General features: G+C 25.7%; 5 protein-coding genes and 1 pseudogene across 18 annotated transcripts in view; 3 read left to right on the top strand and 3 right to left on the bottom strand.

Moving 5' to 3' along the window:
- LOC114122262 (uncharacterized) overlaps positions 1-1580 on the top strand; it is a 1984-nt gene extending 404 nt beyond the window's left edge. Inside the window, exons 2-4 of the mRNA XM_027984864.2 lie at positions 1-7; positions 272-489; positions 1489-1580. The exon at positions 1-7 is cut by the window's left edge and continues 90 nt beyond it. Coding sequence (XP_027840665.1) covers positions 1-7; positions 272-489; positions 1489-1539 — 276 coding nt within the window. The 3' untranslated portion in view covers positions 1540-1580. The remainder of the gene's footprint in view (positions 8-271; positions 490-1488) is intronic.
- A 16839-nt stretch (positions 1581-18419) lies between these two features.
- Positions 18420-19539, top strand: LOC126552442 (uncharacterized; annotated as a pseudogene).
- A 904-nt stretch (positions 19540-20443) lies between these two features.
- On the bottom strand, positions 20444-30952 carry LOC114122273 (RING-box protein 1A-like). Of its 9 annotated transcripts, none has more exons than XM_050206141.1 (5): positions 30724-30952; positions 30609-30632; positions 29399-29509; positions 23893-24216; positions 20444-21069 (listed from the first exon to the last, which is right to left on the bottom strand). In XM_050206141.1, the coding sequence occupies exons 4-5, from the start codon at positions 24210-24212 to the stop codon at positions 20544-20546; spliced, it is 846 nt and encodes a 281-aa protein (XP_050062098.1). In that variant the 5' UTR covers positions 24213-24216; positions 29399-29509; positions 30609-30632; positions 30724-30952; the 3' UTR covers positions 20444-20543. The 9 variants fall into 9 exon arrangements, with proteins under 9 accessions (XP_050062098.1, XP_050062099.1, XP_050062097.1 ...); XM_050206142.1 differs by lacking the exon at positions 30609-30632 and adding an exon at positions 30356-30379; XM_050206140.1 differs by lacking the exons at positions 30609-30632; positions 30724-30952 and adding exons at positions 30356-30379; positions 30470-30608.
- A 153-nt stretch (positions 30953-31105) lies between these two features.
- LOC114122256 (uncharacterized) lies at positions 31106-39067 on the top strand. Of its 2 annotated transcripts, none has more exons than XM_050206137.1 (4): positions 31106-31505; positions 36980-37610; positions 37724-38205; positions 38574-39067. In XM_050206137.1, the coding sequence occupies exons 2-4, from the start codon at positions 36981-36983 to the stop codon at positions 38842-38844; spliced, it is 1383 nt and encodes a 460-aa protein (XP_050062094.1). In that variant the 5' UTR covers positions 31106-31505; position 36980; the 3' UTR covers positions 38845-39067. The 2 variants fall into 2 exon arrangements, with proteins under 2 accessions (XP_050062094.1, XP_050062095.1); XM_050206138.1 differs by lacking the exon at positions 31106-31505 and adding an exon at positions 35082-35368.
- Positions 39068-40127: 1060 nt separating this feature from the next.
- LOC114122268 (sterol carrier protein 2) lies at positions 40128-48207 on the bottom strand. Its single transcript, XM_027984871.2, has 9 exons — positions 47932-48207; positions 44229-44358; positions 43958-44151; positions 43703-43893; positions 43010-43247; positions 42678-42933; positions 41854-42007; positions 41549-41778; positions 40128-40717 (listed from the first exon to the last, which is right to left on the bottom strand). The coding sequence occupies exons 1-9, from the start codon at positions 47974-47976 to the stop codon at positions 40527-40529; spliced, it is 1629 nt and encodes a 542-aa protein (XP_027840672.1). The 5' UTR covers positions 47977-48207; the 3' UTR covers positions 40128-40526.
- Positions 48208-60306: 12099 nt separating this feature from the next.
- LOC114122270 (ras-related protein Rab-14) lies at positions 60307-64836 on the bottom strand. 5 transcript variants are annotated; one of them, XM_027984878.2, is made up of 7 exons: positions 64671-64836; positions 63602-63728; positions 63390-63516; positions 63214-63331; positions 61049-61167; positions 60896-60964; positions 60307-60407 (listed from the first exon to the last, which is right to left on the bottom strand). In XM_027984878.2, exons 2-7 carry the CDS (start codon positions 63699-63701, stop codon positions 60308-60310), a joined length of 633 nt encoding a protein of 210 aa, XP_027840679.2. In that variant the 5' UTR covers positions 63702-63728; positions 64671-64836; the 3' UTR covers position 60307. The 5 variants fall into 5 exon arrangements, with proteins under 5 accessions (XP_027840679.2, XP_027840675.2, XP_027840678.2 ...); XM_027984874.2 differs by having other exon boundaries at positions 64476-64798; XM_027984877.2 differs by having other exon boundaries at positions 64480-64798.
- Between the last annotated feature and the right edge of the window lie 7253 nt (positions 64837-72089).

Genomic DNA, 72089 nt, shown 5'->3' with positions numbered 1-72089 from the left:
ATATATGGTTTGTACTTAAATCTTTTATATTTTTATTAATTTGTTTAATAACTATAAACACTTTATAATTACAATATTGTTAAATGTCTATTATATTTTAATTCTAATCCTTCACTACCCTACTGTATTAATTATGCTTTTATGATTTACTTGTAAATGATAGTTTTTGGTGTTTAATATTAATTAATTTTTATAAGAATAAAAAATAATAAATTATTGGTATTTACTAATATTATTAAATTAAAATTAATATTAATTTATTATAATTTAGGTAAAGATTGTAATGAAAAACTAACGGATCAAATCATAAAAGGTATGAATGATGACTTTCATTTGATAATTGAAGATTTTTCTGCCAAGGAGATAAGTGCATATATTTTATATATGTATGCTAAATGGTTTTATGCAGAAGATTTTACGGAAAACCGCCTACAAGTTATAGCAGAAATCAAGAATTTTTCAAAACCAGATCCTATTGTAGAATTTGAAGTAATTTTTTCAATAAGTTTTACTATTTATGTTTTACAGTTGAACCTTGATAACTCAAATCTCTTTAAGTCAAATTTTCGATAACTCAATTTCTTTTTTCGCCCCCAGCTGATTCGAGTTATCAAGGTTTCACTGTATTTTTATTCATTGTTTTGAAAAATATTTTTAGCAGTAATTAGCAATGTGTAAAAATATTAGTTGCCATATTTTCATAGTTTTTCAAAAAATCTCATCGAAACAACTACATTAGCTATTTAAGTGTTCTTAATTCTTGATGCTATAGTGTAGTATGTTATTAGTATAAAACATATTTAGTTGAAATATTATGAAGGTTTGGTAAACAGAATAAAACATTTACAGGCATTGTTAAATGTTATTGCGTTAAACAATAACCTATGCCAAGCTAATTAATGAAAACTGCAACACATACTTAAAAAAGTATTAATAAATTACTTCCATGCCATGTTACGATTGTTAAAATAAAACTTAAAACAGTTATAACCACTTACTATATTTTAAAGTATTCACCAGAGCAAGAGCAATCACATTTTACTCAATAATTAAAGCAGTGGTTCTTAACCTTTTTCAAATGATAGAACACTTAACATTTTATAAGGTTTTCGTGGAACACAGCCGTAAAATAAAACAGTAATTATATTAATTTTTTAATTGTTTAATATATACAATAAATGTATAGCATAAAACAGTTTGCAAATATGTTAGTAAAACCTCTTACTTATATCATTGTGTTTTGTTTTAAAAGACAAAATGCTAAGTGAATGAAAATAGAAATACTGAATAAAATTTTTTTCACTGATTTTAAAATTTTGTCGAAACACTTATATTAAGTCCATGGAACATCTGTGTTCCGCAGAACACCAGTTAAGAACTAATAAATTAAAGGGACAATTACTAATAAAAAAAGTATTTCACATTTTTAATTGTATTAAAACCTAATTATATAATATCTTTGTATTCATTTTTGGTTATCATTTTCAGGATCTTCCAAGTTATAAAATAGCCTCAGAAACTGAAGAGATTATGGTTTAAAATTAATGTTTGCATTAATAAAAACTTAGTATTAATCATTATTGATTTATTTTATTTTATTATTATTTATTACAATTATTAGAATACACTTGATTTTCCTGAATTAGCAATAGTGTTTTAAAACATTTTTTCATTTTGTACCAAAAACTATTTGTATAATCTAAGGTGTATAAATTATGTATGAATAAAAGCATTAAAAGCTGAAAAATAGACTATATTATTAATCGAAATATCAAATTAATAGATTAAAATTATAATTTTACCTTTTGATTAACAATCATATAATATTACCAAAGTGTACGCAACGAATGCTAGGTTGTAAATTATATATTATAATGGAGAATAAAATATAAAATAATATAGTTGATTGGTAATCACCAAAAGTATGAATTTAAAACAGAAATCATGCATTCGTACTACTTTTATTATTGAAGCTTTATAAGTTAAACCTGGGTCCACACTAGGATGAACATTGTTGTCAAACATGTTTGTTGATAATATTTCCTGACTCAACATACTAGTGTTACTGTGTTTTGAAATGTTCAACAACAGTGTTCGTTCAAGATTTCCTTCCTTAATTTATAACTAATTTTTAGTCGATCATGTCCATATAAAAGAAAACATTGCTAAACATTTTCTTTAATGTTTGTTCAAATATTGCATGTTGAGCGAACATTTGAATATTGTATACAAAGAAACACGTACAGACTAGAGAAAACATCATCAACGAATATGTTCCACTACAATGTTCGTCCTAGTGTGAACCCATTTTATTAAATAGTATTACAATACACAAATGTAAAAGTCTATATCGATGTTATCTAATATTGAGTCTCAGATTATTAGTAAAAATAAACTAATGATTGGCTATTGACTGTATTGCAGTTTTATATTATGTGAAGAATTAGTGTAACTGCATTTATTTTAAATGGTTATTTTTAATCAGTTAAATCTAAAAACCTTATCCATTGCACATAGAAAATTAATTTATAGTAACGAAAATGTAATGGAAATTACTTTTGATAGATAATTTCTATATTATAATGCATTATAATTATCTTTAATTGTGGTTATGTCTATACCTAAACACTATTACTATTTACTTGGCTAGTATTTTCCTTATAAATGCAGTAAGTAGTAAGTAGAATATTTATTTTACTTTATTATCGATTGTCATTTATTTTTTATAATAGAATTTAGTTTAGTAATAGAACAAAAACTCTTCATTTTTAAAATAATTATTAGTTTAACTAAATTTATACCTAATTTACATTAGACTATAACATTATTTTTCTGGTAAGTATTTCTGATTAAAATATCACGTATGAATGATCAAAACTTTGAAAACGTATTATTGTGTAAGGTTAATTTAAAAAACAAATAAATAATTATGAAATAAAAAAATAAAAGGTTTTAATTAAGTTATTTATTTATTTATTTAATAGGTAAGTTTATCGTTTTGTTGTGAGTTTGTGACATTATATTCATAATACTTACCTTTATACCAAATAATTAATTACTATGATAATTATAATTAATTAATATTTTATGTATTTAAGTATTAACTGTACATATTATTTTTGTACATATTTTTCAAATTAAACATTTTTACTATAGATAGTTAGATAGTATATTTCTAGTTATATTATTGCTTGGTAGAATGAAAATTGCTAAAAAATAAAAAAAATATATGTATTTTTGTAATGAGAAAGTAACATGTTACTTTTCTATCAGAAAATTAAAGTAATTTTATTACATCTATCTCTAAGTAACGAGTAAAGTAACATTACTATTTTTTAAAAGTAACTTATCCAACACTGGTTAAAGGTAAGTGCTTTTATATATATTATATTATATATACCTAGTCTATTGTATTTTGTTACAAAAGAAAACTGTTCGATATTTACTTTCTATGTACATTTCTAGTACCTACCTACTAAAAAAAGTAAAAAAATATAAAGATAAACGGATCTAATGACTAAAAATACCATGTTATAATTAAATTTAAATCATAAAATACATTATTAATTAGTTTAATTTCTTTTATTAATATTATTATTTTATTACACACCAAGTTGTCACTTATGGGTAACTTTTTTTTACTTAAATAATCCATGTAAACTTTTCTTCTATCATCAAATATTCTTACTGTGTTAAAAAGTACAGATTTGTATACCTTAATGCAAAAAAACTATTTTATCTTATACTTATGCATGAGTCCAAATACTTACTAAGTATGGGTATCTACTTAATAGTATCTATAATTCTTTATTAAATATATATATAAATGAAAGATCATAACAAATATTAGTTGTTAGTTATTAAGTTTATAACACTGAACGCTATACACTAATACAATATAATATATTTAAAATATAAATATTGTACTATTTATACTTTGAAGTATATCAACAAAATTTATATTATTTATATAGATTTTACATGATACTATAATAACATTTTGAAGTTACTTACTCAAAACAAAATTTTTTACCACACCAGTGGATGAAACATTTTTAACAAAAATATAAGTACCTACTTATATATTTATACATATTAATATTGATAAAACCAGTGCTGGTTTTAAGACGATCCAGACCACATGTACCCCCCAGATATTAACATTATGTTATAAATTTTAAATGATTTACTACAATAATTTGTTGAAGTACAATTTTTAATTTTATTATACATTTTTAGTGTATCCAATCTATTCTTGTGTGCCTACCTTATGCGAACGAAGGAGTACCTATCTAAGTGTCGAAGCCGGCAAATATATTGTATATTAGTCAAGTATTAACTTTCCAATACCTAATAATTATTATTCACGATCGTGTATTTATACGGATTTTTCAGTGTATACGATATCTTCTTTTATCATTTCAATGTTATCATTTCATACTATTATAGACTATAAACATCTGATATATTTATATATACCTTAATATCTAGAAAGCATCTATTGACTATCTACTGATTATTAATTAACACACGGTAACACGATAATCGAAAGTAACAAATCATAAGTTATTTATTTTTAAAAAGAAGTCTTAACATTTTTTTAACCTACTATAACAGATGAATTATAATTATTATAATAAAATGTTAGAAGAAACCTTATCAACTTATCATATAAAAGAAAATCTACCTTTAATATTATCGGGTAATAATATTAATATTTAATAGTACACTACTACTACTACTAGTACAAAAAAAACTATAAGATTTTACAAATGCGTCTTGGTTCTTAAAACTTTAACTCGTAGTAATTATGATATTAGCTTATTTTGCAACTAAATATTTTTTCAAAATGAAATTAATAACGTAGGTACTAAATAAAGTTTGGTCATCGAAAATAAATTATTATAAATTACCGATTACCTACTTCTGAAAAAAAAAACAAAAAATGTGAAAATTATATTATTACTTTTACTTATATATTATTATCTTACCTATATTTTAGATTCAGAACGAAGTGATGAATGTAGGTATTAATTTTACAATGATGTGTGTTGTTTTTTTTTTTGTGTCTGTGTACAGCATAACTAGTCGAAATAATGCTTCAATTTCAAACTTTGGGGGATGGTTTCCGATGGAAAAGTAAATATCCTTGGTCAATTATAGAGGTCAAAAGTAAACATTTTCCAACAATTTTCAAAAAAATCGAGAAAAACAAAAAAAAAGTGACGGAAAAACGGGAATTTTTACGCAAAACCAGTTGTAGACTAAATCGATTTTTTTATATGGTTGTAATTCAAAAACTAATCACTGTAAATACTTGAAATTTTCACCAAATGTTTTTGTTAGTGTTATCTATAAACAGTTAAATTTTCAAAAAATGTTGAATTTTTTTGAGTTATTTATAGATCACTGAAATTTTCGATTTTTATGGGAATTTTGTTTTGAAGTGTCGATAAAAAAATTTTGGGTGACCAAAAAAACTTGAAAATTTAATACAAGGTTCCTTACGAGTTGATTTTATTGTAGCTAATAAAAATTAAAAATCGTTGGTCACAATTTTTTTTATAAGCGTTTATAGTTCAAATTTTTACGAAATCTGCCGAAAACGCGAAAATTTGCAAATAATTTTGAAGTTGAAAAATCATACAATTTTTGGTGTTAATAACTATGAATTAAAAATACAATACTAAATTTTCCATAAGTTTTCTTTCAAGTATCTATAGAGAAAACTCGAAGCATCATTATAGGAAAAATTTTAAGTGCGTTTGAATTTTAAATTTTACGAAATATCGTAACGATAACGATTTATCCTCAAACGATTTTAAATATTTGTTATTTTTCAAAAAATATAAGTCATAGATACTTGAAAATTTCACCACTTATTCGGATTGCAATTTTCTTTGCGTGATTTAATTTTCAAAATATTTTGATTTTTTTCGAGCTATTTATAGACAACTGAAATTTTCAATTTTTCTGAAACATTTTTTTTGAAGTGTCGATAAAATTTTTTTGGCCCAATAAAAATACTTGAAAATTTAATACAAAGTTTCTCATAAATTACTCTTATAGTGATTTAAAAATTATAAGAATACATAGGCACAATTTTTTTTTTATTAGCATTTGAAGTTCAAATATTGACAAAAATACGTCAAAATCATGAATATTTGCAAATTATTTTGTAGGTATAATTCATACAATTTTTTGCATAAGTAGCTAAAAGTTGAAAATTTAATACAAGATTTTTCATATGTTTAGCTTACAATAATAATTATAAAAGAACATTTTGGTGTATTTAGGCCATTAAAATATAAACCACTTTTTTCACGAACCATCTGGAAATTAAATCCTAGGCTGACAAACATCTTCGTTCAGGATCATTTTTCGTATACAATGATAACTATCATTGGATTCAAATTTATCACTCCTATAATATAAACATAATAGTGATCCAAAAGGCACCTAATGTACAGCAGAGCGGTACCTATACTTAGTACTTACCCGCTTTTTTTACTTTTATTATAATATAGACCAATTTTTTTTTATAAATAATTAGTATAGGTACTTAAATTTTTATCTAATTTTATCATTGTAATTAGCATGTATTATAAATAATTAGTTAAAAATTAATAATTAATTAAAATTTTTCTAATTGTTATCTAGTTGTTATCATTTCCATATGGTGATCGATCAAACGGCATTTTGCATATTTTGTAACAGCGTAGCACACGTAACGAGCAAGCGATCAACAAAACCGACCGTAAGTACACCGAGTGGAGATGAATACCGGACAGGCAAACGATGGAGCTTTAAGTCACCTCGAAGGTCATAATTCGAAAATATTAGAACCAACATTTACAAAATAAAGCGGATCACAGAGTAAGAATAATAATAATAATAAACCAACCAAGCTACATATTATAGACTATTATTGCGTCTCCTTTTTTTGTTTAATAATAATTTTAAGTTATTCAATTTCGTCTAAACAATATTGTGTATACCTACAATCAGAAGTCATAATAATGTGATACCTACTCAAAATATTCAAAAACAATACTGTATATATAGATATAGAATAAATTAAAAATATTGACCGAAATTGAAAAACATTTATATAATGGTGGATGCTGAGCGATTGTTACAGTGGCACATTTCGTTTGTTTTTACGGCAGACGGCCAATCTAGAACTTTACCAGCCATAGTATATACCAGATAGTATACCTATCCACCATCATTATTCGTTATGAGTTTTATGAGCCAATCATTAGGTACATTTAAAATATAATGTATTATATAAATATATATAATGTGTACTATACCTATAACTATTACGTATGGAACATACTATGTATACACATTACACACACACACACACACACACACACACACACACACACACACATACCTATCACCAAATTTTTTCTTGGGAGGGAGGGGCGAGTGCCTCCTCTCCTGTGGCCCTGCTTTATTGATTTGCACCACTGGATAGTTGTAAAGGGTGCGATACAATTACGCGAAGGTCCTTGTCGGCGGTACCTTTTTAGGCGTACGATTGGGCGCGCTATTTTATTTTTATTTCTAAGCGACGTTGTCAAATATTATAGATGAGGGATTGCTATTGATGATTCATGACACGCGAAAAGATTTTGAGAGCACGTGAAAAATTAAAATATTTATACTGTATATATTATATAATGTATATAAAAATATTTTGAGCATACGGCTTTTATCGGTCAATATTGAATGTATATATATTTTTTTCATTACACGCTCGAAATAAAAAAAGGTATTTTTTGGCACGTATAGTGTTCAAAAGGTTTGTCACCCCTGGATATAGGTGCACGATAAATCCTAAGTATGTTGTATAGGTACCATCATAGGAAATTATTTATTACTTATATTATTGCTGATACCAGACCCAGACAAACTTACTATCACTAAGAAATAATTAATTATATTTTAGATCATATATTTTTATAATGGATCAGAATTATTATCTTTACTCTAAATTCCCGTATACGTGTAAGAATATATTGAACTACTGTCATAACGTTCCTAACTATATAATTATGCGTGATGTGTTCATATTTTTATAGCCTATAGGCTTTATCCCTATTTTACCTATTTACTGTCAGTAGTGTTCGAGTTTCAGCTGTGTGCCTATGTCGCAGTCTACGTTTTTTATTTTGCAGTGTTGAAATTGTTTAATATAGGTATTTCATTTTTTAAAACGGAATATTAAATTTCCTATTATATAAGTTTTTAAAAGGGGAGTGATTTTTTAGTAGGAAGTGAATGGGCACACATTTTGATACCTACATCAAAAAGCGGGCAGATGAATGTGTCGGATGGAAGTGCTGTAGAAAACAGTGTATATGTTTATACTGTATTAATAACAACTGATAATTCCATTTTAGAAAATACTATAGTGCGAATAACCATCTATTTTAGATTCATTTAAAAATCCAATTAAATGTAATTTGTTCGCTATTTTAAATTATTTACATTTGAGTACCTAAACGTATTTGTATCTGTTTTTAAATATTAAAAATAAATATGGAGAATTTGAAATTTGTTATAAAAAATTTTGTAACATCGCTTCCAATTTCACGTGCAATTGTATGCATTTGAATAGTCAAAATCGTGTTCGTTGTTATTATTTCGGCACTGCGAGCAATCATAACCCAATAAAGTAAAACGTGCGCAATCGTACTCCGCCGGTTGTAATTAATAATAATCGTTTGAATAATAGTTTGCTGATGACCGGGTAGTATAACTGCGTCTGCATAGTGCATACTGTATTATAATATTGTATAATGCATTTATTTTAAATAAGATAATCATTTATTTTATATGCAGTTCAATTTTACTTTGTATATGAAAAAAATTGTAAATATAATTATATTTTTATAATGCTCTATATATGGTATGATTTCAAACGTGCCATAAGTAAATTGTATTCTAAAAATGTGTCTAAGATCGTTTGTTTAATGTTTAAACGCTGATATTTAATGTTTATCAGTTCACTGTAATAATCATTTTATACTTTTTTATTCATCATTTTAAACGTTTAAAGTACATAACTATTGCTATAAGTATAAGTAGGGTACTCGCTATTGGAGCTCCGTCCATGTGTGTCAATAGATAATAATATACTACTTTACTCAGCAGTTAGCGTTTGATTTCGAATAAAGTGTCTACCATTCAACCATTTATCATGAATACGAAGCATTTATATAATAAGTAAAGATTATTTACAAAAAGTGACCGATGGAGAACAATATATATTTTATATTTTCACTTTACCGCTGCCGGAGGTCTTTCGTCTTTGTGTATAGTCGTCCGAATATTTTGTAAGAAGACCGTTATTTTTTGTATTCAGTATTCTTTCAAATGTAGGTATATTGTATACATTTAATAAAATAACAGGATGTTTATGCTGTCTCGATACTCGATCAGCAGTACTATATACTATTATTATTTCTCTATAATCCGGTCTTTTATTAAATGCTAGAATAACAACGACCGTACATTATATTGTATTGTGTTCAATATGAAAAATGAAAATGGTCAAGTCCTACAGCCCCATTTCATCCACACGTGTTTTCAATAGATACATTATTGAATGTTAATCGTTGTCATCGCCACACACAGCACACACAATAATGACACACATATAATGCGCTACACCGGACGACACACTGTACAATGTTAAATTTTAGATATTCATAATAGTATTGTAATGTCCACATTATTATACTTTATACGTAGTACCATCATAGTAGGTAACAAGTAAATTTCCTCATAATATATTATTGTGTCTTGTAGATACATATAAAAACTTTTTTTTAAGAAAACGCACATTATTATTTATAAATTTATATTATATGATTATTCTAAGCGCACGTAAAAATAAATTTCTCTTGTCGCCAAAAATTGCTGCAGTTGTAACGATGTAAAATTAGGTATATCTTTTATTGCTGTCCAACACACTTGATTTTGTTCTGACTGAAAAAAATTAACAAAAAAAAAAAAATTAATTAAAATCAGATTATAATATATTATATCTAACGTATTAATTAACGTTATTAACGTATCGATAAGTACGTATATTGTCGTTTATTGATCTCCCATATTCTCTCCTATACAGGTTACATTAATGCAAATCAAGTATCAAACTAATCGATGAAATTATAAAATTTTAATTTGTTCCATTACATTTCATTAATATATTGACTTGATAGTAGTACATTTCTGTAACAGGGGATGGTAGTTTTTTTAATATATTACTTCTGCGGGTCTTTTTCACTATAATAATATGCCTAAGCCGGGTATTCACAGCTATACGTCATCTGTCTTATCGTGTCCAAAAGTTGAGCTCGACCTAACTCACGGCAGATCATAGTTTAACAATGATACCCACGATTACAAGTACAACGATCGATCAGAATAGGGTACAAAGAACTCAACAAGACACACAATATAGCTGTGAACCCGGCTTTAAACTCTTTTATTTTTTATTTTTTTTTAATATATTATACATAGAATTATAGTTCCCTAACCAACCACATAAAAAAATTGTTGTTCGCGCTAATGCTATTTATATTTAATGAATATCTATAATAAATATTTACTAAATCTCTAAAATATTTACAATTCCAACTGCAATATTAATATAAATATTTGATGTATCTGAACAACATAGGTTTACTTACGCGCTTCGAAAACTGTTATTTTAATACGCGTTCGTCAATCGTCATAATGACATAAGCTATAGGGCTCAGCAGTTATACGTGCTAAAAAAGCAAAATATGCACGAAAAAAATGATAAATTAATATGCCTAAAATAATGTGAGATTTGCAAAAAAAAATTAATAAATTTGCTAAAGAGTAGGTATTCAAAGTTTATTTTCAAAAACTCATAAGTCACTCTTATAGGTAGTGATTAAAAAATTAGGTATAAAAATACAGTCACAATTTTTTTTTATTACCGTTTGAAGTTCAAACATTGTCAAAATTTATCAAAATCATAAATATTCGCAAACTATTTTTTACTTAAAAAATTATTAAATGTTTTTTATTTATAGCTTAAGATTGACTGCAGTTTAATATATTTCTTCTTAAAATTGTCTAACTTTCATTAAAAAACTACCTATTGAAATTACATAATATAGGTACCAAGTAACTATAAATTACAAATTGTTCAAAAGAGTCAAAAAACTAATTAATTTTTTTTCTAGACAAATCATATCCATCCAGAATCGATTTTTTTTGTGATACCTTTTGTACAGCAGAGAATGAGAGTTACTCATTTGCCTATCTTCTTTTTAAGCTTATAATTACATTGTATATCTTGGTCTGCTATACATAGAGCGCATACAGTACAATATACAACTTCTATAACTTATGTGTCTTTTTAAATTCATAACTATGTAATTTAGTGTAAATCAACAAATCACAAACCTCGGATAAAAAACCTATGAATACCTATACCTCGACCGTATACTTATCATAATATACATATTATGTATTCGACGTCGAGTACTCGCTTAAAACAGCAAAATATATACGATGTGTGAATAAAAATGCACACAATTTTTATCCTTCTAATACTTTACAGTTACACTTTTTAATGTCCGACAATCAGGCGTTAGGATTATCATAAGTACATTTTTATCTAGATAAAAATAAAAATCACATGTCAAATATTTATCTAGATAATTTAACTGTAAAACTGTCTATTAAATAAATGTTATGAAAATAATACATAGGTACATTATATGTCCATTTGAGATGTTTAAAAAAATTAAAAACCTTATTTCATATCAAGATAACAGTGGAAATTAATCACTTAAATTTAATTTCGTTAATTAGTATAACATAAGTATAATATAATAACAGTTAATTAAAGAAAATCTTTTTTTATTTTGCTAAGGAAATACTACATATTGATCTGACACACTTGAAATTTCTACCATTAGTTTTAAAATTTAATTCTTTCTAATTTGAATATTACTTAATACATGATAACTTTTTGAGATGTTAAAAAATTAGCAAAACTTATTGTATAACAATGAAATATGTAACTTCAATTTTCATTTTGCTTTTAAAACACTCAATATTGATCTCGCACACCTGAAACTAATGTACATTCTTATTTCTTATATCTTAATATCTTATTGTTGTCCTTTAATATAATCTAAATAACTTAGTCTAAGTTGACATGTTTAATAATTATGTATATTATACATACCTAGTACATTTACACCTATATTATTTTGTACAATGATTATAATATGAATGATTTTTCAGTCTATTCTGAAACAGAATGCTATCTAAAATGCATTTATCAAACATAATTAGTATTATTTTATTCGATTTTTTTCTATGGTATATCATGTTTTATTGGTTTATTACTTAAATTCTATGGAAATGTAGTTTAAACCAATGTGATATTAAAAAAATATATTTTAATTAGTGTATATGATTCAATTATCAAAAGAACCTAATAATTTAATAACTTGGAGTCACAAGCTGCCTTTAAATCATTTAGAAAAAATTCCATTGCTCATGTTTATAAACAATTTATAATATATAATATAAAAATTTGTTATAAAATATATAGTACCTACCTCGTTTCTCAATGTGGGCAATAACATCCCCTGGAGAGAGATAGAGCTATCCAGGAGGCGATGAAAGTTACAAGCTTAATTAATTTTTTATTGTGTATTTATGTAACAATACTTTTTTTATGGCAGAGGGGCGTCTGTTTTTTTTTTACAAGTGGATTGTAAAGATAAAAAGTTTGGGAATCACTGATATTATACAATAATAATGATCAATATATTACACATTTGCACAAACACCCAGTAGATGTAACTATTAGTCCCCACTTTTGATACTTTTTTTTACTTTTTCGGCGATCGGTTTGTGATTTAGATGATTTCGTATTTTACTCCTTATTTTGTTTTATACCGTGTTTCAAATTTATTTAAAAATAAAAGAAATTTTTTCCTTTATTACTAAATTATACCTATTATATATTATACATTCTACTTAATGTACCTAGTTACATTTGCATTAATAGCTTATATTAAGTAATATCATCATGTATGATTCATACGTGTATGTAGAATTTGGTTTATAGATTACAATTTACACTACACATAAACAGCAAAATAGACATCTAGTTAAATATGAAAAAAGCAACATTAACAGTTTTGCAATATAGATACAACAAAACGCAAAAGTTTTGACATCAATGACTTATGTTTTATAACACTAGAAGTGCACTGTACAGTGTACACTAATGTACGAGACACCTTGCTATAGTCGCACACCCAAAAATGTGGGCCTGCGCGTTTTAAATGTTGCCTATATATAACTCCTACTTTTAATGATAATATTGTGCTATACGATATTATAGAAAATACGTGTACGTCTCAAAATGATATTGCAAGCGATGTTGCGATGTGTCTAGATGAATAAATAGCTATCTTTTATCTTATCTAGATGAGTTATTGTAAGTTATCTAAAATAAAAAATTCAATTATACAGATAAATTTATCTAGATAAATTCATCTGTATAAATAAAACAAAAGTAAAAATTGTATACTTATTTTAAATTATATAATCATATATTATTAAAATGTTCAGTGTTGGCGACATGGTGTGATATGGCCGTGGCATGGCTAGATATGAGTAATATTAATAAGAGCGACTGAGTAAGTTATACATAATATACACAGGTGCCGGGCTAATGCTGCAGCAAAATAGGCAGCCACCTAGAGCGGCCGCTAGTTTAGGGGCAGCAATTTCGAATGAACAAAATCGGTTTTATTATGATATTACACAGAAATGTTAATATTTCTTAGGGCTGCGAGAAACCTAAAGCCGGCCCTAAATATGTATAACTGTATTTTCGGACTCGGAAAATTATGTCGACTTGGTCACTTGGGTCTTACTCAAGGCCGTAACATGGAGGAAGGGTCTAGGGGTCCGAACCCCCCCTCGACATTTTTAACGTAAATTATAGGTAAAAATAACAATTAATGAAATTAATATATAGTGTTATCGTTGACTTATGTGGATCGTGAAAAATGTAGGCCTAAAAAATGGGTCGCGTACCCAAAAATGTTAAAGACCACTGATCCATTGTACTTCGCTTCATAACCTATGCACAATTGAAAAATGTCTAGAAATTAATCGACCTGTGTACTAATATAGGTACGTTCTTATATCTTATTGTATTTTTTTAATATAAACTAAATAACTCAATCTAAGTTATATATATATACCTATATTATGTTTATTTATTTGAGTGTTATCGGAATTATATACGTAATTAAAGTCATTTAAATACCGATGAGCAATATTGAAATCAAAAGCCGAAAAATATTATTTCGATTTCAGGCCTTGTATTTGACACGATTGTATCTTTGAATACCTATTATTGAATATTTCGAAAAAATCATCACCCATTCTTGGATTTATTATTAAGACATGTAAGGATTTTTCAAACCCCATTACCTTAAAACTCCTATATTTCTACTATTCAGAATTGTTTACTGTGTCTTATATCAGTTATATCCTACAAGATATGTGGTATTCTGCATCAACTACATTCACTAAATTAGCTATTATTAGACTCACTAAATATGAACAGCAGAACAGCCTTGTTAACTGTTATTCGAAGAATAATAACATTGATAACATATGATTTGAAATTCTTATTCAAATTGGTTATGACTAATACTATAGTCAATGACTATAGTGACTACATAGACTGTCTAGAAATAATTAATTTTATAAATACGTACGAGTATGTCCTACACGACAAACTAGGTTTACTTAATATGCTTTTCATACTAATTTTCACAGAATTATAACTATACCATAAATATTTTTTAAGTAGATCCACTAGATTAATGATTCCTAAATTGATTTATTTAATTTTAATTCTATGTTGTAATTATATTACTATAGATATCATTAGTAATTTTATATTTTATATTCCTTATATTATAATTTATACTCGTTACCATTACTTGTTATATTCAATTATACTGTTTCTTAATTTAACTTTATTATTATTACAATATATCTTTTAGACCATTTATATTAACAATAAGTACCTACCTACAAATTGGTTGTAATAAATAGCCAAACGTATTTCTTTAATATATTAAACTAAATAACTCAATATACGAGTAAGTTATACATTTATATATTATATAATTGGGTATAATTGGTTTTTTACGTAATCAAAGCCATGTTAGACAATTATCAATTATTTATCATGTAATTACATTATATATTTAACAATGACAGTTTTAAGGAGAAAATAGTACATTTATTAGACTTAATAAACGACTCAACGAGTGAGACAAGACTACAAGAGTATTTATAAATAGTAAAATAGTATTATTAATAACAACATTCATTATAATATTTTTATATACAAAAAATTTTATAATAAAAAAAAAAAAAATTATATTAGTACATCGTTATTTATTATAATATTTTGTCATTATTATTTAGGTATTTTTATATTATTGTGTAAAGACATAATAATAGTTTTACCTATTAATTATGTCTATGACCAACAGTCTGCAGAAAGCACAGTCGAAATAAAAAAAATTTAGTCAAATTATTTATAGTTGATGTTGATTATATTTTATATAAATAATTTGCGGCGTCGTAGATATTTCACATTGTCGTCTGTTGAATACATGTTCGATTATTGAGAATTTTTTTTGTAAATTTTAGACAGATAATTTATTCAAGTATTTAATTTTTTTACTTAAAGTGTCTGCCTAACGTACTACTTTATTCCTTAAGGAATATGAATCGATTTCTTACATAAGTTAAAAAAAATGATCATTCAAATATTATATGACTTACCTATAAAGTAAAATTATAATATGGTTGAATATTATTCTGAAACAAATGGAAAATTTTTCAATAGTCTGATTGGTGTGAGATGAAAATTGAATCAGTAATTAACAAAACTAAATTTAAGTTATTGATTTCCACTTTTATTTTGATATGAAATAAGATTTTTAATTAATAGCAAAATTGTATTGGGTAGTATTACGTATATAGTTAAATTATTAAATATATATTGCTAATCTTAAGGGTTATCTATGAAAAGAATTAAATTGTAGTCTGTTTATAGCTTTGATGTTGTCTTTTACTATGTTGGTTTTCCTTGTTCTATGAATTGTGTACCTGTTGATTTATGTTGCCCGATGGGCTATGTCCTTGGTTTTTTCCAATATCACCGTTGCGATTGTCATTGAATCACCCAGCAGTTTCTCGTTACTATCTAAACTGGAATACTATGATTAATTTGAGTTTACTTATGTCCCTACATTTAAAACTTATAGCTGATCATATATACGTTAGTACTGTTGTTAAATTTAAAACAATCTAATCTCTAATTGTTTACTCAATTTGCCGTTCTTTATCGTTTGAAATTATTACCTACATGACAAAATTAGTCTACATTTGACAGCATATGAGTGGTTACAGCTGTAGTTGCTGGAACTCTCTGTAAGTGATGTTGGTATTTATTGGGATACTCCGAGTACACCACGATATTGCTACGTGCTCTGATGTCCTATAATAAATACAATTCATGTAGATATTAAAAATGTTATGCCAACAAATACAGAATAATAATAAGGAAACATTTAAATAAAGTGAATTAGGATAAAGGCTGCTGTCATCCGAGTCCACGTATGTTAATATACTAAGAGCAATGTACTACAGGCCTATAGTCAACGACGACAATAGAATATTATTATCAGAAACTAACTATACAATAAAAATACACTTTGAAATATTTTTACCATTTCTTTGTTTCAACTCTACTTCACGACAACCACTCACGGTTGCTCATACGTTGTTCATAATTTTGATTGGCGAATGGCGATGGGAAACTTTTTGAAATAGCTACCATCTCAAGAATCTTAGAAAATAATTGTTTTATATTTAGTTTATTTTTATTTAAAATAATAATATTTACCCGTTAATATCAGTTTATCAGTATATTAGATTTTATATTATTATAATTTATAATAATATTTAATAGCATGTATAAAAACATAATCAATAACCTATTTACTTGGTGGGAAATTGTATACTTAATAATATGAAATGGCACACGAAATCAAGGAAAAAAAATTATCATAAGGCATTAGAAATTCGTGATAATTTTACAATAGATATTTCTACTTAAAATAATTGCTCGCCAAGTAAATAAATTATTGAAAAAAAATAAGTGAAGGTACTTTAAATCAGTTTAGGTAGATAGTTAGGTTTATTGATTAATTAATTGCATTAATTTGTTCTATAGCGCTTAAAAATATGCCATTTTTCCTTACTTGCCGTTTTTTGCGTATAGTTTGACAAAGTGTATTTTATGTGATATCACTAATTTTTTACATCAAAAGTTTTTGACTTGGGTATTCGTCTAGCTCGGCCACTCTAACTGACTGTCCCTGTATACCTATTATATGTAACATTATTTAAAAAAAATAGTAACACAGGCATTTGCAACCGGCTAGTTGTTTTTAAAAACCACCCTGTCTTGCAATATTTGATTTTTTGCGTACATAGTTCTATAGATGAAATTGAACTTTTGAACGTAAACAGATATTTTGTTTTAGTAATTATTCATATAATAAGATGAATAGTAAACTTTAAATGATAAAAGTATCCATTTTTATCATTTTTTGACAGTACCTACAAATTCTTAATTTCTAATTTTTTCCTCTATACAATATGGATTTTTGGCATAATAAATTCTATATTTAATTATGAACAGACAATATAATATTATATTCTACAATTATTAACATAATAATATTATGTTATAGTATAATTGTTGTATTCTTATTATAAATTGTAATTACTAGATATCTAAGGAACTTACTAATGTCTAAAAAATGCAAATTAAATTTTATAAAATACAATTATTTAGTATTATGCTTCATAAGAAAAAAAAATAATACCTTATGTGCAACTTAATTATCATTAAACTAGGAATATTTCTATAATTATTACATTGAAAAAAACATTAAATCATAACTAAATAAATTACATTTAAAAAAAAAACACATAATAGGTCAATTGTATGTTTATTCATTATGCACAGTCATTTTTTTCACCATTTGAATGGGAATCCTAAAAATAAAAAGATATTACATAGAATCAATTGGTAAAGTATAATGCAACTATTCAGATTTAAATATGTACAATGTACATATCATATGGTTCATAATTTTAGTAATGTATATGTATTATTATATTTTTTATATATTATGGAATACTAAATTGCAGATGTAAATCATATTTTTATTATATTTGTTTATTTATTACAATATATTACATTTTTATTATATATTTTATGAATAATTATGGATATATTATTAGAAATAACAGTCGAAAGTAACAACTTGGATGGTTTGATGAGTGCTGCAGGTAACCATATTATTTAAAATTATTTATGCGTATTCTAATTATAACCGTTTATAATGTTACAATTTAATTGTCTTAACACCTAGAGAAAGTAATAAAAAAAGTGTTTCAATTTTCATTTGATTTTAGATTTTCAAAAACACACTTTATCTTCATTGACTCAAATCAGGTTTGAAGTTAACAATTTGGCATCTACTCAACAAATAATTGCAACAAACATTGAAGCATTAATGGGAAATGCAAATAAAACACTTTTAAGTTCATCTTTTAATAATGATGTAAACAATTTTGAAATAAATGACATCTTTCCAATTGAAATGGATGTCCATCATGAAGAATTCGAATCAAAGATTAAAATCAATGAAAATGATTTTAGGCGTTTACTGGTAAGATAGTCTTTTTTAATGGAATTATATTGTGATATTTATTTAACCCTTATGTATGATTTTTTTAATGCAGCATGTGTAGTTTTATAATATATATTATTTTACTTTATAGATTCGTAAATTATGTCTTTTAGTTACAACTAAAAGTTTGGGAGATTCAGTTCGACGTATCATGTCAAGAATGTTTCACGATAATATTTTACAAAAGTATTCTACTTATGGATTTAAAAAAAAAAACGATTTGCCTCATTGGAGTCATATCGTATTATTATTGGTAAGTAAAGTTTTAAGTTATTTAAGTTTAAAAATTTAAAACATTTGGAAATTTTTATTTTTATATTTTAAAATTGTTGCTAAGAACTTTTTTCCAAAATGTTTTATATAATTTTATCAGTATTATCCACTTTCCTATGCTGATGGATTCATTATGGTTACAATCACATTTATTATAAATTGAAGGCTATGGCCCCTAAAAAAATAGATTTAATCCTTTATAAAAAGATAGTAATAACATTTGATTTTGTTATTTATTGTTTCAGATATACTACGTACACACGTTAAATATGAAATGACACCTGAAAAAGAAATAGATCATGAAATAGGCACTTGGTTGGCACATGCTCATTTCAGAATTAAGAAAAAAATGATCTCTCATACCAATAAAAATAATTAATTAATATCATTAATCATTATCATTAATTTAATTTGTATAATTTCCACTATATATAGCTAGATTTTGTTTAAAAGTTGATCAATATCAATATTATTATTAAGCTATTATTTACATTTTCATCTTTTGAACTTTTATTTTTTAGTTTTTAAACTAGTTAAAAATTATTTCAATATTAAAATATTAAATTAAAAAGTTATTTAAATGTATTTTATTATTATTATATTTTATAAATTAAAATATTATAATTAAAATTGTTATAATCTTATTTCAAAATAAACAATAGTTATTATAATAATGTTGTTATAATTTTATTGTCATTATATTGTCATAATGTTATATTAAAAATATTTAATTATTATAACAATATTACAGTAACATTCTGATACTAAAAAAAATATTGTCATAATATTTACTACTATTATTATAGTAACATTGATATGGTGGCCAAATAATTATGTAATAATGTTCTGATAATATTACTTTAATCAAAATTAATTTCTAATTAACCTTCAGATAATGTTAACATTTTTAAAAACAATTTATGGTAATGTTATTACAACATTTTTTTGCTGTGTGGGTGCAGGTATTTTCTCGGGTACTGAGCGTAACCACTGCCCACAAGTTTTAACTGCAAACTAACATTCTTTGTTAATATTCGACTTATTTTATTTTATTAAAAACTTACTGTTTTAACTGAACATCAAAAAACCTACTAACATTTTATTTTACCTATCTGTGTGACTCCATCTTTAACAACAAGCACCAACAAAGAGACGTCGAAATACGTCATTAAGTAATTAAGTGTACAAGTGTAGTACGAAAATATTACACTTGTGATATCACAGAAAACACTTCATCTTTTTGTCGGTCATTTCAAATAACATCAGTTAAAAAAAATAATAAATAATAATTCACTAGTTTTATTTGATTTAATTCTTTAATACATAAGTTGATACATGAATCTGTATTAAAGAAAAAAAAAAAATGCCATTTTATGAAAGTACTTAGTCACTAACATTCCATACTAATCTTTCTTCATAATACTTCAGCACCATTTTCGGGCATATCAAATATGCCTTTTTAGCCTCGATTAATTCCAAATCGTCAATTCCTTGGAACTTCATTAATAACATCAGTTGCCCACTAGCATCGGTAGCACCCATAATTTTTTCTGGTACTTTTTCATGTGCAGCCCCATATCCGTCGACATGATTTTTCACGTCCTCTGTCACACCACTTTGTTCACCATCAACATTAAACGCATTTTTTTTTGTTCTACTTCTTGTAGACACTCTAGAATCCGCTGATTCGGTTGATTTAGATAATGTGTGTCTATTATCTTGCATTATTATTATTTCTTCGTAATACTTCAGCACCAGTTGCGGGTACATAGAATATGCCTTTTTAGCAACGATTAATTCCAAATCGTCAATTCCTTGGTACTTCGTTAATAGCATCAGTTGCCCACTAACATTGGTAGCACCTATAATTCTTTCTGGGATTTTCAAAATGGAATCATTTTCTTTGGATCTGCAATAAAAGTACATTTATATGTTAACAATACATCAAAATTTATTTATCAGTTATTTTAAATAGGTTTGCAACAAATGACACCAACAAGTGTATTTTGTTTTTATACAGAATTAGTAACCCTTAAAAACATTATTCCTAAGTTGAAATCATACATAATTTTCTTTTTTTTTTTTTTTAAATATTAACAACAGTTGAAAAAACAACTTTTATGAGTGCATGAAAAAATAAAAACCACAGCAACTTTGTTAAATTAATACAAACAGTATTTTTTAGTTTTTTTTTTTTAACTAGAAATCATAAAATGTGTAAAGTAATGTGATCTATAATAAGCACAAATGATAATAGAACTATCATTGGAAAAGGTAAAATAAAATATCAAATAATAATAACAAGATAGTATTCATAATATTTTAAAATAAGAAAATGAATGTATGATATAATTTAATAATATATTATAGATGAAATGTAGTTCATTTGATTATTGATTACACCCTTTTAGTTAGGTACCCGTGTTAAATATTTATCCATAAAAAAAGAATTAAAATCATGAAATGAAAATTGTAAATTTGTAGAACAAAAGTAATACCTATCTACCTAATTTACTTATCGTAAGAATGAGTTAGTCAAATGGACAGGAATCCAATTATTTCCATCCGACGAAATGTCCCGACTTTATGTTGTGTATATTAAGGTGGCAACACTACACTACAAATGGGAAAACATGAAAACGAATGTGTACATAAATGCGTTGTATGTAATACAGTAGCCCAGACAGCAATTTGTGAATAATAATGTTGAATTAATATTTTGTCTAGTTTAAATATTAAATTTTTAAATTTTTACATTTTCACAACATTTTTAAAATATAATAAAAGTTATATTATAATGCTAATATTTTTTGAATCTTTTTATCTTTTTATTTTTATAATATTAATACTTTAATCAAACAATAATTTTTGTACAATATTATATAGATAATTTAAATTAATATTTTATATTCATTATTCTTTGAATGTTTTGATTTAATGAAACTTTTAACATTCTAATTGAATCTTCAAATAAACATTTTACAAACATTGAACTATACATACAATTTAATATTACATGTTAAATATACTCTGAATATTCTAACATATTTTAATTCCTAATATTTTAAATTAATCTCCAGAGGAACATTTTAGAAATACTAATTTTTAAATAATCTTATTTAGTTCAACTTAATTATTATTATACAATACAGATTTATATAATATTAATAATACTTCAGAAAGAAACATTTATTATTTATTCATTTTACCTATACTTATTATATAGGTATAAGATATAATATTATTATGGTGTACGATTTATAGTTAGACGCTAGGTTCACGCATGGACGCTGTGTGCGAAAATAGAATCTTGCGTCGTTAAGGTAGATTATTTCTATCGACACGCGATATCGTGCACCATACACCATGAGAACGATATGTGTATTGGAAATTTGGAAACCCGTATAATATCTAAATACGTGCGTCTATGTGAACCATAGCCATATAAGCAATATAAATTATAATATATAATAAAGAGTTTACGAATTATTATCCGTTTCGTGATAAACTCCTACAGTCCTATAGGGAAATACAGTTTTTGTCCATCAATTATAATAAATGTTAAAATTAGACGTAAAACTTACTGCTGCTATTCTTATAATATTATATTATACTTTATAACTAAGAGCAAGCCAGCCCAATGTTGTAGGTACTTTTCGCAATTGTTTAGGTACTATATTATATATATTTTATTAATCAAAAAACAATCAAAAAACCTCTTCAGTACAGAACCTTAAAAATTACTTCTACTACTAGTCACTTTACAGGCATATTATTCCAAACAAAATGACATATTCACAATATTTATTTTAATAATTAATAGACTGAGGTTTATTATTGGTCAATGATGTTGACAAGTATAAAAGTTAATACAGGATAGGTTAACTAACCTAACCGACATAGGCGTAACTTGGACTCTTTTCACAATTTCACATGGAGGCAAAAATATTTTTTGTAGCAAATGAACATAATATTATGTTTAAGTCGGTGTGGACAATGCCCCTGCCAATTTTTGGTGTAGGGGCAGTTGCCCCCATTCACCCCCACCAAGTTAAGCCTATGCTAACCTAAGTTAATCTAATGATGTCTTACATAATGGTTAACTATAAGAATATTTAAGAAATAGAAAAAAAAACACATCCAGATGACTGATTTAAAAGGTAGCAACATTACGACAGATTAATAATTTTGCAAAGATAACTTTTACGTATACAAGTTTTAATAGCTATTGTAATAGTTGCCTTTTATTATGAGAACAATGGAAGTAGTTATGTTCAGAGTTAATTTACTAACTTAATTATTAAATCATAGCTATTGGCAAAACTGGTAATTAAATAATATTAAAGTTTGTTAAATTTATTTGAATGTTATATTATTTATAATTTAGATTTGTATAGACTGTTACCAGTAGATTATTGTAATTTAAACTTCATGCATATAAAATAACTCAATAGCTATTTATATCAATAAAATAAATAAAGCAATTTTTATCTGAATAGTACACAAATTTTATTATTGAATAAGATATTAAATTTAATATCGTACAAGATACTAAATAGTTTGATATGAAAACTATGAAGGAAATTCAGTGATTGGTAATATAATTATTTTTTCTATAAACATTAATTTTAGGGAGATTTATATAATCCTTTAATTTTTATTATGCATACGAGGAATTAAAAAAATGTAGATTAAATTTGTATTGTAAATTTATTTCTATTAATGACCGTACTTCTGGAAGTCCCATTCTCTATTATCGAGTGGGCATACTTGACGAGTTTTCAACCAACGAGATATGCAGTGAAAATGAAAAGCATGATTACACACGCCCCATGCAACAGTACATTCTTCACTAGCAGCTGATGATTGGTTAGCTTGACATTCAATACATAAGTCCATGATATGATTACGACAAATGGCACAATTGTCTACAACAATGTCCCAAGCCCATAAAGCCACAGCATTCCACTTCTTTACTTCAAATCTTTTTTTTTCTCCGCGACTACTGGTGCTCGATGATTGAGTTTCAACATTCTCTTCATCAACTTCCATATTTCTTAAAAACAATAAATGTAAAATTATTATAATATTTCTTAAAAATATTAACTACTGTATTCAAATATTAAAAATAATAAATTTGAAATTCTTTAAAACAAGAAAGAAATTGGCATTGTGAATTATTTATTTTTCTGACAATCTTTTTTAATTAAGAATTTAACTGTAATTTGCGCATAATACTACATTTTAAATAGTTGAGATGTTTACATTCAAATAATTCTTATAATATACTTAAAACAAACATCCATTAAAATTGAAGAAATTGTCTGTTCTTACTACTTAAAATGATTGGGAAAATTTTAAAATTTGATGTGTGTAAATACAATTTTAAAAACATTTCTCAATTCAAACACTGTTCTTAGTAGAAATACAGTTTAATTTTAATCTTTTTTCCAAAAAAAATTAATAATTTTTTATTTTATAAGCTAATTTGAAAATAAAATACATACTTAAGATAAGCATTATACATCCAAAATATTGATTGGATCATGTACCTATTATTTCTTTACCTAATTTAGAAAAATAACTTTTTCGTAAAACTATAAAAGTCATATAACTTACATATATATGCTTACATGATATAAACTTCATAATCAACAATAAATCTTTAAAAAATAATTCAGTAATGAATATGAGACGCTGTTTTATTCAAAATTAAATTATTGAAATAATAATAAAAATCAAACCACAAGAAAAATCATTAGCATTTACATCAGCTCTAAATTCTATTACAAATAAGAAAGGAATATCATTATACATGCATACAGAGCTCTGAAACAAAGTATTTCCTATATTCACGACAGATTCACTTTAGGATTGATCACTATTATTGACAATAGTCTAACCAAAGTTATAATTAACCATTATTGACAAACGTGCAAACCTATACCAAATTTTTACAACAACAGTTTCTTTCTTATTTGAAACAATCCTATAGTTAAAAGGAAACAACAACCTAAACAAGAAGTTGTTTCTTCAAGATAAAAAAAAATTATCATGTCAGTTTAATAATTTAAGTTAAAATAATTAGTAATGGATCAGCAATTACTTCTTCTAAGGTAATTAAACAATCAAATGTTTAACCACAATAAAAATAAATATAAGTATAATGTTTGTACTTCAAAATAATATAGTCAGTGGCGTATTTACGGGGGGGATATGGGGGTCATATCCCCCCCCCCCCCGGAAGCTTATTTTTATTAACATTATTTTATTTAAAACCATGTTTAAAACGATATTTTGATAGTTGTATGAACATTGAAAAACTAACCTAACCTATGAATGAAAATACATTTTGTAAACATTTCCTGCTTTGCAGATTTCGATTATAAGAAAGAGGCGGCTATCTACTGCTGAGCTGTTGTTGTAATGTTGACATGTTGTACCTATATAATATTGTTACCACGGTCTTAGATTGTTACTATTGTTCAGTAATATTATTATCTTATCTTAAGATGAATTCCACAGAATACAGATATAATATACTAACTATTAGTTATTAGTATACCTATATCTGTGATGAATTCAAAGCTGATAATCAACAATTAAAGTAGACGAGAAACGCTTATCAATATCAGTTATATTAATTTTACTGTTTGATTTTTGAAATGTATTAAAGTGAAATTACTAGTTAATCTTGTATTCTTGTGTTAAGTTGCAAAGTGTTGAATACTTGAATATATAACGTACTTATATTTAAATTTATAATAAATTGTCATCATGGATACAATTTATTGATACAGGTAAAAAACAATCTATTTTAAACTATTTTAAAAGAAAAGCGTCTACTTCACCAAGTCAAAATAGTCAATCTGGTAGGACAAATAAAGTTCTTGTCACTTCCTGCCCTGTTACTAATAATGAAAATCTGGATAAAAAAGTAAGGATTGTGATGTAAGTTTATTATGTTATATTTATTTTATTTTTTAAGTGATAAAACTATAGTAATTGTACATTTGTACAGCTTAGTGCTTACTGCTTATAATATACATCAAAATATGTTAAATATTATTTTTATTTTGTAGATTGAAACCAATTGCACGATAAATTCTAATATTCAGCTGCTTCCGCAAATTAATGATATTGCTTTATTTATTAATCGTAGCTTAAATGACGAAGAAAAGCTATTAGTAAGTTACTAGCCATAAGATTATTTTTATTTTTATTAATAATGACAATTATTGTAAAATGTATCATTAAATGACACACACATTTGCTTGCTTTTAGATCTATTATATAATTAGTAACTACATACTTAACTAGGACTATGAAATACTAAACTGCATTTTTATAAATGCACACATTTATTTATAGGTGCTTAAGAATGTTTGGGAACCGCCAAAAATGCATAAATATCCTTTATTGGAACAAAACAAAAAAAGAGGGCTTAGATTTCAGTCCAAATGGTTTGACGAATTTTCTTGGCTTGTATATTCTGAAATAAAAAAGGGAGCTTTTTGTAAATTTTGTGCTATTTTTTCAAAAACTGGTGGAGCTCTAAATCAGCCACTTGGACAACTTGTATTAGTAGAATATACCAATTGGAAAAAAGCTAAAAAGGTGGTTGTTAAATCTTATAGTTTTATCAATAGTAGGTATGTTGAAATACCATTTAAAATTGTTCTTAAATGTTTTTCAGGTATTTCAAAATCATTGTAAGTTGGAGTACCATATAAATGCCACATTAGATGCTGAGCATTTTATAAATGTATTAGAAAAAAAAGAGAAATCCATTATTGAGCAGCTAGATTCTGACAGGTTTTTATTAAACTGGCAGTTATTGAAACTTATGAGGTTTCAATTATAATGTTGTTTTATTGTTGTTATTTTTAGAATAGTTCAAGCAAAAAAAAATAGAAAACGTTTAGTACCCATTATTGAATGCATCCTCCTGTGTGGTAGACAAGAGTTAGCTTTGAGAGGTCACCGAGGAGAAAAAGGAAATATTATATTAGTTGATGAAAATCCTATTCAAAATGCTGGAAATTTCCGTGCTATTTTGCAATTCAGAGCCAGAGGGGATACATTTTTACAAAATGTCTTAGAAGGGACAGATACAAATATAAAATATCTTAGCCCTGGTATTCAAAATCAATTAATAAACATATGCAATGATATTATTTTTAAAAAAATTGTAACAAAAGTTAATGAAGCACAGTGCTTTTCTGTACTTGCTGATGAAATTATAGATATCTCTACATCCGAACAGCTGACTTTATGTGTCCGATACATTGACTCTGAAGGAAATTTAAATGAAGACTTTTTGAAATTTATTATTGTAGACAGTTTAACTGGTAGTGATCTGTCCGCAGCAATATTGAATGGTAAAAATATTAAATAATTGTTTGCATTTTTTTGTTTTTAATATCAATTGTTAACAACTATTATAATATGCATTTTTAATTTTTATCAGGTTTAGTTGAATGCGGCCTAGACTGTGCGTTCTTAATAGGGCAAGGCTATGATGGTGCCAGTAACATGAGTGGAAAGGTTCAAGGAGTCAAGTCTTATATTCAAACTAAATATCCGAAAGCTATTTACGTACACTGTGCTGCACATTCCCTAAATCTTGCAGTCTCAACAGCAAGTGACTTAAAACCGATAAGAAACTGTTTAGGGATAATTGAAAAAGTATATACATTTCTGAACACACCTAAACGAAGTGCAGTCATGTTTCATGTCATTGACAATGAAAATGCAGATTTAAATATAAAAAAATCTGAAAAGACTTTGCGCTACTCGATGGATACAGCGTTACGACGCTGTTAATGATTTTTGTGAATTACTGCCATATGTTATGATATCATTAGATAAAATATCAGAATGGAGAGATTCATCAGGTGCAGATGCTTCAATACTGAAAAAGGCTATTGATAGTGAATTTTTAATTTCATTATTTGTCATAAAAGTAATATAATTTAATTTTTTTTTGTTTTTGTACTTTTCTAAAATTACTTTTTTTTCTGGAATTTTTATTTATGATAGAAATTATTTTCATTTGGACTTCCACTATGTAGACAATTACAGTTAAAAAGAATTGACCTCAAGGATGCTATGCAACTTGCAGAAGATACAATAACTTCTTTAAAAAGTATTAGAGAGAATATAGAACAAGAATTTCAAATTATATATAAATCAGTGAAAGTAAATACTTTATTTAAAATTAAATCATACATTTTTGAATAAAATAAACTCTTATTTTTTCCTCAGGAAATGGCAAACATTATTGATGTAGAAATAAAAACAAAAAGAATTACAAATAAGCAGAAACACCGAGCTAATTACAAGACTGAAAATGATGAAAACATGGAATTAGTTGATTTTTTCAGAATTTCAATATTTATACCATATGTAGATAATTTTATTTCTCAATTAGAGTTAAGATTTGTGGATCATAAAAAAATTTTCGAAGGTAAGTTTTGATGTTTTGACGTTTAGTAGTTTATTGTTTTTATTTTTCATAATATTAGTTCGATGTAAACTAATGCTTCATTAATTTTGCAGGATTTGAATGTTTATTTTCTAATCAATCTTCTAAAGTAGAATTAGAAGCATTCAATAATTTATTAGAGTTTTATACGCCTTTAATAGATTCCAGTAATTCAACAGCAGAATTAATGTTGTGGAAAGTTAAACTCTCCAGGCTCAACATTGTTCCAAAAACAAGTCTTGAAGCATTTTTGCTGTGTGATTCAAAAATATTTCCAAACATTAATAAATTATTAAAAATTTTATGCACATTACCCGTTTCGACAGCGACCCCCGAGAGAACGTTTTCAACGCTCAAACGAGTTAAAACATATTTAAGGAATACTACGGCTCAGGTAAATTTTAAAATAAATTTTACACATACTGTTGGTTATAATGTGCTAAAATTTGTCTTTAGAATCGACTTAATGGACTTTGCATGCTATCGGTGCACAAAAATATAACTGTCACACCTGATGAGGTACTCAATATACTTTCATTGTCCTCAAGAAAATTGGACTGTTTTATAGTTAAAAAAAATATTTTTTGCACATTACAACACGTACCTATACGCTATATATTAATATGAATAAATGTGTATATACTAAATTATATGTCTTAAGCTCTTTATATCCCCCCCCCCGTGAAAAATTCCTAGATACGCTACTGAATATAGTTGATAGTAATGGAATTAAAAATTAAGAGTAACTTACCTTCAGTCTTTAAAAATTGAAAATAATTCTGTAATCTGTACTATTTAAATATAAACAGTCACAACTTTTTCAAATGTCCAGCCGTCCAGGACTCCCAAATCAGCCAAGCAGCTACCAGGAAACAGAAAATATTATTTTATTTAATAATGATGATAATGCGAAATAACTTATAAATATAATCTTAAAAAACAAATTGTATTATCTATGATATACAGTAGTGGCTGCTTATAATGATCACATTCGTTCTAGAGTACTTTGATCACTATAACCGGAAATCACTATAAGCGGCGACTAAAAAAACAGGTAGAAAATAACGTAAAAATAATTTAAAATTAAAATTATATTTATTATATCTTAATATTTTTAATAATTTTTTAAACACTTTATTTCATACACATTATTAAATATACTTTGTAACATGTAAAAATAGTATATACATGTGATTTAACAAACTTAGATTTTTTCAAAAAATGTATGAAACATGTACAATATGAAGTATCGCTCACTATGTGAGTTACATTAGATAAGATTAACTTGATTAAAGTTCACGATAAAGATAATTGTGATTCGTATTCGTTTTTCCTGTATGCAAGGTACCTAATATTACTGTAAATAATTACTTATTTATATTTTATATTTCTCACATGATTATTTCTGATCACAATAAACAAAAACCTGAACACTGTAAGCGACGAAAAATGCACGTATAACGGTTGTTTGTTCCGTTCCTGGGATTTTTGATCACTATAAGCGGCTGATTCTTATAACCAGTGAACATTTTAAGCGGCAACCACTGTATTTTGTTCCACGATTTTATATAATAATCATGATTTAAGATTTCAAGATTTAAGGTATATTGTTACACTGTGTTTGTTTGTTAAGTTAATTATTTTTGTTTTGCCTGATAGTAAATCTGAACGGAAAAATTGGTTTTTGTGTAAAATAATTATTACTTACATAAACCGTATACCTCCTTATCGCCTGTTAAATTCAATACGTGTTTATTACGTTTTGATATTAATTTAGAATTATAATATTGAGTTAAACAAAACAGATTAGATCTACACGTACCTAAATACGACTACTACAACTGTGAAGACGCCAAGACGGGTGGTTAAATGGCGCCGTGTGCCCGTGTCACGTTTTAATGTTTCGCTTTCGGCGCACGCGCACCGTTCATACAGAGTGTTGTAAAATAATTATTACTTACATAAACCGTATACCTCCTTATCGCCTGTTAAATTCAATACGTGTTTATTACGTTTTGATATTTAATTTAGAATTATAATATTGAGTTAAACAAAACAGATTAGATCTACACGTACCTAAATACGACTACTACAACAACTGTGAAGACGCCAAGACGGGTGGTTAAATGGCGCCGTGTGCCCGTGTCACGTTTTAATGTTTCGCTTTCGGCGCACGCGCACCGTTCATACAGAGTGTTGTATAACGCCACACCATTTTAACGGTATTCCGCGGTAGTTCATTCCTATTACAATTCTCTGTATTCACGGCGGCGTAGCGGAACGTATCGATACTTTTTTTTTTCTTCCTAGAAAATCTCGATGTCCGTCTACCAAGACGACGTACTGTTAATAAGACGTAGTTATAATATTATTATATTATCTTATTGGAGCAGGACTGGCCGGTCAATGTTGGCAACACCGTTTTGCCGAGCCGGTCGTAACAGCATTTTTGTTATTAATCTCTTATTGTTATTAATTGACGTGTAGCGCATCGAAAAGAGATAAAGGTTTAGCGGTTCAGCCGTGTTCGCGTCCGTCTGCGTTGGCTTTTGCACGTTCGTTCGTTTTTTTGTTTGTTTGCGTTTGCCCATCGGCTTTGGCGTTTAAGCGTTTCACGTTCGTACGTCATTGTGAGTTTGTCGATGCTCGTGCACGTTGTGTTTGCCATTCGTACGATCGTGTGACGCGTAAACGCCGCAAAATCTTATTTTGCACTCGATCGTTTTGGACTTGCGTTTATTGCGCCCTCGGTTTAGAGTCCGACGTCGTCGAGCTCCGCGTTCTTACGTTTTGTTTTCGCCCGTGGTGACGGCGTTGGATCGATCGTCGTGGGACATTCGGCGCATCCGGCGATACAGGTCTCTTTTTATTAACTCACATAATATTTGTATATATTTTTTGTTTACACCGGTACACTGTGATAATCGCAGATATTTAATACGACTAGAATACACGGTCGACTTGGCTTTAGTGTTGAAGCTCGGTAAAACGACTGACTTTTCTCGTCAAAGAGGTACTTGCTTGCAAACTTCTTCATTGATAAGATCTAAGATGTGATTTGACAAAAACCAAAATAATTCATTAACACTGGTTATTCGTTTTTGAATTACAAATCATTTTTTACATTATTTTCGTCGTTTTTTCTTTCCAAAATAGTGTACAAATGCTGTGTTTGGAAATTTCCAAATAAAAGAGTAACTGGAAGTGGTATTCACTTTTGTTCGTAAGTTATAGAGAATCTAGGGAAAAAAAGCCCCGTACCAACTAAATACATAATATATTTTTTTTTTTTAGTGTTATAATGTAAGTACCTTTAATTCAATATAATTATGTAACACTTTTTTTAACATAGGCATCTATAAATTATAAAATCATTTGTAATTAATTCTAATTGGTTACTTTTTGAATATTTGTACGGTTTTTTTTTTTAGTAGTGTTATAAGCAACTCCCTATCAAGTGCCACTAGTGGGTGGCTGCTTATCAAGTAATCATGTTGTTTAAGCCCTCATCACATATGCTTATTGTGCAACAATTGTACAGATTATATATATTATTATTATATATATATAAAAAAAAAGAAGTGTTATAAACAAAACTAACATAATATGGGTATACAATTATAACACTTCTAAAAAAAAATACGTACAATTATTCAAAAATTAACCATTAAGAATTAGTTTTAAATGATTTTATAAATTGTTTAAAATAATAAAAAAATGTATTATTTATTAAAGTTAACGTGGCTCTTATTCCATCAATTTTGAATTTAGAACCATAATTGATACATCAAAATTGCTTAAAAAAATAGACCTATCCGAATATGGTGTTCAAAATAGGTGTTGCTATTCAAAAAAAAAAGTTTTTACTGAGCATGCACAGACCAAATTTTCAAAAAAATTTTGAAATATATTGAAAAAGTATTTATATACCACCAGTTTGAAAAAAAAACAACCAAATTGTAATTAATAATGCTAAGATCCATATTCCAACTTCCTCATCCTACTGCAATAAGAAAATGGACAGCTACTGTTAATATGGAACCAGGATTTTTTTAGTGAGGTTTTTGAAACTTTAAAACCCCTTCAGCAAGAAAAAAAAATACTTTAATCTGGTCATGGGTGCTATAATAAGTTGTATGGGATAAAAAAAATGCATAAGTTTGTTGGTTATTGCGACTTAGGCAGTGAACTGCAGATTGAAGGTCCTGGAACAGCTGCTACAGAGGCTTTAGTATTAATGTTGGTGAGTCTTACAGGAAAATAGAAAATACCAGTAGGTTATGTTTTCCAAAGTAAAGTAAATGCAGTCTCTCAAGCAGAATTAATCAAGTCGAGCATTATATTAGCTCATAAATCTGGTTTATGTGTATGGGTAGTAACATGTGATAGAGCATTCACTTATTTCTCTACTTTCAAAATATTAGGATGTAATCTGAGTATTTTTATTGACTCTAAACCATGGTTTAAGCATCCAGTAAACGGATCACTGGTGTTTTTTATTCTTGACACATTAGGGAATACATTAGCTATTGAGTCACCAAACGGTTTAATTAAATGGTGTCATTTTGAGTATTTATATCAGTTACAAATAGAATTGAGTTTGAAATTTGTGAATAAATTAACCAGTGTCCATATTAGATGAAATAATAATAAGATAAAAGTCAAACTTGCTGCCCAGCTGTTGAGTTCACCGACAGCTAAAGCACTTCAATATTTGAAGGACAACAATTTTCAAAGATTCGTTGACTGTGAGGCTACAATTGAATATTGTAAATCAATTGATCAAATATTAGACTTTTTAAACTCAACATGTCTCTTTTCAAAAAGATATAAAAGTCACATTTTTAAGTCAAACATACATTTCTTACAAAATAAAGTTATTCCCCTTTTAAATTATTTGTCCACTCTTAAATTTAAAAATCAATTACTTTATACAAAAAATAAAAAAACATTCAATTTAGGTTTTACAGCAGCTGTTAGATCTATTTTTGAAATTTCAAAAACTATATTCACAGAAAATTCAAATTTTAAATATATTCTAACTTATAATTTTTTACGAGACCACATTAAAATTCTCTTTGGTCGTTTAAAGCAAGGATACGGTACCAACAACAACTCAACTGTGTTACAATTTAAAACTGCCATGAAGCAAATATTAATAAAAAAATTCTATTAAATGTTCAAAAAATAGTAATTGTAATTCCTTTGACAATGATATAACTGCGTCATTTTTTTCTTTTACTCATAGTTCAAAAAATAAAAATAAATTAACTGATAATTTTGATTCAGATTATGAAAAAATTGATGGAGATATTTTAAACTGATCAACATTGCTTGACAATAAAAATTCCTGTTATAAAGATTGCAAAAATAATATAATGTATTACATTGTGGTTATGTTGTGAAAAAAATTATAACTATGTTAGATTGTTCTTCATGCATTCAATCTCTTATGAACCATATTTTGAACATAATATGTATTGACCAAAACAAAAAAATTGTTAGTTTTAGAAATAATGGAGGTTTAATTTCTGCTTCTCTGAATGTATTTAAAATAACATCTGAAACTGAAAATTATCTTTTATTATTGACTACGATTTAAAAAAATTGAATATTTAAAATTTAGATTTAAAAATTATATATTTTTGTAACAAAAAATTTTCCCTTGACCAAAATATATTCAAAGATTTATCGTGTAATGTTCCATTATTTGACAGACCCCACAAAACGCTGTTAATATCTCTACTGGTTAAAACATATTATCTAAGTATTAGACTCCATTCATACGGAAAAATTTATTCAATCAAAATTTTAAATCCACTGAGTAACAGACATAAACTCACCAAGCATATACTTTTTATGAATCAATAATAATTAGGTAAATAAAAATGTTAAATTTTATAGTACTATTATTTAATTATTTTTTTTTATTTTTTAAGTTTTATATGTTTAAATGTGAGAATTTTTTATTTTATTGAGTTAAACTGCATATTATTATATTATTTATTTTCATTCATCATAGACATGTTATAAACTTATATCATGGAACAGTTCATTAAGTTCATTTATATAACATTATGATAATATTATAATGTTTTGAAATTATTGTTTTCTCATTTCTGTTCAGTTTTCATAAATGATAAATTATAATGAATAAAATATAAACAAGTACCTCTTTGATAAGAAAAGTCTGCCATTTTACTGAGCTTCAAAATTTTACACTACAAAAAAAATTATTATTTAATCTAATCAACCTAACTATTGGATACACTTGGAAAAAATATAAATGAATAATAATAAATAGATAATCAAATGTAATTGAACTGTGTAGTCAAAATAATATAATTATAATAAATTATCATTAAAATTGTATATTGTTTTATTATTATTCATTATTATTTTTGTCAGGTGTATCCAACAGTTAGGTTTCTTAGGCTAAATAATAATTTTTTTGGACATGTACTTATCACTCTTATTTGTAATATTAATCGCATTGAACATAACCTAAAAACAAAAAATTGTGGATGTAGATTGATGAACTGACAGTAACTAGTTGGAAACATATAATAAAATAGTTGTTTGTCATAAATATTTTATTCATTATTATTAATACAGTAACGAGATTTTTGTACTCGACGCATCAAGCATTTCAGAGTATTTAAGATTCATTTCAGTCGAGCTTATTTCGAGATTTCATTAAAATTGAAGATCAATCAACAAAGTAAAATTGAAATATTTGACTATTCGCAAAATATATAAATTATTTAAAGGCCTTGTAGATAATGTCATTTTCAATTGTTACTGTATAATTTGAACATAATATTATTTATTGTTTATGAAATGAAAATAATATAATGTTCAAATTATATATATATACATTATACATACACTGGCTGAGTGAATATTATTTTAGTCATCGTAATATCATTTGTTATGAATTAGAGGTAAAATTATTACAACAATTTGTTAAATATTGTTTTGAGATTTCTCAGCTTGAGTAAAACGTGTAATAACGCAAAAATAAAAGAAACTAAAAATAGGAATATTAGTTAAGGTAAAAATATTAATATGTGATTAATATTTTTATTTTTAAAAGTAATGTTTTGTTATAAGTGAAGTAGTTTAAAAAAATTGTATCGGCAATCACAAGGGACACAAGCCTTGAATGATTGCCTCAAATATATTTATAAGTTATTAGAAATTTATCGATTATTTTAGCCTATGTTTTATCACTTTAAATTTGCGGAATCACCTTCCTCCCGATGGTCGGAGGGTTCTCGAGGTCGTGCTTTGAGAACGATCAAGTAAACTCTATAATACTATTATTATTTAAATATGGATGCGCATGCACCTTACCTTATCCGCAGCTGTCTGTGATTGCAGTCGACGTAACAAGGATAGAATTTATTAATTTTTTTAGCACTCAAAAAGAAATAACTAAACACTTTAACAAATTTTGTTATAGAAAAAAGAAACAGTAAAGTTGTCGTAGGCAATGTCTTTTGAGTGGTTGTGAGTAAGTCTGCTGTGCTCCTGCACTTGTCTGTCTGGGTGGTGCTCGTGCACTTATATATTTTGGATGTGCTCATACTCGCTATGGAGGGTGCTCGTGCACTGATGAGAGGAGACGATTTAGGCCAGGTCCGCCAGAGTCATCGGCGGCCCGATCAAAGGTGTCGGTGTCCCCAAAGAAAATTGTCTTTTTCCCTGGTGAAAGCGACCCTGACCAGACCATCCCCCGTCTCCGGCGGCACATGAAAGAAGTTGCATGTGTTGCGCTGTACCGTTATAATCCCGTACAGTGTCCTGTACGAGACTAGATAATAGGAATCGTTCCAATCACCAGTGACTTGATTTAATGGGGTTATTTTAGATTTTATTACATGCGTGCGACAACTCGACCGTTATATATTTTATTAAATGAAAATAACGACTTTACAAAAATCATGATATGTAGAATCGAGCATATCATTACAAACGTATTGTATAAATCTAAGATGACAAAATAATATTGATTTTGAGTTTAGAATTTTCATTATTCTCTATTCATATTTCATTTACTATAATAGGTTAAACTTTTGTTTCTGTATCAACAGAGCTTATTCATATAATTGTAATAATTAATTGGTTGATAGTTGATACTATGATACAATTGATATTTTACATAGCATAAGTAAAAATAAAATTATATTTTTTTATCGCTGTTTACTTAATTGTTTATTTAATAATGTTTACTAAAGTCAATACCTAATAATTCTAATAATGTATAATTTATAATACACAATATTTTAAAATACTTGTATAAGTAATATTTATTTAATTTATTTTTCAGAATGCCAAAAACAAAGAAAAAAACCATTAATGATAAAAAACGATGCACATCAAAAAAAACCGTTTCAAAAAGACAGCATAAATCTGTTTTCAAATTTGATATAAAAAAAATTTTGGAAAAGAGATGGGATGAAGGAATCAAGCTTTTGATACAAGATGCTGAATCTAATAAAGAAATGATAGTTAAGAATGACTTATCTCAGTTGTATAAAGAAAATGTAAATCAGACTATTAATTTTGAAGATGACAATACACTTCCTCATGAATTAATAAATTTGGATCATGTTGTGTCTGATCACTCTAATTATAATATACCCTTTAATGACAATTCAATCGCTGAATCTGATAAAGAAATGATAGTTAAAAATGACTTATCTCAGTTGTATCAAGAAAATGTAAATCAGACTATTAATTTTGAAGATGACAATACACTTCCTCTTGAATTAATAAATTTGGATCATGTTGTGTCTGATCACTCTAATTATAATATACCCTTTGATGACAATTCAAATGCTGATTCAACAGAATTGTGTACACAACGCTTCAAAATTATGTCACTTGAAGAAAATGAAGTTGTAGCCAAAATTCATTTTAACCATTTAATGAAAGCAAATTGGTCACCAGAATTTGATGTAAGTTTTGAAAACAATAAGTTGTATTCACATTATTTAGTAATTAATAATTATGATGTGAACTTTTTGCCTAAAGATAACTATTATTAAAATTAAAAATTATTTTTTTTCAGGATGTCCGTAAAATTTTGTACAAATGGCGACCTGATTTGGATACTCCAACTAGTCCATCATTAGAACATCAAAAAGTTAAACGGCATAATTTTGAATTAGTAATAAATTTCATACGGTACAATATACTTAAAAATGATAAAAAATTTAGTGTTGCTCAGCTGCTAGAGATAGCAAATTTTATTGTCACAATATATTTTGATCCTCTATTTGGACAAATGATAAATGTGATTAAAATATTATTTAGTGCTTGTATTGAAACAGCATTAGAAGAAGACAATGATAACACTATTATAGCGGTTGCTCAAGATATATATTCAAAACACAATAAAGATGATTTATTAAATATGACAGTGGATTTATTTTTACCTTTAAAAGGACAAATAATGAAAAAAATGTATACCTACTTAACATACAAACTATTCAAGTCACTTTTAGAAAAAACGGATGATATGAGTTCATTTCCATCTTGCATCAAAGAATGGTAAGACATCATTTATGATAACATTTTATAATAAAAGATTTAGATTCTTCACTTAACTATTGTATATAAAACAAATTGCTCTTAAAAACATATTTGCATATTACTAACAAACAGCTCATAAAAATGTCTAACCCAAATAATAAGCCTAATGTAATGTTTATACTTAAGTATACATAATGTATTTAGGAAGAAATACTCGTAATCCCATTAATTTTTTTAAATCCATAAAATATATATACATTGTGTCAAAATATGAGTAAAAAATTAATTAAGTTGTACTTTGTTTTATTTTTATAATAAATTGGTATACAATTTATCATTATAAGGAATTATTAGTAGAGTATTAATCTTACATATAATTTTTTCAGGTTTGTACAAGATCTTGTGGCTAAGAATTATTTCAATAAAAATGAAAATAATATATTATGCAGTGTTATTCAATTGTTAGAGCATATTGTGGTTATATTTGATTTGTATAAAGAAGAAGAAAAACTAAATGATATGTATAATTTTCTATGCACTGCAATCAAATCAACTGGATTGTCGGATCCAAGATTCGTTAATATTTTGGACCAATGGAGGTTGCGGTTATTCCGTTTATACGTCAACCGTCAACTAGTTCTAAATAATGATTTGTGATACTACAAATGAAAAAATATTAATATTAATTTATAAGTAAATCTTAAATATACTTAATTCTTTATAATTTTTTTTTTTTTTTGTAAAATCCCATTTACATGTTCTTAAAATTTTGGTACATAAATTTTTAGTGTTGCTTTGATTTTAAATTTTGTTTAAGATAATTGTACTACGCTTCACTCTGTATTATTTAACTCACAATGTTTTGAACAGCAAATTAAAAACTAATAAAATAAAATAAAATGTTTTCATTTATTCAATTCATTTTTATATTGACAGGGAATAGTTGATTATAAAAAATCAGAATAATAATATTCAGTTGTAGTAAAAATTATTTGATAGTTCTTTTTATCATATGTTGAATTATATTCACCATTCAGTTAACATATTCATATAATTTAATATAAGCATATACTTTGACAAAAGCTAGCATGCAAATTAAAATTAACAACTAATTTATTCAATTTTTTTTTAATAGGAACATCTAAAAATGTCCATTAAGAATTCAAAAAATATTATATTTTTTTTTAGTTTATTGACTATTTAAATAACTTTTTGGTGCTAATTTTTTTTCAACACTTATGTTTTTTTATTGGTTGTTTTATAAATGAATAACCTTTACATGTTGATAGTTTAAAGGGTCTAAAATCAATATTGAGTGTTTCATAAGCAAAATTAAAAAAGTAAATTGTGTATTTCACTATTTTTTTGTTATTTAATAAGGTTACATGGCCTAAGCGAAAGAATACCTCTTCAGATAAATAATTATTTGCTTAAAAACTCGTTTGTATCAATGTGAAAAATATATGACTATACATAATTGACTGCTCATATTATAAAATTAATTTTTCCCTGTTAATAAATTATAATATCAATACAAGGATCTGCTTGGAGTTGAGCAGAAGTTACTTCTTCATTTAGGGGTGATTAGTGATTATATATACATAATATATAATTTGTAAACAGGATAGTTTTCTTCTATCTTATTCTGTTATGCTTCATATTTTGATTATTCAATTTTTCAATCACTGAAATGGAGATTAGATAACATTAAATATTTAATTTTTGATAGGGTCACGTTTAGCTGTATAAATGTTTCTATCCAGAATTAAATAGGTGTTAATAATTATTAAAAATTAAAAATTCTGTTTTCATACTTGTTTAAGTTATGTGTAGAAAGCCTATAATTAAGCATGCTATTTTACGGAATATTTTATGCAGTAAACTAAATTAATTTTTTTTTACTTTTAACTAATTTAATTTTTTTTTATTAAATATCAATGTAACTGAATCAAATATATATATATATTTATTTACGTAATACATTTTTGCATAGCAAGTAAATAAAAAATAATGTTAATACCTAATAGAACACTTATTGTTTTCCCTTAAAAATCACAGACTTTATTCATTTTAAATACCAAATTAATAGTTCAAACTACTACAGTATTGATAATTTATATAAAAAAAAAAGAAATACATGGAATGCATTGATACAAAAATTAACAAAACACATATAAAAATTTAAAAAGAATAAAAACCAATTAAAATATAAATTTAAACCTAAACCTCATGAAATAATAATCTTATACATTTACAAACCACACCATCAATTGATTGGTTTCACAAAACAAATATTTTTTAAATAATTTAAAATGTTAACCATTAACATATTATTAATTTTATAATTTTGATCGTAGTTCAGCTATTTTATGACTCATGAGTTTTTGCAAGTCAACTAATTTTAATGCTAAGCCCATATTTCCTTGAATTTTGATTTTCCCTTGGAAAAATGCTTTCTGAGGATTTAACTTCCCTGATATCAGTTCAACAACATCATCATCTTTCATTGTGAATGTTACGTCTGGTTTGCCTGTAAACAGTAAGTCAACATACAATATCAATAAATATTAAATACATTACAAATAATTAAAATAATAGGATGGGTTCTTATTTTAATAAAATACTATGCATTTATTAAAATATCGAAAGAGTATTATTTTATTGATAACAGTTAAGTTTTATATGAACAACATACATTTTTTCAAAATAACCATTTTAGTATTGCAATTTATTTAAAATATATACTTAAATAAAACAATTCATATAACTTATCATGTAGGTTTTCTAAAACTTTAATAATGTTATCTACATATTTTTTTAACATGTATATGTCTTATAGCTGAGGGTCATTCTGATTATTTGTGCAACACCGAGAATGTTCGAGACAGTGATTGTTTATGTAAAAATTTGTTTTTCGTTCATCAGTTACTATTTATTTACAAATTTTTACTTAGCAACCGGTTGCTATACACAATCCATTCAGTACACACCATTCTTAATTAATAATTATCAATCACTATAATAAATTGTAAATGACGATTCTGTCGTTTAAATTTAAAAACAATGTATATCCAATAAATAATTGCTGTCTTTGAAGCTTGTTTATTTTTTTACAGGTGTTAAAAAAGTTACCTACAGTTTAATTTCCATCTCCTCGTACCTTATACCTAATCAACATTGACATTCTTATGTCAACTGTTTCAGTAAAAACAATACGTATCCATGTACCAATGTATATGCATGTAGTGAAATATAATAAATAATTTTTTTTTTTTAATTATAAGCTACAGTTATAACCTACAACTACCCAATTACCTAATACTTAGTATTCTATATTAAATTAATTTTTTGTAATAAGTACCTGTTCCATAAAATGTAATGCTTCCTTTTCCATTTTTTGCATCAATAATCCACATGCCTTCTTGCCCTTGAGTGTTCATAACTTTAAAACAATAAATACCACGTACTCTTTCAATAATATTTTCTTTGTCATCTAACATAGCTTCTTCAAGAATTTTGAAAATTTTATAAACTTTAAAAATAGTTGGATCTTTATCTGTAGTTGGCTTAGCCACTTCTTTTTTTGGTGCTCTATATAATATAAATATTACAAATGTATAATTCTGTCAGAGAAGTTATTAAATAATTGTGTAAGAGTTTGCTTACGGTGAAGTTTTAGGAAACCCTTGTTTGTATAAAGCTACTATGACCGCTCCACCCAAACCAATATTTTGTTGAAGAGCTACCTTGGCACCTGGTACTTGTCTTTTATCAGCTTTGCCGAGTAGTTGCCAATACAATTCACTACACTGTGCAATACCTAAAAAGTTTCACAAAAAAAAAAATTAATTTTTATTCAAAAAATATTTCATTAGTTCTAAAATTAAATATTTTGAAGCACAATGTCCTATTTTAATGCGGATTTTAAGGAATTAAAAGACAAAATTGTCATAAAATAATATTAGTATAATAAATTGGTTTTTTATCTGGTAGTTTTAATATTTAAACTAAATAAATACACAAAACTTTTTACTAATTATAGTAACAATAGGTTCAAAAGTTATTACCTAATTATTTAAGTTAATTATTAGTATTCAAGCCACATCAATAATTATATTAATTAATATGTTAAATTTTATACATTGAATTATTATTTTATGTAACTATGAAATTATGAATTTTAAATAAATTTATAACATAACTTTGTATTGCTTTTTTGCTTTAATATTTAAAGCCAAATGAGCAATACAAAAATTGTTGTTACATTAAAATAAGTAAAAAGAACATTGTTTTTACTATATACAATTAAAGATTATTGGGGAAATAAATTTATATTTCTCAAGACAAAAAAATATCACCAAAAATCGCCTTTTTAATGGACTTAGTTGACTAAGTTATTTTGGATAAAATTTACATATACTACAAAACTTGAAACTAGTATAAAGTATTAGATAATTCAATTTAATTCATTTCAAATCATACTAATATACCTGTAGCACCCAAAGGATGGCCTTTAGAAATTAAACCACCACTTGGGTTCACAACTACTTGTCCCCCATAAGTATTTGAACCAGACTCAACAAACTCTCCAGCTTTTCCTGGCTTACAAAGACCCAAGGCATCGTATGTGATTAATTCATTTGCAGAGAAACAATCATGTAATTCTACTACATCAACATCTTCTGGTTTGATAGTGGTCTTACTAAACAATTTATCAGCAGCCAGTTTAGTCATATCATATCCTATCTACAAAGATTACATGTATACATAAATTAGCTTTAAATTCAATTGCAATAATATATAACTAATATTTATTATTTACTATTTGAACACAACTTTGACCAGAGAATGTGGTCGGTGGGTCAGTGGCCATCTCCATTCCAACAATTTCAATTGCTTGATCCTGAAGGTTATTCTCAATGACAAATTTTTCAGATGCTAAAATAGCTGCTGCAGATCCGTCAGACGTTGGACAACATTGAAGTTTGGTAAGGGGACCAAATACTTTGGGTGATTCAAGGATTTCTTTTAATGTATATTCTTTTTGGAATTGAGAATATCTGAAAATAATTTCAATATAAATTAATATAATAGACAAATTCTTATCCAATAGTTTGATAAAATTGTATTAACAATATATTTAACTTAAATACAACAATGACATAAAATTGGCCTTCTTAATAATTAAAAAGTAAAATTAATTTTATTTATGCCATTATTTTTTAATCAACATGTTTGTGTTTAACTATTTGATTGAACATTTAATTCTTGATTTCTTTTTAAAAAATATTAAAATATTAAATATATTTTTGATTAAAAGATTTTTACTTTTTTCTATTGAATTAAAAATATCTGTTAAAGATGTGTACTTAATATAATAATTATCTTAATAGTTAATGAAATTAATGTATTTATAATGATCATAATGTATAAAAATTTAACATTTTTGAATAATTTTTTAGTAATAGTAAATTTATTAGTTATCAGATTAAATTTATTAGAAAAATTTACTAACGGATTGTTAACTGAATGCTTGTGGTTCTTATACGCAATCTTAGCAAGTGTTTCAGGTTTTATGCCGTTTTTATTCATATATTCCAAAGCTGCATTTCCAAAAAGTTGTGCAGTGATTGGTGCTCCATCTAAACCAACTAAATCACCCATTAGTGTCACATGTTTGTCCATTGGATTTGTCCGATCTAAAAACTAAAATAAAAGATATATTTACCTACGCATAATATGTTTAATATAAATATTTGTTAATTTTTACTTTAGCAGATAATGATCCAGATTCCATTTTTTCAAAACCAAGTACTAATACACATTGTGCATTTTGAGATTCAATAATTTGTTTACCCAAATATAAGGCTGTAGATCCAGTTGAACAATTATTATTTACATTATAAATTGGTATTCCAGTCATTCCTATTTCATATAAAGCTCTTTGTCCACAAGTAGAATCCCCTAAGAATATAGTTATAATAATATATTACTAAAAAATCATGTTATTTACAATAATTATTTGTTTTAAGTATAATTACCATATACATATCCCACACATGCTTGATCCACTTTTTGTATGCTGATTTTTGCATCTTGTAAAGCTTTAGTAACAGATTCAACTGCCATTTGTGGGTAATCAAAGTCATCTCTACGACCAGGTTTTTCAAACTAAAACATAACAAAATATATTATTAAGAAAACAGTTTTAACTAAAACTATATATAAATAAAACACTACACAGATATTAATAACAAAATACACAAAATTTAGTAAAAAATATATTACATCACTGTCACTTTCAGATCAACAATGTATAGGCTCATATAAATTAATAGTAAAATATACAAGAATATTAGTTATTACTTATTAGTAATAACTTATTACATAGCAGTGATGAAACTTCAAAACTTAGGCCTGGGATCAAAATTTCAATACCCCATTCTCAACCAGATATTATATATGTATGAGGGGAGGTGCATTCATCTTATTAAAATTATTTTATACATTTTTTTTATAAAATATTATTACATATTTTATTAAGGTGCCCGGTGCAAATGCGATTTTATACACAAAAATACGCTCTACTGGATCCTGTTCTGTAGAATCAACCTAATTTGATAATTTTTTTTTAACTAATAGAGCAGGGGTGGCCACAACCAAACTTAGACTAAATTAAATTTAAATAAATGTTCCTTAATTTGATTTAAAATGAAAAATATATCTTCGTTTTATAAACATTGCTTTACAATGTGGCTCACCTCGAATCAACTTTAGAAATTGAGGCTCCCAAAGTTAAGGTTAGTGGCCATCCCTGTAATAGAGGGTAATATTCTACAGGCCGCATCGATCTCCGTTTTTCAATACTTTGATCTCAAATTTTATTATCTGTCTTTAAAAATAATACAATTTTAAGCAATTTTGTATAAAATATATTTTACTAATATTTTGAATAAAATAAAAATCGGAGTTCAGTGCGGCCTGTTGGAAGTCTTCTTCTTTCAAATAAAAATATAGTTATCAAAATCCAACAATTCTACAAGGCCTGAGATTCATTCCCATGAAGTAATTTTGTTCGATATAATACATCCTATAAACCTCCTTTAAATAGGTATCGGGTAGTAAATTAGTGGAAACTAAAATACGAAGTTTGATGAACCAATTAAGAGATATTAGAAATGCATAATCATAATATTTTTTTTTAAGTAAGCAAGTTATAATTTAGAAAAATCTTGAAACTTTAAAAATTATATTGCAGTTAAAATTGCCTAAAAATGTTTGTATTTGTATCTAAAAATTGAAAATTGAATACCTACTAAGTTCTCATAAATTGTTATTAATGGATTTAAATAAAAAAGTTAAGCATAATTCCACAAGTATTTGTATGAGCATCTGAAGTTATACAATTTAACAAAATTGGATATTCAAATGTTGAACATGATTATTCTTATCAAACATTTTTTATCCATAACTAAAAACCAAAAATACATTTAAAAATATTTTGAACTCTTTTTGAGCTATTTAATATTTATTGATATTAAAAATTAGATTTTATGTATTAATAAAACCTTTTGTTAGGTTAAAAACCTATAAAATTATGATTTCTTTTTCATAATCATTTAAAGTTATTTTATTGTAGGTACCTAATTCAAAAATATTTTTCAAAACATCTAAATAATTTTATTTTATAAGTCTATAAATAGTTTATACGCTTTAGTGTTTACTAATAGTAAAATAAATTACTATTAGAAATTAATAGCAATATATTGATATAATGATATTGGCTATTATATTAAATTTTGTGTTTGTACTTAATATAACATATAACAATATAAATATATTTTATATTTATTTTGGTACAAAACAAAAATGTTAGAATATAGGTAGGTAATTCAGTTTATATTTATCAATTCCATTTTATCATAAACAGAATAATACAAATTTTGAAAAAGATGTAACAATATGGATCATTATCTGAATCAACAATAATAGTACATAATTATCAATTGTACCTTTGTTATTTGATAAATTTATATTATACATATATAAATTATATAATTATTTAAAAACAGTATTGTTGCAATAAAAACTATTCAAACACATTGAAATATATTACTAACCTTAATTAAAACAAATTGATGATCAAGGTTTCAAATTTAAATACATTTTTGGATTTCACTATTTTAATAAGTCAGTTTTTGAAAAATATAAACTTTTTTGATGTTTAAAATTAATATAGTTTAAGCTGTATAACAAAATATAAATATAAATTGCATTCAAATAAATAATTCTCACAATAATGACATTATAAGTGGAGCAATAAATGTGAATTGCACGAAAACAGGAAAAAATATGTACAATTATAAATTAAATAACTTAGGACATTAAATCTAAGTTGCATTAAAAGTTTAACGAATCAATATTCAAAAGTGAAAAAGTGGTTCTTGAGACATAATTTAATAACTCATGATTGATTAATTCATATTTATTTGTGTAGAAAATCATGATATAAATCAATTGTTTATATAACCGAGCATATGAAAATAAATATTTATTTGTTTTTAATGATATAATATAGAAGAAACTTAAGTACTACTTTAGTCCTACGTAATAACTTGCTCTGAATATCAATTGTATAGTTAAATAAATAACATATTTATTTTGGTGTAAGTAACAAGAGTTTAAATTTTAAAAATAAGATATGTAATTCAGTTATAACAAAATATAACATAAATAAACCAAAGTGCAGTGGCATTCAGATGGATTTCCAAGCGTGAAGTAATGCAACTACAAAAGTGTACAACTATGTCCTCAAAAGAAGTTGGTGTTATTATTAAGTCACAGGGAAGCTTATGAAAAATTATAATAATTTATTTCTTAAGATTGTAGTGAGTGATTAACAGAATTATTTAAATATTTTATTACATACATGTAAAGTGTGAGTTATTTATTTATTTATTGTTGTTAACATTATTTAATAGACATGGTAGGCAATTATTGATAATAATTTGATGAAAAATATTTTTAATTAATATAAAAAAGTATTAAGTGATTATGAAAAATTGTTTTCTTCATTAGCCATATGACTCATATAACAATAAAATATCAATGAATTATCTAAGTGTGAAAACCATACAATTACTATGCTATATTTTTTTAAATAGAAGTTACTATCATTCATTCAAAATTCAACTGACTTTAAAATTTTTTTTTTCTCCATACTACAAATAAACAAATCAACAAAATGGATATTTTTGATATTTTAAAAAATAAAATTTTTAGGAGGTTTTTGACTTAATTTTTAAAATAAAGTAATTGGGCCAATTAGAAAAAAGTTTCTAGAAATCTTAAACGTTAAGAGCTTTTATTGAAAAAAATTGTAAAATCAACAACATGATGTGTTATAGTCGTCACTTCCATAGATCATATACATTGACAAGACCTAGGCACCTATTAGAGTAATTGCGACTGAAAATATTATGAATGAAGTGGAATTATTACACTCGTGCACGACATCTTCGGTTACATAATAAGTAATAAGTGGAACGCGAAGAAGAGAAAGGGCCACCACAGAGTAATATAAACAGGAAGTGTATGCTTTTAATTTCACTTTTTTTTCTACCAAGCACCATTAGGAAAAACATTGCAGTGTCATAGACTGAAACATTATTTGTACACTACGAATTAAAAGGTACGACGAACAAATTTTTAGTCGACAGTAGGTACAATTAATTTTTTGGTTACCTTGGTCATACCGACTCCAACGACGTATACTTTAGGCTTGGACATTTTTTATTTGGCGATGATCGAGCTGTGTATAAGTGTGATAATCGATTAAAAAAAAGAGTTAACTGTTTGGGAAATAAAAATGTTTAGTTACAAAATAAAAAGCAAACTCAGCGGACGTCGGACAACAACGACGTGCGGTATCCACAGCGGCAAATCGGCAATGACTGGCCTTCGATGAAGCACTGCGATATCAAACGGTCAGCAGTTTAATGAACACGTCCTTATCAACGATAATGTTATCACATACGCGTACATCGACGACATGGAAATGTAGAATTGTTTTTTACACAGTACGCCGAACCGGCCTTCGACAGCGCTCGCTGACGTCAGCGTTAAGTAGTGAAATCGTAGTAGGTACACTGTAATAGTATGAAACGATTCGTAAAAAATCAAGAAGTCGGTCGAATTTTTTTGTTGATTACTTTGTTTTTCTACCTGCTCGGTTACTCAATAATAATGATTTTTTCGATAACCAATAATATAAAAATTAAAAATATAGGTACATAAGACGTAAGCATTACGCCCCTCTATAGTCACAGTCCACAGCAGATTATATATTGTACTTCAGTACTTGTACACTTTAACAGAGCGCTCGTTTCACGCTAGTGGCGTAGCTGGAAACTTGTAGGTGGAAATGAGAGAAATAATTAAAAACGATTGGGTTCTTAAAACATGAAGAATTTTAATCACTTTAGGTTCTGAAAATTTTTTCAAATTTATTTTTATCAATTAAGAAAAATCTCAATAAGTTCAGTTATTGTCGATTCCTAGTTGAATTATTAATTAATCACAAGTTTTCACATGGACTTTTAAATTTAAATATAATATAGTCAAAGGAAGGGCGGGCTTTTCGGATTATCATTAGTTTTTTTTTTTTTTTTTAACTCCTACAGGCTACAGTACCACTTGTTATAATAAGGGCATCGAAATTTATACTTTACTGGGTAATAGGTACCTACTTTAGTTAAGTGAAATTTCGTTATTATTTGAATTATTTTTTTAAATTAAAAACATCTTTTAAATATATTCTTATCATAACCTTGTCGATAGTTGTGGAAGGAGATTATTGGGAAATCTACTATTGAGAAGATTGTTTGATAAAACTTGTTAAAGTAGGTCTACTAGTTAATTAATTAAATATAGGTATAATGTATACATAGATTATAAATATCTATAAATTTTTTTTGAATAAAAATCAGTCAGATCTATAAAAACAAATATAGATGTAGGACATATAATATAATATACTCGACACTCGTTAAGTAATAAATTACTTATGTATTATATGTATAATATAAATATACATACTTAGGTACGGTTTAACGCAATAGTTCACATTTCAAACTTAATAATAATTTTAGGAAAAAACGATTTCGAATAAAGCTCGAATTTCAATAAATTAATAATGAAATCTATCTACTTACCAATAAAAACTAAATAGTTGATTAAAATGAAAAAGAAAAAAAATATTGTGAAGTTACCTAAAAGAAAATAAAATAAATCACTTTAAAATCACACAAAAGTTTTTTTTATAGTATTTTTGTTCGACTATTTTAAATGTATATATTTATTTTACTTGACCTAATATAAATAATGTACAATATTTTTATCAATATTAATAGCCAATAGGTAAACAAAAATAAAATAATTGTATGAATTATTATTAATCAGTTCAAAACAATTATTTTATAACAATATAATATATTATATTATACACTATAATACCTGATTTGTATTATAAAAATTATATAAAATGAAAATAATATTTTTTTTAGAAAATAATGTTGAAAGTCTGACCGCTCATAATAATAAAATTGAGATACCTTCTAATGACTAATATATTAAAAATATAATATAAGAAAAATTTTTGTAATAATTACATAATAATTATTATTATTATAAAATACTTCAGAGCTCACACTTCCTATATTTTGTATTACATATGTTTACAGGGTGTCCCATCGAGATCTGACAAAATGCAACAACACCAATTTAAACTGATTAATTTTTCAATTCTTAACTTTTAATACAAAGTAGGTAGTTAGCAAATATATGTGATTTTGACAAAAAGTTATTTAAATTATAGCGCAAAGATGTAATAATAATTCTTTTTTAAGAAAAAAATATTCAATGGAAAAAAGGTTATTGCATCTGTCAGATCTCTGTGAGACACCTACTGTACACATACTGTATAGTATACTGTAGTAGGTAGTTATTATGTTATATTTATATTTTATTATATATATAATGCCATTTTTTATCATTATTTTTATGTTTATAGACATCGCTATGTAGGAAATGTACCTATGTTAATTGCTGATAATTGTAATGTTATACTTATTTAAAAATAATTTAACGATTAGCAACAACAAACAATATAGACGTCATCACATTTTTACATTTTTGCGTACATATAGGTATTTAGTTTTTTCACTGTCTTATTGTTAAGTAGTTATATATTATTCTTAAAAATATATATGTATGAGTATGAAGTTAACATTTTTAATTCTCTGTAGAGTATTAAAATACTGGCATATACAGATAATAGGTATAGACTATAGACGTGTAGTTAAGAGGACGTCGTACCCGCATGTGTTGTCTCTGTCTTACACACGTATGACATAGCAAATTTTGAAATAGAATTTCAAAAAGGTTATAACTTACTTAAAAATAATAATATAATAAAAAGCTACGTAGGCCCTAGATAATAATCTTACCTTTAAATTATATAATAGGTAAATTCACTCTAATATTAAAACTAACAGCATACTTTGGAATCTGGTGAACAAAAATTTGCTATGTCATACGTGTGTAAGACGGACACAACACATGCAGGTACAACGTCCTCTTAATCATTTATACAATTATAGGTACGTCCAAACTCCTAACCATCTAAGATCTAAACATTTCGATGTGTTTCACAAAATATATCATATTTCATATAAGAGTATGGACTAGGTTGAATTTTTATATTATTAACTGTAATAAATTTATTACCTAATAATTTACATAATAACAGTATTGATTTATTAATATTTTACATATAAATAATTCCAAATTAGGTATTAAAAAGTTTTTGACTTATAATATAAGGCAATGGCGTATTTACGGGGGTGGTCCAGGGGTACTAGACCCCCCCCCCCTTAGAGAAAAAAAACTGATACATATCCTTACAGTATAGTAAAGCAATAAGTATAGAAATTTGGTATTCTGTGTATTCTGATTTCTGACGACGGTTTCCAAGTTACAGTTAAATATAATGTGTGATAAAGCCATAAAGGTAATAGGTAATATAGTTCTCATAGTTTATATAGGTAAATTATTTAATCATGTATAAACTGTGGACCCCCAAAAAAATGTTGAAAATACGCCACTGAGATAAGGTATTAAGGTTATAACTAAAAAATAATAATATTGAATGTAAATATTTATCGTTCTTTAATAAGAAAGAAATGATTTACAGTATATAGAAATGCGTTATTACTTGCAAAGAAGCTTTTGATTTCTAAATAATCTAATATGAATAAGAGAGAAAAGAGATGTTGTGTTGACTTACAGATTTTTATATAATGACGTATCTAACTCTATAGACTATAAGTTTAGTTTCAACTTTCAAAATATAAAATGGTAAACACACATACTATCTCGAAAAATACTTACATGAACATTTTTCGATTTTGAGAGGAGCGATGAATAGTATATTGATTTTATCATGGTGTATTTTGTTTCTTTTTTTTGTGAATGATTACACTATAAGTTGTCAATAAAAATATAAATTTTTTTTGATTTTCAAGAATAAGCAATGAGAATGGTTTTGATTTTGAATATAAAATTGGATTTAGTTTGTACTTTAGAAAATAAAAATTCTTAATATCTTATTTTTATAATCGGAAAAAACAAACAAAAAAATAAAGGAAAACGGGAATTTTTACTCAAATTTAGTAATTGACAAAGATGATTTTGTATAAAACTCGAAAACGAATAACCATAACGATACTTAAAATTTTTACTAAATGTTTGTACTCGTATTATTGTTCTTTATTTAATATTTACGATAACATTTTCAAAATATTTCAACAATTTTTGAGCTAAGTATAATAGCTAGGTTATAGGCACAATAATTTTTTTTCTATAAATGTCGATAAAGAAATATTCTCTGATGGATCAAAATTCTTGAAAATTTAATACAACTATTACGAAATCCTACATCAATTATTCTTTTATATTTGTATAAATCTATTAAAATAGGCACAACTTTTATATCTATTTTAAGTTCAAACTTTTACAAAATGTATTAAAATCACAAAAATTACAAACTACAAGTAATTTGTAGTAAAAAATTATATAATCTTCAACTTTTATTGCCAAGGTTTGAAAATGTAATACAGCAAGATGTTTCATAAATAGTTCATACCGAAACTATAAAATTTTAAAAATGTATAAAGACAATTATTTTTTATAGACATTTTAAGTTCTATTTTGGACGAAATTACTTTTTTATTAATTGTTTCTTTTTTTAATTTTTAATAGAATATTCATTAACCTGTACATAAGTAGTAGGTACCTATAATAGCTCTAAATAATATAAAATATTTATGTTTTTGATATTTACAGATGTTATTAATTTGTGTGTAAGGTATACATAAATTAATCCTTATAGGTGACATGGTATTATGATTTAAATAATATACATTATCATAATAATAAAATACTTATAAAATAATAAATGCAATATTTTCTGAAAAAATTATATCAAATGACTTTAATATTAAAATGAAAATGAATGACTTTAATATAGATATTATATCAAAAAGTATACCACTTCGTGATATAATAGCTAATAAGCCGTTTCCGACAAAAATCGTTTTTTGTATCCCTATATAATGAAATATCATTAAATTCAAATTTAATATATCTATATAATAGTGACCCAATTGACACCGAATGTCCTACTTACCAACTATTTTTTTTTTTTTTTTGGATCACTAATAAAAAAATGTAAGGCTTGATAAAAAGCTTGAAAACAAGATGAGCATGAATATAAGATTCCTCGTAAGTTGTTTTTATATAGCAATTAAAAATTATTTAAAAATACAAAAAACATAGGCACTGTACACCAAAGCAATAAACTACTATAGACCATGATTTTGTGAATTTTATAAAATAAAATAGGTTTTATATCCGGACTAATAATTTGTATTTTAGATACATATTTTGTACAATATTTATTGTACAATGTGTCAATGAGTCAAAAACATATAGGTAGTTATAAAATTATTTTATATTGTATTATTTGTATTAGACTTGGCTAATATTCACATACAAAAACCCTATATAGTTTAAATAATAAATTAGTAGTCAGTAAGATACTAAGATAATAAGTAATAACCAAAATAATAGTCAAACCTAGGTTTTATTTAATATACTCATACTGTGGTTTGGAAATTAATTATTATTAGATTATTTCATAAATTTGATACTCTTTCTGCTCTCAAACATGCATAAATTAATATGTTATATAATTTATGATATTTATAAAATAATCGTGACCTCTTTTTAGATTCTATTGTGATTTTGGTGGTAAGGTGATTACCCTCACATTATACATATACATCACGGGTCAGTTAGAAATACCTTAGTAATATAATATTATATTGTATGATAATATGTAAACAATTTTTATGTATTTGAAGGGCGCTTTTTTATTATTAATATTAATTATTTTATTTATAATTTACAATACCTAATGAAAATATATTTACATACCTAGTCATATATTTGTTTGTTTGGTAAAGGGTACAATTTAAAATAGGTAAGTACCTAGCTGTTTATTTATGTTTTTACAATTTACAAGTACCTATGTGTAATAAGAGCTAAAGACTTTATATTAGACTTTATAAGACTTTACAAGTTATGACTGAGTATGTATAGGTAAGTGCATAGAAACTATATATAACACGTACAATATCGTATTGTTGTACAAACTACTAGCTACGAAGTAAAGCGAATGAAAAAAATTAAAACGCGTTACGGAATAATAATTATGCAGACGTTTATCGCGACCCTCGTGACATTTAAGAAAATTATTCCAAATAGGTACTTAATCATTTCGAATATTTAATGTGAATTTACCCATACAGCGTGATTATAAATTGTATAGTAATAGCGATAGTGCATATAGGTACTACCTTTACTATAAAAAACAATTTAATACAGTGAAAGCGTTGCAGCACTGCAGGATATTTGGTATATTGTAACTTAAATTTCCTATTTTATTACCTTAAAGGGTACTAAAATACCTATTACATAATTAGTAATTGTATAGATAGGTATATATATTATATTCACATTATAACGTACGATAGTGTGTTATGCATCATCTAATCACATTGTACCCAAGGCAAATAATATTTTAAAGAGAGATAGTTTTTAGTTAGTAAAGCTGTGGGGGGCTTTGCCATAGTATGGCTTAATTGCTTAGTATAATAATTATTATAAAACTATTTAATTGTGAAACATTTTATAGAATCATGTAGCATAGATATAAAATAAAACAAAACACATCTTTTAAATAGTCATTGTTAATTGTTATTAATGAAAAATAAAAATAGTTATACGACTTAACGACTTAAAAAAAAAGTATTATTTCAAATTATTATTTCTCTGAACACTCGTCGATGGGCGGTTAGTCGGTGGACATAAATACATAATAGTACCTACCTATAAAATAGTATAAACTATAAAGTAGGTACGTACCTAGTACGTACTTAGTATATAACATACGAGTATGATCATTGATCAGAGATAAGCAATAATATTACTCGATTAGTTGTATAACTAAAATGTAAAAATAGTAAAAATGAATTACGTATTATTTACTAAGAGCTACGCTAAGTCTTAGGTTATAAATTATAATTATTAAAATGTTCTAAAACTTTAGTTTGGTACAAAAATTCAAAATTTAACAATTTATAACACTGATATTTATAATAAAAGCGTTTAGTATTACTTAAAATAAAGAAAAGCAAATAAGTATCTAGACATTAGTTATTATGTGTATTCATTTTTAAAAAAATTAAAATGACACAAATTATTGTGTTTTATATTAATCATAATAAACTATATAAAGATATTTCTAGTCAACAAGCTATATCTACATGACTACATTACCTGGATATTTACACTAATTAGTGTAAATATCCATAGGTTAATTAATAAACATATTAATATGTATATTTTTAATAGATTAAACATTATAATAAAAAATGTATGAAGTGACACGCATATAATTAATGAATCTGTACTAAAGTGTTCTCACATTAAATAACAATACCTATACATAGATCGATTTTTTTTTGAAAAAAAATTAACCTTTATACCTATCGGTAGGCACCTACTTATTAATTACATAAAATAATTTAATTTTTAAAAATTACCACAAATTATATTAAAATATTATTATCATTTATATTTAAATAAATACGTGATAAAGACAAACTTTATACAAATTTGAGTTTTAAACGATACCTAATCAAGAAAACTAAAACTATTATTTGATATTTTTGAATTTTAATAGGTATCTAGTAAAAACAACTTACATTTTATCAGATTATTTTACACACAAACACAAATTTCATTATATTACCTACTGGCTACTTGAGTATACTACATATATACTACTATACTAGGTGTATACCAAAAAAATTGAATTGAAAATTTATCTATATTATATATTTGTAAATAAAACTAAAATATTTTTAAAATTAAAGGTACCTACTTATTATATCTAGAATTTTAAATATCATTAATAAATTAATATAAATATTTGGTAAAAAAGTCTACAGTCTTCATTTTTGAATTACAACAAAATGACATAATCGATTTTGTCGAAAACCAGCTAAAAAGAAATGTCATAGAGAATCAATAGAATAAAAATAAGGATTTAATGAAACAAGGTAGAGTGTAGACTAAAAAAAAAAATAAAAATTTACAAGTTTAGTAAATTTTCTACCACTCAAACAATCAAGTTATACGAATTCACGATATTTTAATAAGTGATAACTAGGGCTAGGATTTATATGCAATAAAAAATTGTAAAATATGCATTTTATTTACCAGAATATGCAAAAATATGCAAAAAAAAATTTTTATTATTTCTAGAGTATTATTATTTATCATAATTCAAAATTTTATTATTATTACATTAAAATATGAATATTAGTTTATATTGTATCATTATTACATGCTACTATAATGTGTTGTTTCAATAATTTTCAAATACAAACATCCAGTGATTTGAACGTAAAATAGATTTATACTGACTAAAACTCCTTTCCACATCACACGAGGTTATTGGTGCATATCTTAAATAATGCGATTTATCCTGGAGTTAATCAATATCGATTTCTTAGATAGATAATATTTATACTTTATATTTACAATAATTCGACGGATAAACCAAAAATTATCGATTTTATGAAAAAAACACCATTTAAAATTAACAATAAATTATAAAAATTTGAAAATTTAAGTTAAAAAAAGTCAAAATTCCAAAAATCTATAAATATGCAATTATATGCATTGTGTTCAAAATATGCAAAAATATGCAAAAATATATTGGTTCTATTTAAACGAGAATAAGCCAAATCGTGGACAAATCTGACAACCATTAAATTTGGACTAAAGGAAAAAAACATGCAAATGCATATAAATCCTAGCCCTAGTGATAACCATTAACCATGGTACAAATATTATACTTTATTATCATTCAATATATTTCTATGATACAGGAGATACAGAAACAAAACCTGAAAAATTAATGAAACAATTATAAAAAACAGTACTTTTTTTCCCCATTGGCATTTTGTTAAAAAATTATTATGTACCTATTTACAGAAGAACCTCGTTTATCCGTCAGTCTCGGGACCAGAAATTTGACGGATACCTCGAAAAGACGATTAAACGAACTTTTTTAAACATTTATATACAAATTATTTATTATTTTCTTAAATTTACAATACATTTAATAAATTTATTTACTACCTATACATTCATAAATTTGACATTTATTTATTATATATTATGTATTATAATTGTACTACTTTTTTTATTTTTTAATTGTGAATACCTACATTAAAAACACATACCTAGTAGTACTAGTGTAGTTTAAATATGCAAATAGTCACTTGTTTAAATATTTATTTTATATTATACCTATTAAAATTACCTAACTTATAAACTCTAATTTACACTTGAAAATCAAATATATATATAAAAATAATAAATAGTTTTAATACATAGGTACTTATTTAAATAAAATATTGTGTAATGTAGGTAGGTAATCGTAATATTATATATGACAAAAAATGAGTATAGCATAAAGTTAAGCGATAGCTCACTTGCAATTTAGGCTTAGGACAAATTATTTATCATTATATTAAACCCATAAACTCACAGAGACACAGATACAATCGTAACCTTATTGGAAAATAAAAATATGACCCAATTTTTCTAGATTTTTTATAAGTATTTGATTGAATCTGGATTGATAGATTTAAAAAAATTAAAATTGTCATTTCTAGGACCTATTATATAAAGAAAAAAAGACTACCACTGCAACTTCACTTCAAGAAGTATATATTCATAAGGACTTAAAATCAACAAAATATTAACTTGGAGACCACACTTGAATTCCAAATGCAAAACACTTAACAATGCTTTTTCAAATTTTTTTTTGAATAATCAAAATTATCAATTCTTACAAAACTAATATTTTACAAATTCTTATATTAAGGCTTACCTTATTTGAGCTACGTCAATATGTCTCAAACTCACACAATCCAAACTTCTTAATCTATTTGCATCCACTTTATAGCCTCAGCTCTGTGGTATATAACAAAGTATTACACAATGATTTAAAAAGATACAGTCATCAGTTAATCAACTAACTATAAAATACTAAACAAAATTTCATTCAAGATTTTTACACAATTTAAATCTTCTTATTTCTTACTTATTCTCATACAACACACTACCCAATAATCCGCTACATTATCTCAAAAGTTCATCATATAATCTAAAATCAAATTCTAAAGGATATTATAAATGGGTAGAATCCCTCATCAAATTATAATTTATTGTTATACATTTAGAACAAGCTATTATATTCTTTTATTATTTTATTGTTAAGTCTGAATAATAACAAAAAAACTACATTTAATACAATCTTATAAAATATGTAACTTAATGCATTTTTTTTTCTACAAAAATGTGAAAATACATTTTAATTTTAGAGACTAAATATTATGAAAAGTATATATTTTTATCAGCATTGTTCCATGTCCTGTATTTAAAAATATATATTTGCATGGAAATCTGTGCCTTATAGCTTATAGCATAAAAATACTACATGTAACTATAAATGAACTAATAAAGAAAATAAATAAGAAACAATTTTTCTTTTAGACATATTTAGTTTTGAAATTTATTAAGGAACTAATTTATTATCTTTATAAATTTATTTTTCAAAAATTCTACAAATCGTAATCAAAAAACTTAACTTTTCACTTGTTCTGTAATATGAAAATACTTCTCACACAACAATTTTGTTTCTTATTAATGGTAAAGTACCCTTTCAATTCTTATTAGTTATTACCGTCAATTTTTAATATTAGCTTATTATTGAGAATTTTAACACTGGTGCTAGTCTAAAATAATTTATAACCATACTTTTAGTGAATTTATATTACCTATATTCTATATTCTATTTATTTGTTTAGTGTATCAAATTATTTGAAAGATACATAATTTCTGCACAAGAAAAATGATTGCTAAGTTTATTACTGAAAGTGTAACATGTTTTTATCGTAGTTTTAGACAATTTTTTTGTAAAAATATATAATTCTTTAATGATCTTACTTAAATAAATCTTCTAAATAAAATAATATAAAAATATTATTAGTTAAATTAAATTGGTATAGCGGTATTAAAATCAAGAACTACAGGTTAGAAATTATATTCTTTTTATTTTATTATACAGAATAAAATTAAAATAATATATATTTAAAAAACCCTCGAAGGTAATACAAATAGTTATTTTATAAATATAATTTTAAAAATATGGATTAATAGTTATGTTTAGCACATATAACATATGCAATAAAATGATTAAGATGTAATAAATTCACTTGACAACAATAACCATTAACTGTGAATTACAAGCAAAATAAAAATATGTTTTGTACTATCTTATGTACATCTTGTATTTTCTTTTAATGCATAATATACTATTTAGTACAAATTAATGTTGAAATTTCTCAAACAATGAAATTATGTAACATTTGTTATTTAAAATTTCAATCTTGAATTGTACTAATTTAATTATTTTTATGAAAATAATATGATTTTTGTTGTAACTAGATCTGTTAATCTACAGGTTAATAATGACTAATAAATTAAATCAAACAATTACAATATTTGGAGAAAATACATTCCAATTTTGTAATGTATCGGAAAACTATAAATGCTTTAGTTTAATGGTAAATAAATATTAAAAATATATAATTAAATCCTTGCTGGTTATCAGTATTGTTGATGACAAATGGGCATTAATTTATTAAATTTATTTTGATTTAAAAGTTTGCAGTACTGATAAATATCGCTAATGTTGGTATATAAAATACAACTTAAAATAGTAAGATCAAAGATTGTCTAACATAACAATAAACAATATTATAGGACAATAAAAGAAATGTTTTTAATTTGATTTTGGTAAATAACATTTGTGAAAATAGTAAATACAGTACTTAAAGACTATTGAAGCATATACCAAAAAAATAAAAATAAAAATAAAAATAAAATAAATTTTTATATAATATATTAAACACATCCATTTTATATGTTAGATACGCATACATTTATAATAATATGTGATATCAATATAAATGTACTTAATACAATTCGATTAACAATTTCTTATAATATATTTATCTTTAGTTGAGAAAGTTAATAATAATTATACAAATTAAAAAATAAGTTTTAAAACAACTAAGGAATACATAAATAAATATATATATAAATATATATATATATTAGTGGGCAAATTTAAATTTGTGTACAATCCAATAGATATAAATTAAACTGATAACAAATAATACCTATGAATAAAGAATGTTACGAAACTTATTATAATTTATAAGACAGAAAAAATAGCACATCATAAAATAATATAGAATTAAAAGATTCCATCCAATAATATTTTTCTGAAAATAAAAATAAGTAAATAAATAAACAGTTATTATTGATAAATATTAATAATAGATAACAAATTACCTTAACATTGCATACAAGATTTATCTTTTTCCACATTTGTATTGGTTTCACATTGAAGGATTTTCTGTTGTACACCAGAATCAGCAGCATTTAAATCAAGTCTGTAATTTAGTAAAAAAAAGATACGAATAATTTTTTTTTTAATAGTGTTACATTTTAACTTATAAGTAACATTTTGAATTTTAAGAATAGTAATGTATGCATTGTTGTATAAAAAAAACATTTTAAAACATTTGATAATAATGCAAAACAATTATTATTTATTTTTAAAGCTCACAAGTAGTGTAAATTATATTTATTTTTCAAAATATTTAAATGGTTTTAATAACTATTTGCAACCATACAGTATAAGTATTATATATGATAATTCTTTTATATCAATCAACAGTTTTTTTCTTTATGTTCTCTATCTATATTATGTCATACAAATATTCACAGCTTTTATAAAAAAGAAACTTTTATAATAATACAATATATTACACAACACTTTTTATTTATGATAAATTTATTATTAAATGTTCAAATGATTTTTAATTTACTAATAAGTAACAAGTATTGTATTATATTTAAATAATCATGGTTAACATACCTTCCATCTTGAATACATTCATAAATTATCTGAGCAGTTTTAAGGAAAGCATCTTCAACATATTCTCCGCTAAATATTAAAAAATAATTGATCAATAATTAAACTAAAAATAATTCCAAAAAGTTTTATTATTTAAAATTTTTATATTATTACGTTTTGGCACTAGCTTCCAAAAACATTAATCCATTTTCATCAGCAAATTGCTTAGCTTCTTCATAGGAGACATCTCTGTTACTTTCCATATCTAACTTGTTCCCAATTAAATAAATCACCTTTACAATAAATTAAATACAATATTACTCAATGAAACATATTTTATTAATAAAATGAAATCAAATAATAGATAGTCACATGCAAACATTACAAATCCACAATAAGTGTTAGTATTATTTGTGTTTATTAATATTGATCTATGCAAATTATTATTTAAATAACATATTTATAAATATACACATAACTCAACTAGTTTATGCTATTTAGAATTTTTTAATTAAATGACAAAATATTTTTTTTTAACTTAAATAAAATGAAGTCCTGTTTTTATAATTTAAATATATAAAGAAATAAGTATACATTTGGTTAAAAATATGTTGTATGTGCATATTATAACATATTAAATTTAACTAATAATAGATTATAAGTACAAATTACTACATGTCACATGTATATATTATTAATAACTTAACACAACAATAGAAACAAATTTAGTAATGTATGCATTAATAATGAACACTGGGTCTGCTATATTATCAAATAAAATAATGATTAAATTAAAATAATTTGTAAAATTGAATTGAATTTTTTTATTTTTTATTATTTATGATACAGATTCTGAGCAATAATTGTATCAGATTTACAAATGATACATTTTCATTGTATGATATCCTCTTTGGAAACAGTTGAAATATTTCAAACATTAAGTTAAAAATCGTTTAAAAAAAAAAAAAAAATTGGATCTAGTTGGTTATTGGTGATAAGAAGGAATGAAGAGTAAAACGCTAGATACTTGAAAGTTTCATAAATATTGAAATTAATATTGTTTAGACATATCATTTCCAAAATATTTTGGCTCTTTAGAGCTATATTTTATAAACATTTTCTATTCAAATATAATAATTAATAATGCATTTTAATTGTTGAGTCAAAAGATTGAATATTTAATTCAAGGTTTCTATCGTAATTTTACAAAAATTAAAATAATATTAGTAAGTATTCAGATTAAATTTTAATAAATCCTATAGTATTCCATGATTCAATTTTATTATACTTAATATCCATGTATATTTATTATTAAATAATATTACAATTAAAAACCAGTAAAGCAAACCACTTTAAATACAAATAAAATAATATTTTATAACCTAAGTACAAATCATTGATTGCCTGTATTTTATTTCAATTAATATTATTACCTTGTATTTCTCATATTGGCAATGTGAAATTAATATTTAGTTGTATTGAATATTTTATAAAATAAAAGCATAATTAAATCTGTAATAAAATAATAAAATTTTGGTTGACTCAATAACTAGATATTTTTGTGGTACATAAAGATATATACAAATTCTTATCATTCGTATCTTGCAATTAGTTCTAATGTTATGTGAAACTGATCAATTAATTTTTTAATTTTCATGAAATTTCTATAGTTAAGTCATAGCATTCTTTGGGATAATGGAATATTAGTTATTAAACCAGTTATATTCTGTATTTTTACGATAAACTACATTAATTTTTAACTAATTAAGAGAAATATGAATTATTATAAATACAACTAATCTTAGTATCGAATATGTCTAAGGCGTTTAAACAGAACCAATATTCTCAAATAACTATTAAATTATTCAATAGTTATAAAAAATAAATAAATTTGAGTCTAAGCCTATTCAAAAAAATCAATTTCAATGTATATGAATTATTATACATAAATCAAACATTTGATATAACATCAGTATACACAGAAAATAACCAACAACAATGTTCAAAATTGTTATTGTTTCATAGACTGTAACATTGATCTATTCGCACCAAATAAAATTGTTAATTTTGAAAAGCAATTAACTGAAAACTATTTTTAATTTTACCTGATCTATATTTACTGTAGTGGTTTTTAATTTCCTACCTTCAAAATTTCCTGAAATAGTGCCAATGAGTAATTTTCAATTTAAATAATTATTAAACAAAAAATAGCAATTAGGTAAATACTTCAATGTAACTGAAATAGAGAGTAGAATAGGTACTATTATACTTTGTTAATAATTATTTGGTACGAATATTTTATTAACTAAAAAAAACTATAAAGAACTATAAAAACTTACAGTTCCTGGATTTGTAAGATTGCGAGTATCAGATAACCAACTACTCAAATGATTATAAGAAGAACGTCTGGTTATGTCATATACCATCAATGCTCCAGCTGCTCCACGATAGTATGATCTAAACAACATAGACATTATTATCATAGATCATAGAAGTATTTGTATAAAGCTCGAACCTCGTTACTGCTCGGAAACGTTCTTGTCCGGCCGTGTCCCAGATTTGAAGTTTAATCTTTTTACCGGACACTTCAATGATTCTAGTTCCGAATTCTACTCCAATTGTGTGCGGGCAATCGGCAGTGACTGGACATGTAGATAAATAATGATAAATAAGTATCATGACAAATGTTTGGTAGTGTTCCATTTTTGCTGTGATATTGACACTTACACTTTTGTTCGGTGAACTGGTGCAGTAAACAAGATTTACCGACACCCATATCACCGACTATGATGTACTTGAAGATGTATGAATACTGTGAAGAAGACATCTTGGAAGTGGGAAAGCTTTTTGAGTTCTGCAACAGATCATCAACAAACCGATCAAACATACAAACGAAGGAGGGGAGTGACAACGAAAAAGTGCAAGCGAACACCGAGGAGCTTTTGGGGATCACACGTCGGGGGTTGATTGGTGGCGGCGTTTGGATAGTCACTTACACAGTTAAATTTACGCGTCTAAACGGGAAGCGAACAACAACGGTGACGCGTTTTCTTTACGTCCAGATGGATGCGACGACACAACGGGGTAGTCGCGTAGGGAGGGTGGGTGAGCGAGTTATCGAGATAAACAACGAGCTAACAAAGGCGAAGGATCAGATGCTTTGTTTCTCTCGGTGTGTAACAAGTCGATTGGGCAGCGGAAGCAGATAAAATATGCTAATACCTACCGTTTGTTCTTGAACGTCGATAACGGAAGAAACACGTACGCGGTCGTTCCGGGCGAGACAATATGTCTCACTGTGTCGATTGTATTAGAGAATATTATTATGTTTCGTACGATGCGCGCGGGCGCGCGAACGAGAACCAACACACACACCCATACACACACACACACACTCAAACGAACGTGCGCAAGAAACAAAATTAAAAAACGAACAATAAATTATACTATTAAAAAGTCAACGGCGGTGGCGATAGTTGATCTTAAGGCGGAAAACAATATTATTACGAAGTCGATGATTATAATATGATAATAATATCGTTGTTATCGTTTGGCCCGAGGCAGATCGCAAATAAAAATTTTGAAGTTGCAGTAATACTACCTACGGTATCCGTACTTTTACAATATTGTCGTATCGATTGCTGTTGTTGTTGTTGTTGTCGTCGAATTCTCAGCCACGCACTATTTTACCCAAGCTACCTATCACACGCCTCGGTCGACTGATATTGTTTTGTTATTTTTGACGTTATAGGTATCTCGTGATACTATTATATTATTATGAAACAACAATACGTACAGTGGAAACGACGCAGCAGCAGCAGCTCACGACTGCCAGCAGTTGCGAATATCGGAATATCGGGATTACTTGATAAGGACGGCGGCGTAGTAAGTCGTACGATCCGGACGGCGAACGCAGCGAATGATCGACTGATGACGCGACGGCGGCCGCCCGCTCCCTCCACCATCCGCACGGCCCCGCCCGACGCTGTACAGTGTACGTGATAGCTGCTGCAGCGGCGGCGGCGGCGTCGTCGGTCGTCGGTAATCGTATCCGCTCGTTGCTCGTAATTATTATTTTAATATTATATTATATCGATATTATTATTTATGAGGTAATATTATTATTATTATTATTATTTTAATAATATTATTGATTTTTATTGCATCGTTTGAGCGATAAGTGCAATGATTAAATACGGTAACGAGCTTTACTTCCTGTGTACAGGAATTCTTACGTTTGTTCCGAGCGAAGGTGGTCAGTGATTACCCGAGTTTGCGGTATTTACCGAACGAGACTGTAAAATCGCCAAGCGCCGACACACCGGGGGGGGCTGCAGCTACACAGACGATATTATCACAACGTGTACACGGTTTAGCGGAGTAGAAAATGTCTGTCATTCGGCCGAGCTTGAACAAAGCTCTCTTCTCTATTATATAATGGTTCTGGAACCGATACCGACCGATATGTCCTCCCACTTCTTAACATAATACAGTCCTGTTAGTTGTTATTCATACATTAACATTATCAACGATTTTAACATTGTGACTAATGCCGTGAATAAAAAATTATAAAAGAATGCACATGAGATATCAAAATCATATAAATAAATTTAAAATTTAAAAAATATATTCCATATTTTTGCATAAGCTACCTATGTTATAAGAACGAAGACATTACATTAATTTTCTAACACGGTACTTTTGAGTTTTGAGAATAGATATACTTTAAACATTGTTACAAAGTATCTTACAATAATATTATTAAAATTAACAAAATTTTAGTAAAATTCAATAAAGTTATTTACATTGTTGGAATTCTAACTTTACCTAATTATTAAAAATCTATAAAAAAAATAATAGAAGCTTTAAAATGATTCAGTGTGATCCTATCATTCCTACCTATATAACATATTATAGATATATTATAATAATATATGGACAGTTACACCTTTGTAGGAACTCGCAAAAAATGAAAAAAATCCATTTGGTAGAAATGCTCGACCTTAATTATAAAATTGATAATGACGTACACAACTTTATAATTAGTAATAATTTATCGGTTGGCTACTATTCAACACATTGTTTGTCTTTCGGTACTCTGTTTATAAACAATTACTCGTGTCATTGAGTTAAAACTTAAAAGTAAAAAAGGTAGATACTAAAATGTAGATATCAATTAAAAACTATAAATAAATGTATAAACTTTTTATTAATTATATTATAGATGCTGAAATTATGAAATAAATATTCGATGTAACTTAAATTAAAAAAAAAAATAGCCAAGCTAATCATTCAAAAGCTTTTAAAATTTAAAATAATATTCAGGTTTTAATATACGAGTACCTACATAATATATAAACATAAAAAATAATTTGCAAAATAATGTTACCTATGCAAAAATGTCAATTATTGATTTTTAAATTTAAGTATAAAGTATGAATGATCCATTTAATTGATAAATCATTCACGTGCCCTTTTCCGCATTATATATTTATATTCCATAATCAGTTGTATATTATGCGTTTTTTTACATCATCGGCAGGTATTATTTCTCCGTGTTTCGATACATTTGTTTCTCAGCCATGGTTTAAGATATTTTATATCTTAAATCGTGCTCCCAGCATCCGGGATACTGATATTATACATAGATGTACAGTACATTAACAAGTACTGCAATGTTATAACTAAAAAATTGCCTGGATATAGGTAAATTAGCAGATAATTAACTTAAAATTTATCTAAATTATACATAGATCATTTAATGCCTCGTTTAAAAACAAAGCAAATTTAACTTAACTAATAAAGTATATACTATATTCAATTGAATATTATATCAGTAGGTAATTACTAATTATTATAATAATTGATGTTATCAACTACCTATATTAACCTACTTTATATATATAAAAAAAATTTTTTAATATACTAATAATAAGATAGGTACATTATATTATATACTAGTAATTTCTCAACTTAAGAATTTTAATGGTAAATTGAAATATATAACTTGAATAAAAAATAAAATAAAACAGTCAATATATTTTTAAATGTACGTGATGCCCGCATACATAGGTATTAAAAGGTAGCCATACACAACAGTACAACACACTACGGTTTTATTTATCCTTGAATAGAACTCAGCGTAGTTTAGACAATGTTCATATTATTATGTCACATTGGACACATTGTACACTATTATAGTCTAAACTAATAGTGTGTGATGGGGTTTAAAACGTACTAAATACATCGTACATTAAACAGGGAACAAAAACTGAATGGTTTGATTTTCGCTCCATGTACTACCTATGTTATTCATGTTCATCATATAGGTAAAAAAAAAGGCGAGAGACTAATTATAATGTAATATAATATATACATTTTAATTAGTGTATAATTATAATATTGAAAAGCGTATCAATTGGAATTTAAAATTTCTGAATTCAATGGGTAACTATTTCTTATATAGGTACCTCTACAAATGTTTAAAATCAGTTAGATTAGAAGAAACATTGCCAAACATAATATATAATATCTTTCAGAATTTTTTTTATAATAACTGTAGTGGGGAACTTTAATTTTCTAAGTCGAATGTAAATCAAAAATAACTTAAAAGTAAACAATAAAGTTAAGGTAAAAACAATTGAAATAAAATTTCAAAGATTCATACAAAAAAATTATATTTTAGTTTTTACAAATAAATCATATAATATTTATTAACCAATAATATAATATTATTGATACCTATATTACACCGTTATTTAAGTTTTAAAACCGATTAAAGGGCAACAAAATTTGTTGGATTCTTGGACCTCACATAACTTTAAGACGGTCCTGCTACAATAATTTAATATTATTGTCGTTGCCAATTCTTAAGTAAATACAGTTTAAGTTGATAACAGTTTTTTGTTGTTTTACAACTTATGTCATGACTAGAAAGTAGAAACTATACAAGGTATTATTAGGTACTTTAGTACTTAGATATTATGTATAGCATGCAAATATGCAATATTGCAATGTATAGACAATAAGTATACTGGACAAAAAATTCGTTCTATAACATTTTAATTTTTTTATGGTAAAAATATTGTATAAGATCATTGATTATAAATTTATAAATGCAATTTAACTACCTAATAATAATTACGTCGGTTTGACACCCGGTACACGGTATAATATACAAACACGTAGGTATATTATTGGCAATTGCCTAGTTCAATATTTCAAATTATTCTAATATTTGTCTAGGTATAATTTACAGTAAATAACTATTAAATTTAATATAATTGTTGAGCTATTATTATTAATAAAATCTAAATAATAAAAAAAAAACCGTTAAATTTATCAATTCAATAGAAATAATATTCATTCTGAACTTCATCGAATTTGGTTTATTCCTGTGTCTATATACGACCTAGGGAGTGTACCTTTTTTTTTTTGCTTTGAGACACATTGGTCCCCAATATATGTTATATACAGGTAATAGAGTATTTATTTTACACGATATCATGTATATATTATTAATCTTGACATTATGATTGTATATTTTTATAGACAATTCTTTACTCTAAACGCCTAAATTTTAAACTTGTTCCTTTAATTTTCTATAAACAGGACACTACAATATGTTGTATTTTATGAATTTCAAGTAAAGTGTAAATATGTTTATCATATACAACATCAAAAAATTACATTAACAAACGGATTTTTTTTATTCATTTTAAAACGCTTTGAATTTACAGCAAAATACAAAATATGTGCGTACAAATGTATTGCTATAGTAAACTAGTTAAAACTGCAGATTTTCAATATATATTTTTTTATAATTTTGTGTGATATTCAGAGCATTCTGTACAAGTTGAGTTAACGTATTCGAGTTAGATATGATATACTATAGTTAGGTATGTAACATTTTATAAGCAATCAAAAAACAACCGAGGAACTCGCTGTGTTTAAGTATTAGTAGATAGTGAACCTTGTCGTTAAATTGGTCAATGTATAATACAAATATGTTAAATTTAAATGTAATGCTATATATTTTGTATTATTATAATATAATGTACCGATAATTTACATATTATACAAATAACGATTCTGATACTGTCTGTGGTAGTGTGGTTTCACTCTTTAGCTTATAGGTATTTATTTTCCTAGGATATTTTAATCAATTTATATTACTATTAGCTATTTACTTGTGTATTAATAATACCATAAATTGAACTTACGAATTACGTTTGCTAAAATTAAATCTTAACAGTTTAGTTTGGAAGAGTGGCTAAATATTTATTTTTTTTTTAACTATGATGGATATATTTGCTAACTTTAAAAACTGATTTTATATTATATTATTTCTTGATTCCGTGGATTTTATAAACTAATTTGTGTGTTGTGTATTTGTATACATTTAACTCTATATGATACAATACCTATATCAGTTGCGTAACTTCAATATTTGAGTCCGGAAGCGAAATTTTCAACAGCCTCTTCTCAGCCAGACATTATATAGTGAAGTATGAGGGGAGGTGTATTTATCTTACTAAAATTATTTTATACATTTTTTAAAAATACTATGGCATATTTAACCAATTTTGAAATGTTAAAAAAATGGTTTAATAGTTTATTATAAATTATTAACATAAAAACTATGTATTACTTCGACCCCCTAAGCAAACAGGCTCAGATACACCTGTACCCTCTGATCGCTCTTAATTACGTCACACTATAATTTATCATACAGAAAATAATGGTTGTATATACTTATGGGTGAACCAAGAACACGGAGGGAGGTCCATTCCACGGTTACTATGGTAAAATTTTACTTTGGAGCTTGGATAGAATTTATTTGTTGTTACTTGTTAATAGGGCTCAGAAGTATATGATCTTAAAACATTTAAAAAAATGACTTTTACAATTATAAGTAATGGTTTTAAATTAATAAAAACATCTTTGATGTTGTCAACATTAAATTAATGATAATTATTGGACAGTAAAAATTTATATTTTGAAAAACTTTTCCCATATGCACTGAATAAGTGATTGGAGCAAATTTGAAATTAGCCAAATATTTTTCTTGAAACTAGTGAAAATCGAGTAAAAATAAGTAAAAACGTAGAAAAATGACGAAAATTTTTGAAAATGTCCTATAAAGTAAAAAAGCAAAAAAAAAAAAAAAATGCAAAATAGAAATTATTTATTTAAATTCATTTGTCATTAAAAAACATTTTCAGCTTAAAAATTATTGTCTACAAAGTTTAAAAAAAAAAAAAATGATTATTAGCTTAGTGCCTTAGTAGGTACATTTTTTGTTGATATTTGTGGCCATATGTCTATTGATATATCATGCAGTCATGTAGAAACAGAACAAATTGTATAAGTTATTAAGTACAAAATATGTAAAATAAGTAATAAATATAGCTGATAAAATTTTTAAATAATATCATATATTATTTGTCAATAAATAATAGTAGGTATCAATATATCATGAAAAAACTTTGTTGCACACGAATACGAATCCACATTTTTAGTCTAATGATTTAAAAAATAAGCTAGTCTAAACTAATAACAAATATCCAGATAAATTATTGACAATGATAAATAACAATGCATTATCATAAAAGTTAAGGATGTTAACGCACTGTTTGTTTTTTCTCTCCGAGTCATCATCATATAATAAATACTTGTGTTCCACATAATCAATTTTGTATTGTTATCTTTGGCTTTAGTACATTAACCAACTATCAAATTTAAAGTTAAGAATTTTTATTTATGTTTGTACGTTGGTATTTTTACTATATTTCGATTTTTTTTATTTAGGTTATGAGAAATAATACAATTTAACAATGTTAATATAGGTAGGTACTGCAAAAATATTGTAATATAGTCAAAAATCTACATCCATATAGAGATTATGATGTTCTCAAATGTTATCAATAAAGTACCAATCGGAATTTAGCTTATTGGCGCTGAACCTACAAAATCGATTTTTCTGAAATATTGCATAGTAATTTTTGATAATCCCTTGAAAGTTTTCGTATCAACTTTAGCCACTGATATCTGCGTTACAATATCCATTAGGATGATGTTCATTTAAAGAGAAAAACAGATATTATAAATTTACATATTTTACAACATACTTAGGATTATTTCGAACTGAGAACCTTAACCATCAAATAATTTTGATTCGTGCTGTCGATAAAATTAAAAATATTATTTACTTAGAAGTATTAAAACTACTTTATTTATAAGATATTCATTTATTTTAAAATACCAACAAATAAATAATTATATAAACATGAAAAAAAAAAATTATAATTGTTGATTTATTAACTTTGATTTTTTTTTATATTTTAAATTTTCATACAGTACTGTGCACAAGCAAAACCGCGGTGTGGGATAATTAGTAATAGTCACTAATATTCTATAGATAAATATATTATAATGTTGAGTAATTAGTAATAGAAAAATTCTAGGATACAAGTTGTATTTTATAATATTCTTAGTTATTACATAGTTTGATAGTTATTTATTCTTTAGTTTTTACAACAGATAAATATTAATATAGCTAAATAGTTTACATAATAATTTAAATATTGACAAGGACACTTAGTCATTTTTGTGTGACAGGTAGGATAGATATTATAGGTATATGTTTATCTAATTAATAATTTGAACAGTTTGGCGTTTGGCTAGTGGCTACAAAACAATAGTACCTAATCTAATGATCAGTTTGTTATAGCAGTACAGAATATAATATTACATAGTTGTTTTTTAGTTTTGCTATAATACGCGAATGCACCTAATACATACAGTACCTAACCTATACCAGTATACCTTTTATAATAACTATATATTATTATAATTTATAGTCAATAGTTGGTATTGAGTTGGCATACTTTAAACTCTTAACTTAATACATAAGTGTATATATTCTACTAGATTTTGGGTTACCTACTATAGTGATAGTATGCGTTTTCGATATAATTTATAATATATTGTTATTGAACATAATTATTAATTTTCTTCGACGCTAGAAAAATCAATCACATTTTCTACATATTATTTTAAATTGAAAAACCAAAACATATTAATAATATAAAAATTTAAAATATTTATATCTTCTATAATTGTATAAAAGTCGGTACTTATTGGATAACATAATTATGTATATTAAACAGATAACAGTTACTCGTGTAATCGTGTTTTAATTGTTATTTCCGTT

This window comes from Aphis gossypii, chromosome X, assembly GCF_020184175.1.
Source record: "Aphis gossypii isolate Hap1 chromosome X, ASM2018417v2, whole genome shotgun sequence".
NCBI classification, from domain to species: domain Eukaryota; kingdom Metazoa; phylum Arthropoda; class Insecta; order Hemiptera; family Aphididae; genus Aphis; species Aphis gossypii.
The sequence above is the reverse complement of the archived record's forward strand: the minus strand, read 5'-3'. Positions and strand labels throughout refer to the sequence as shown.

What these genes read in the sequence shown, in the direction of transcription:
- LOC114122273 (XM_050206139.1), bottom strand. Translation starts at nt 24,212, where the DNA reads ATGGAAGTTGATGAAGAGAATGTTGAAACTCAATCATCGAGCACCAGT. An exon ending in AGAGAATGGGACTTCCAGAA is followed by an intron (nt 21,070 to 23,892) that starts GTACGGTCATTA and finishes CTTTTATTGCAG; the next exon opens with ATCCAAAGAAAATGATTCCA.
- LOC114122256 (XM_050206137.1), top strand. Translation starts at nt 36,981, where the DNA reads ATGCCAAAAACAAAGAAAAAAACCATTAATGATAAAAAACGATGCACA. An exon ending in ATTGGTCACCAGAATTTGAT is followed by an intron (nt 37,611 to 37,723) that starts GTAAGTTTTGAA and finishes ATTTTTTTTCAG; the next exon opens with GATGTCCGTAAAATTTTGTA. An exon ending in CCATCTTGCATCAAAGAATG is followed by an intron (nt 38,206 to 38,573) that starts GTAAGACATCAT and finishes TAATTTTTTCAG; the next exon opens with GTTTGTACAAGATCTTGTGG.
- LOC114122268 (XM_027984871.2), bottom strand. Translation starts at nt 47,976, where the DNA reads ATGTCCAAGCCTAAAGTATACGTCGTTGGAGTCGGTATGACCAAG. An exon ending in TTGGAGTCGGTATGACCAAG is followed by an intron (nt 44,359 to 47,931) that starts GTAACCAAAAAA and finishes GTTATGTTTTAG; the next exon opens with TTTGAAAAACCTGGTCGTAG. An exon ending in GGGTTTCCTAAAACTTCACC is followed by an intron (nt 41,779 to 41,853) that starts GTAAGCAAACTC and finishes TATATTATATAG; the next exon opens with AGCACCAAAAAAAGAAGTGG.
- LOC114122270 (XM_027984878.2), bottom strand. Translation starts at nt 63,701, where the DNA reads ATGTCTTCTTCACAGTATTCATACATCTTCAAGTACATCATAGTCGGT. An exon ending in CGTTTCCGAGCAGTAACGAG is followed by an intron (nt 63,332 to 63,389) that starts GTTCGAGCTTTA and finishes TATGTTGTTTAG; the next exon opens with ATCATACTATCGTGGAGCAG. An exon ending in ATCTTACAAATCCAGGAACT is followed by an intron (nt 61,168 to 63,213) that starts GTAAGTTTTTAT and finishes TTTATTGTAAAG; the next exon opens with GTGATTTATTTAATTGGGAA.